The following is a 72,089-nucleotide window of genomic DNA, read 5'->3' as shown; positions in this document are numbered from 1 at the left end:
GAGCACAAAGTTGAACTGCACAGCTAAGACTCTTTATAATGTACACTCTTTACACTTCGTTATCTGCTTTATACTTAGTTTTTTTCTTTCAATATTGTTTTGTTTCTTGATTTTGCAAGCAAACAAGTATTAATATGTGATAAAGGTAACCATTTCAACAATTTGGATGACAATAGAATCTGTTGGTTTATATACTGGTTAGTTGGTCAGAATTCACCTACTAGGGTTTCAATATATTTTGATCTAGGAATATATAATAGCACCAGTGTTTAATTTGAGTTGGTGTTTTCGGGTGCTCAGCACCGGCACTTAATCACCAACACAGCACTTTTCATGAGCACCAGTTAAAGACATATTCATTTATGGTAGGCAGAGGGAGATTAAGTGATTTGCCCAGAATCACAGGATGTTGAGTTGACACCGAAACTTGAACCTGGTTCCTCAGCTTTTTTCTTTTCTTTAAACAAATATTATTGCCACGTCCTTTCCCCACTTTTATGGTTAGTAGTAGGTTCTGTTTTAGGCAGCACTAACAGGTGAAACAGGCTGGCACAAGCTGCCTCCTGACAAGAACCCAGGCCTTTATTTGTTTAAAAATTACCCTCTGAATAGCACACATAACCCAGACATTAGGCATGGGACACGTCTCCCTTCCCAATCTGGGAAGTTTATTATCTGTACAACACCCACTAGGGCAACATGTAGTCTTGAATTATATTGGATATTTGATAGTTTCATTACTGTAAGCGGATGTCAAAATCAATACCGAGGGGGGTGTTTCTCAATTTTGAGTAAAGAGCTGGAACTGATTAATTTCAAATGGATACTGGCGAACATCTTACAGAGATTAATATAGTGTGTAGAATAAATATATGAACTCCTTGATTGGAAGATCTTAAGATGAATTACTGTGCTGTAGCAAATTACAAATGTTATTATTTCAACATCTTGCTGTTTACAATGTTTGTGTACAAGAGAAAGCATGTTCCAAGATAGCAGCTCCGTGATTTAATTTTTTAAAAGACTACTGGCCGACTATCCATGATATTTTGAGAGCTTTTGTGTTCTTGGTACAAATTCAAATATTGTAGGATTCCCAAATAAGTAGTGATTTGAATAACGGTTTTGATACGATTACAGTAATGTATATTTGCACGCACACCAGAAAATAGGTCCCTGGGTGACTGCCATCGAAATTAAATTGTGTACATTTGAGCACTAGTCTGTTGTCTATGTCTATATTATTTCACGTCATATAATCCAAAAAAGGGTGTGCACTGCAGCTTGCTCATTGACCTGTAAAAAAGGCTAAATGCCGAAATTTGTCAGGGCTTGCAGTTGGTTGTCCATTAAACATATTTCAGATGCAATTATGTTGGTACACTGTGGTTCTGCTGGAGGACCAGTGTTTCTAATGTAAATATGGCAACACTCCACATTTCTCCCCTCCTTTAATAATGATTTTTGTTTAGAACATTTAATCTTATTTGCGTGTGTGTGTGTGTGTGTGTGTGTGTGTGTATATATATATATATATTCACTGAAAAAACAATAGGTTTCACACCTGATATAGTTAGGAATTAGCATTTAAAAAACCTTTGAAATTCACTGAAAAAACAATAGGTTTTAGGGTGTTATAGTTAGCTGGACATTTCACTCGAACAAAACCATTGAAATTCCTCCGATATAGTAGTTGTACTAACTAAATCTCGCGCACCCGCAATCCACTGCTGATGATGTCACATATTACATCATTTATGACATGGTCAGTGACATCACTGATGACATCTCAAATGACATCACTGATGACATCACTGATGACATCATCCAGTGAATGTGGTTTGGTTCGTTATTTAAATATGCATTATATATATAGCAATTTGCATTGAGGAATGAGTGCATATATAAATATAAATATCTGGATAGAGGATTTAGTAGCAGTGTGATTGACTGTTTACTTGACTAATTTATAGTGTCTCACTAAATATATTGGATAGTGACTAAACTGTGTGAATATCTGCATCACTTTGTCAGTTGTTGTGTAAACCGCTGCACTAGTTGGTTACTAGCTACGTGAAAGTCTATATTATTTATTGATTAGTTAACTGAGTATTTGTATGGGAGAGTGAATGTGTGTGTGGTTCGGTGGGGGGTGTGTGACTGCCCAAAGATGTGTGAATAGTTGATTCAGTAGGTATATGAAGTTAAAACTACATGTTATAACAGATGTTTGGGTGAGTGAATATCTTTATGGGTGTGGTGATGAGCTAATATATGTCTCAATGGTACATGTCCAACAAACTAGAAAAATAAAAGCCAGTATATGTGTCAGTTGTTGTATATAAATAAGTATACATGAGACTCAGTGATATTATGAGCGACTGTATGGATAACTGTATAGTTGTAATAGTGATTTTATAACACACTTGGGTGCCAATTAGGATCCTGGAAAAAATGTCCCCGTACGACTCGTATCCGGTCTTTTTACCGTACGAATCGTACAAGTGCCGTACAAACTGCCAAGTACGATTCGCATGGGAAAAAGTCCATACGAATCGCATTGGGAATAATTCCCCACACGTCCTCGGGTCGGAAAATGTGTCCGACACGTCCCCGGACGATTTACCATACAAATGTGAAAAGTGAAGTCCGACCGCGCAAGTACGATCCATTCCGTGCGTCCGATGTTACAACCGTATGGAAAATACACCGTACGGACCGAACTCCCATAGCAACCATGGAGACATGTGCCCGCATACGTGCCGAACACCCCCCCAGCCCCCGTGAGTACGCGCCGTACCCCCCCAAGCCCCCGTGAGTACGCGCCGTACCCCCCTAGCCCCCGTGAGTACGCGCTGTACCCCCCCCAGCCCCCATGAGTATGCGCCGTACCCCCCCAGCCCCTGTGAGTACGTGCCGTACCCCCCCAGCCCCCGTGAGTACACGCCGAACCCACCCGTGTATGTACACCCGTGTACGTACGAGTCGTACCCCCACCCGTGTATGTACACCCATGTACGTACGAGTCGTACCCCCACCCGTGTATGTACGGTGCGCACCGTACATACACGGGTGGGGGTACGACTCGTACGTATACGGGTGTACATACACGGTTGGGGGTAAGACTCGTACGTACACGGGTGGGGGTTCGACTCGTACATACACAGGTGTACATACACGGGTGGGTTCGGCGCGTACTCACAGGGGGGGGGGGGGGTACAGCACGTACCGGGCCCCCTAATCTGGTCGTTTCGCGGCGTACTTCGCTTTTCCCTGGCACTTTTTGGGTGCCGTAAGAATATTGCCGTCCGGACTGCTGTCGGTTCGATTCGTACTTCCTGGGTCATGAAACGCTGCCTGAAAGCGTCCCGACGTCACGTCGGAGCATTCCCGGATCACATTCGTATGTATATTTTCGTCGGTCAGTGTTTTGTACGACTCGTACGGAAATGGTGTTTCCGCGCGAATCGTACTTCCATGTTTGTAATGTTATTGTCCCGGGTACGAGTCGGACGGAGAAAACGCTCCGACCGACGGTTCCTACCCGGTTTTTCCAGGATCCTAATCGGCACCTAAGTATGAGCTATTATCTATATGAATAGATGAAGTGGTGTTTTTAGCTAAGTAAAAGTAAGTATGATCCATTGTTTGCATAAGTGAGTAGGATGACTTCATAAGTGATTAGGATGTGTGCTGGTGTGTAATGTCGATATAGGTGTATAAGTATATTTGATAGTGTTCTATTGATCATTGATAGCATGTATGAGTGAATCTATAGGTAAGTGATTAGATGTGTGTATAGATCTAGGAATCACTGAGTGGGTGTTTAGAAACTTGTATTGGTGTGTCAATGGTTTTAAATCTGGCACTCTGTATTTTACAGTGAGTGATGAAAGGTTATACTAGTGTATGATGAGGTGTATCTGATTGTCACGTGGATGATGTCATCAGTGATGTCATCAGTGATGTAATTTGAGATGCCATCAGTGATGTCACTGACCATGTCACGAATGATGTAATATGTGACATCATCAGCAGTGTATTGCGGGCGTGCGAGATGTAGTTAGTACAACTAACTATATCGGAGGAATTTCAATGGTTTTGTTCGAGTGAAATGTCCAGGTAACTATAACACCCCTAAAACCTATTGTATCAGGCCTGAAACCTATGGTTTTTTCAGTGAATTTCAAAGGTTTTGTAAATGACAATTTTTTATGTATTCATTGTTATACTGACTTTGTTTATACTGATTTACTACATTTTTTAAACTGTTTATTTTTAGATATTTTATTTTTTTAATTACATTATACATTACAATACAAAATATACTTTCTCAGAATGAATTACTTTAGTTTAAATACTTTGCAAATAGGCAATAGACCTTTAAGTACAGTAGTTACAGTTGTTGCAATGGGCAACACAATTTCAAACACAAAACAACCTTGAGCTCAATGTTAATTTCTAGTCAAATGCAATTAGTTACTTTATGGATTACTTTTCTAACCACAGGACTTAATCCTAGATTCATTTCTTTGACATCTCCTGTAAACAGTTGAGTAAAAGCGCTTTGGTTACAGTAGTGATTTTTAAGGATTATTATTGTATTTTAAAAGTTGACACTTCGAAACTGTTTCTCATAGAATCACCAATGTTATCCTATGGCAGAAAATTCACTTAGCAGGTAAGTAGTGTTATCATTACTTTTTCTTACTCAGTGGTGGATCCTGGATCCAGCACTGGCCAATCTCCTGTAAGCAGTTGAAAGAATGTGTTTAAGTCATACAGACGATTTTTAGGAATATTTTTAGTTTGTGAAAATAGACACTTGGAAACTTTTCTGGTGAAAACCACACAATGGATTCCTATGGAAGGAAATACAAGTTACTGGTAAGTACGCTTAGAATTACTTTTCAGGGTCAGTGCTGGTCTAAAAGATGCAGCACTGGGCTCTCTCCTGATAACAGGTGAGTAAATCGGAATTCGTAGTTCGGCTGATTTTAGAGGAATATTTGTAAGTTTCAAAAATGGACACTTTGCAACTTTTCTGGTGAAAACCACACAATGGATTTCTATGGAAGGAAATACAAGTTACTGGTAAGTACGGTTAGAGTTACTTTTCAGAGTCAGTGCTGGTCTAAAAGATGCAGCACTGGGTTCTCTCCTGATAACAGGTGAGTAAATCGGAATTCGTAGTTCAGCTGATTTTAAGTTGGGGAATTCATTCCTCTTCAATCCTGGAGTCCCCTGGGGGCCAACTAGCCCACCAAGTACCTCCAGTATGCGCCAGGGAGCTGCGTTGCAGAGAGATGTTCAGAGGCCATGCCCCTTTTTACAACACCCTGCCCCCATTTTGCGTTTTTCGCGTTTGTTTTTTAGGTTTCTTGTGCCTCGGTTCTATCGAGGTACAAGATGGCTGCCAACACTTCCTGATCTGGAGTGTTGACAGCCAATTAGAATACAGCTTGTGCACGGCAAGGTGAGCGCTGGGGGCGCATAGGGTGCGCGGATCCTCCGAGGCCATAGATATATGTGTACTTTTAACTAATTTTCTCAGGAACTACTGAACGGATTTACACCATTTAACCAAAGGCATGAGTCTGAACTGAGGACTACCTCTTTGCCAAATTTTGTGTAATTCCGTTCAGGATTTCGGGCTGTAGCTGTGGCTAAAGATCCTATGGGAAAATGCATGGGGAAAACGTGTTTTGGGCCCCCCCTTTTTTCTCGGCCCCCGCTTGACGAATCACTGTGAAATTTTCAGAATAGGAGCAGACCGGAGCTGGACAAAAGTTTGGAAAATTTTGCGAATATTCGTCGATCGGTGCCAACGTTATTCCAAATAGAATGTTGCGGATTTCCTATGGAAAATAGGTCCTAAGTTCTAACTATATCTACCTACTGGCGACCGCCAGTAGGTAATATATTGATATCTATATACAAACAATATGTAGATATATATTGAAATAAGTTAATTTAATTTAACAATATTTCCTATGGGGTTCTATTTTTGGTCCCCGTCTTTAGTATTTTCTATAGGCAGGTCAGTTATAGTCCATAGTGGTGCTAGATTTGCTACTGCTCCTTTTCGGTTATAGTAACTTACACTCCAAAATTTGGCTCCATATCCTCTTTCAGGGGATGAAGACATGGAAGCCTACACATTTGAGTAACGTTACACTCCTAAATGGTGACTGGTCAAAAGTTGCAAACTTACTCAAAAGTGTAAGAGTAAACTTAGTTAAGTTAATTAAAAGTAACATTATTTCCTATGGGGTTCTATTTTAGGTCCCTGTCCTGATTATTTTCATAGGAAGGGCTAGTGGTAGTCCATGTGTGATGATCCTGTTTGGCTATAGTAACTTACACTCCTGAATTTGACTCGATTTTCTGTTTCAGGGTTGAAGACATGTAAGCCTACTCCTTTGAGCAACTTTACACTCCTAAATAGACACTAGTCAAAACTAGCAAACTTACTCAAAAGTGTAACATTAAACTTACACATGTAACTTAGTCAAAAAGGTAAGTTACATTGGTGCATAGCCCTGTACATGTTTGAAGATGTGTAGTGGTGACATCTATTCAGTCCATAGTCTGACCTAGGAAAAATGACTTCTACTTGATGCTGGCAAACATCAATTCCCACGTCCATCCAATGAATGTCTTCTTTGCAACAAGCGCACCTATTTAGCAATAGAGTTCTCGCTGTTTGCCCATTCCATCTGTGTCGCCTTTTTTATATAATCAGCAGTGTTAATGAGGTTTTCTTTCTGGCTAGGACAAACGTGCCACAATTACTATTGCCAAATTGACCCGTTTCCACTATAAAATGCTGATCCAGCTATGGAATATCAAGACCTTTTAATTATTCATTGTTATTTAGACAAGCAACTGAATAACTTTTCATATTAAAACATTTTCAAAACTTAATCAAAAACATTTTCATTCCTCAAATGGTTTCATATGAAAGAATACATATCAATCCTCAAAACCATGTCTAAAATAAAGGTCAGAATATGCCCAAAGATACAAAGCAATCAAAAAGCTTGCACCCTCTCCCCCCATTCAAGATTCAAAGATGGCCTGTAATTTATTAAATGTGCAAATAAACTCACGTTTCAGCAAAATAAATTAAGCCAGGTACTGCTGTCACAGAAGTGGTCATCCAGTAAAGCTGTGTTAATATAGAAAAAGTTAATGCTGATATGAAAAACTGTACATTCATGTATGAGAACGAAATCACATCTTTATTAACAATTTGCCTGTTGAAAACTTCATTTCAACCCCGAATCACGCATACATAGTCAGACAGGCTCTTATACCTAGGACCAGGGGCACTAAATGATAGGTCACAGGTGGGGAGGCAGGTAGCTAGTAGGCAAACGCATGAACAAGAAACCCTAGATAAAGCACACAGATAGGTGAAGCAGCACTACAATGGCCCAGGGTGGTTGGCCCCACTAAAGCAGACATGGCCGGAGGGGTATGCGTGCGCCAAAAACACCATAACGTCAGATGCCACATGAGTTAAGAACATATATCCAATCAGGACACAGCACACACAGTGATCACACGTTCCCCATGCCAGACATGTGGACACGTTACCCACTGGCCGCATTGTGTCCATGCAAGGTGACGGCCCACCTGTACTTTCCATGAGACAATTAATTTATGACTCCAAAGGTAGCATCATACACCCCTCACTGTACATGGACTACCGGACATACTTTATTGCCCACGACAAACTGTATAAAAGACCATGACAAACTGTATAAAAGAGACTGCAGACTGATTGTAAATTGAGACAGTCCTCAGACCCTGCACATGTAACTGTTCTCCCAGACAGTCTGGTTAATTAAACAAACTGATGCTGTTTTACCAAGCACCTCTTGTCTATTGTTTTTTCAAGGAATTTCATGCATAAGCAACATTTTAGTGAGCCACCATCGGTGCTGATTGGTACCTTGAACCTAACTGCAACCAAAGGAAGGGATTCCTGGTCAGACGGATTCACATTTGCTCATCAAGGAAGGTGAGCAGACACCACAATTGATTGAAAGTTCAGCTGAAACTGCGGGGCAGAGATCCATCCTGAAGCAGACATCACAGACCATAAGCGGCTACATTAGAACTCAATTGAAAGCATTTGGCAGATGGTAAACTAGGGAGAAGCGTAAAAGGATAACCTGAGCACCTGGCCACTGACAGAATCTTGGATATTACCTATTTTATATGTCCTAGCTGCGTAGTCACAAGGCAGCCTTGAACACGATTCAGCGGAAGTCACCTTTTTTTTAGGAAAGGGGGGGGATTATTTGAGCCAGAGGACCTAGCTATAGCAGAGGATTGTATCAGATATGGAGGGGGAAATACAGACTGGAAGTTCCCCTACATGCAGCAATGACTTATGGTGTGGGAAAAGAGGCAAGATAAAATAAGAAACAGGGAGATAAATTACAGAAAGAAGCTGAGACAGAGCCACTGTAACACAGTGAAATCCATGCAGGATAACTGGCAATGGGTGCTGCAGGGTAGAATGACTGTGGCCACATTGGCCCAGAAGGTGACGGCACTGATGGGGTTAGCCCCGTAGAAGTTCTGAAAAGATAAAGTATGTTGCAGAAGAATCAGATGAAGTATTACTGAAAACTCCCAATGGGATTCCTCTTGATCTCCTTTAAGTAGATAGCCCGTGGGGGCAACAAGGGTCGGTCCTACATCCAGTGGATGGGGAACCTCCACACTTCCTCACATGCCCCATCTTATCAGTCATACATCGATCCACAGAGGAACCCACCATAACAGTGCTGTTGAACAAAACACTGTACACTGTACAGCTTCCTGATAGACACAGGGGCAACCAAGTTGAACCTAAAACATGGGATCGTCCCCCTATACAAAGAATCCATGGACAAGCAGGGGATCTCAGGTACGATTATGAGGGTTTCCTTCACAAAACCCCTAGGGCCCGATTCACAGAACTAACTTAAGCCAAAATCCTAAACTTACTACCATTTTGGTATTCACAGAAGGCACTTACTCATTTTGGTATTCACAGAAGGCACTTACTCATTTCGGTATTCACAGAAGTTAGGAGTCCTAACTTTAGGACTCCTAAATGCCTTCTGTGAATACCGAAAGCCTTAAAATTAGGATTTTTCTCAGTTTAGTAGTAGTATAGTTAGGACTCCTAACTTTAGGACTCCTAAATGCCTTCTGTGAATACCGAAAGTCTTAAAATTAGGATTTTTCTCAATTTAGTAGTCCTAAATCTAAACTTAGGACTACTAAATTGAGAAGCTTTCGGTATTCACAGAAGGCAGTTAGGAGTCCTAAAGTTAGGACTCCTAACTTCTGTGAATACCGAAATGAGTAAGTGCCTTCTGTGAATACCAAAATGAGTAAGTGCCTTCTGTGAATACCTAAATGGTAGGATTTTGTCTTAAGTTAGTTCTGTGAATCGGGCCCGTAGAGTTGGACGTGGAAGGCAGCTGTGTGAAGGGGCAATTGCTATGTCATCCCTTGTCTCCACTGATCTCTTGGAAAGGAACTTGATGCCAAACTGAACATGACCATTCAATTAATCATTATATACTTTATTCAATTTTTAAAAATAAAATCATAAAAGTCAAGCACTGTATGATACATTTCAGAAATATAAACATCGGATAAATTACAATTTGATTGCCTTTAAAACAGAAAGATAACAAAAAAAAAAGTAGCACACTGTGGGGTATTTAAAAACTGGAGGAACACTAGTGCATGTCTCACTTTGTAAAAATACATGGGCTTCAGAAGTGAACGTATGTATTAAGAATGCAAATAATTATATTTCGGACAGATTATCACTATGTGCAGGTTATCATTAATGGAAACATTATCACAATCACACAAAGGCAACCTTGAGTCCTAAAGCAACCATGCAATTGTCGCTAGTGGTGAGGTAAGGTATGGCTCCAAGCCACTTACAGTTTTCACTAGAATCACATGATGTGCTAAAAGATTATGCAGTGCTGAAGCCTCTCGATCTGCTGCCATTTTATCTCTAGACACTTCTTTGACCCATCTTTTATCAGTTTGGACAATACCACTTGGATCAAAATGAATTTCAGTTCTCCCTAAATGTTTCATAGTGGAGGAGACATAGGTTAACCAAGGAATCAGAGAAGAGTTGTGCAGGTTCATACAGTCTTGCATGTTTAATCTATATAGGCCTAGCTCTACCATTGACCAGACTGAGATCCAGATCAATAGGGGGCAGAGACAGATATAATCAATCACATGGCCCATGCTCAACTCTTCATGGGCAACCTCAGAAGGTGTACTTTGTGGGACCCCTAGGAGGCCCCTGAGTAATGTATTTTCTGCTATTTGAATCACAGTACCTGGCCCATATCCCCAAACATCGCACCCATAGCTAGCTATTGGGATGCACTTGGCCTTGAATATGTCCAAAACTGTTTTTATGTGGGTGCACCCCAACCACCGGGAGAAGTCTTCTGTACTAAACATTGCCCTTTTGAAAGCTGCTACGTTATGATTTATTAACCAGTGCCAATTAAGACCATTCATTTCTGTTACAATGGGAGAATGACCTGCACGACCCTTGGGGTTTCACCACTAAGACTCATGTCCTTAAACCACTCCCATCGCACAGATGGGCCAATGAGATTGTGGTCACCTACTAACCTAACTGCCTTCATGAATGCAGTCCTCACGATTGTCGCTAACACACCGGAAGTGTTGGGACAGAAGTTTCAGTTGTGGGGAGGGACACAAGGACTGGGAACACCAAGAGGGAACTATTATTCCACTTAGAGTCAGTCGAAATATAGCCTGATTACAGGGTTTTGCGGGCCATTGACCAAGTGAACTTGATGTGGGCGTGAATCATCTTCAGCACTCCCGGCCTCAGTGTACGAGAGGTAACATATGACCAGCTGTTCAGCAAGTGCCCATGGGACATAGAAATTATTTCTGCAGATTGGTTGAGGTGAGGGTAGAGTTTCGAAATGGGGTGCCGCTGACCATGGCAGGACTGACAACATGGTGGGAGCAAAACTTGTCACAAGTAATGCCGCAATTGTGGACAGTATGACGTGAATCTCATTAATACAGCTGAACCTGTGAAGATAACAATGAAAGAAGGGACCACCCTACTCAGAGTGCACCAATACCTGTTTTCTAGGGACCTTGACGAGGATATAGCACCTGAAATTCAGGCACTAATTGATCAGGGGGTCCTCTACGTTGGAGTATCCCCATGCAATGCTCTGATCTTCCTGGCCAAAAAAATTAAGGCGTAATATGGCACCTGGTGCAGGACCTGCAACCTCTCAACTACATCATGGTCCCAGAATTCCCCATCGTACCTGACCCATCCATCCTTTTGACTAACATACTGGCTGACACAAGCTCTTTGTCCATGATAGGTATCAAAAATGAGTTCTTTAATATTCTGCTGCAACCGATATTCAGTACCTGACCGCATTCACATTCTGAGGGATTCAGCTGCTATTCTGGAGGGTACTGCAAGGGTATTGTGAGTCCCCAAGTATCTTCAAAAGCATACTGAGGAGGGATCTTGCTAACTTCCAGTGGAGCAGCACCTTGATACAAAACGCAGATGACATCTTGATATGCAGCCCCTCTGAAGAAAAATGTCATCAGGATGCGATAGCTCTCCTCATTGCACTTGCCAAGAAGGGCTACAAAGTAGAAAATGGTCAAATGTAGTAGTTACTGCCAGAGGTTTATTATTTAGGCAAATTGATCTTGGAAGCCTGTCAATGGGTATCCCCAGGGCGCTCAAACTCCATCAGGGCTTTGTCATCACCGCAAACAAAAAGTAATATGCAAATGTTTTTTGGACTTTATAATTAAGTCTGGCAGTAGGTCTTTGACTACAGCACGATTTACTCCCCCATGCTAAAGGCCATAAAAAGGGTGAAAATTGACAAAGAGAAACTGACATGGATGCTAGAAACTTAAAATGGAGATAGCACGTCCCTGTGCTAGGGACACCAGACTATAATAAGTAGTTCTTCCTATTTAGCATGAGTGACTGGTGAGTCATGTCAGCAGGTTTGGCGCAGAAGCATCCCTTGGGGCACAAACCCCTTGCGTTCTACAGTTGGCACTTAGATTCGATTATGCAGGGTCACTTTCTATGTGAGTAACTCTGGCAGTAACAGCTTTTGCCATTGATAAAAGCACTTTCATTGTAATGAGTGGACAGCTGAAACTGTTTGGAGAACATTCAGGGGCTTTTTCACAAGCCCCTAGCCCCACTGGAACGTCACTTTTTACAGCGTTCCTTTGGTGATAGGGCTTCGCCTTATTTACAAGGCAGCACTAAGCGACATGGCTTAACGCTGCCCTGTAAAAAAGGCCTCCTTTCATGCTATGCTTAGCGTGAAAGGGGAGGGCAATGGGTTTTACTGTGGGCGTTTCACTGCAACACACATGATTTCAACACTGCCCCCTATTTACAAGGCTAGCGTAAATAGGAGACAGAGCCAAAATTAAGATCAGGGAAAACCTGGTCTTACCCTGGCGCAACGAGGAGAACTGTTTAATTTCTCCTCTTTTTTGCTGTTTTCATGTGTGCTGCGTTGTGCAGCACACATGGAAACAGCAAACGGCCAATGATTGTTTATGTACAGGTCCCTCTTTCAGCACATAAACAATACATTTTTTTAAATGCAGTTTTGCAACCTCTATGTGTGCTGCATTAAGCAGCACACATAGAAGTTACAAAACAGCATTTAAAGTTTGATTATATGCAGTAAGGGAGACCTTCCTCCAATCTTTTTTTTTTTTTTTTTTTTTTTTTTGAACTAGGGCAAACATACAGCTGTATTCCAAAGTGCGACAATGAGTACACAGTTCATCAGAGGTGATACATAGAAAGAATGGAGGAGAAACAGGCAAGACATTTCGGGCAGTGTTGGTGCGGTCAGTATTATCAAAACAGTGCAATACAACACGCAGGTGAATACCCACAAAAGACACCGTAATGCGTACACAGCTTGAGGAGCCCTTCACTCAACACTCCGCACAATAAAATCACACCAAGCTCATTGGAGTGGAGATCCACAACCTCAGCGCTTACCGTACTACACCACCATGGCAACAGCCCCAGGCAGCCACCCTCCCGAGCACCTGAGGTCAACAGTCAGAGATCACCCAGCGGACATCACGTCGTCCGCAGTAGTCTCCCCAGCCAGGAGATAGCATCGCAGCGGAGCCCAGATGTCCGTGGGCCGTGACGTCGGCGGCATAAGCTCAGAATACGTACAGATCTGTTCTTGACAGTATGTAAGATCATGCATCCATTCCTTGAATTTCGGGGCCCTGCCTCTGCCCCAACGACACACAACCCTTCTCTTAGCAAGCAAAAAGGCAAGCGCGACGAATTTGCGATGTGTTGCCTGTATAGGCTCTACATAGCCCAGCAGGGCCAGGAGAGGGGAGGGCTCCACCACCGTGTTGATCATTTTAGAGAGCGCTTCAAACACCTGGCACCAATAGCGGTGCACTGCTTCACACGACCACGCTAGGTGAAGAAAGTCCGCACCAGGAGCCCGGCATCTTTCGCATCTATCATTGTCGCGGAGCTGATAGCTGTGAAGTCTGGCAGGTGTGTAGTATAGTCTGTGAATGTATTTGTAATGTATAATTCTGAATCGGCTACTGGAGGAAATGTGTTCCATCTGCATTAAGCAGAATTGCCACTGTTTATCCGTCAATGGGGCCAGCAACTCCCGGTCCCACTTCTCCCTAGCTGCCAACTGCGGCGCCGGTATTAAGGAGTGTACCGATCGGTATATTTTTTAAACGAGCTTGGCAGGGGCTTCATCAATCAGTATGCGTTGCAGCGGAGCCATATGCGGGGGTTCCTGTGGGAAGCTGGGCGTGAGTGCCCTTATCCCTTGTCGAAGTCGGATGTATAGAAAAACATCGAAGGGGGGAAGGCTGTATGCTGTCATACAAGTGGTCCATGGACCGGAATGTGCCATTGCGGTACAAGTCCCCCCACGTCACCACATGGATAGTGTGAAGTAATTTCCGAAAACCCGCCTCCTGCAGCAGGGGCATACTTGGGTGGTAAGCAAGGGGCAAAAGCGGCGCGTATAACAAGTCACTCCCCAGAGTGGCAGCCAATTGATTCCATGCAGTCACCGTGCTAATCAACGTCGTGGGCGTCTTGTCCCTCCCTTGCACTGGGATGTACAACGCGCCCTCTATAGGGATCAGGTGTGCCAGCCAGTGTTCGGCTGCAAGCTGCGGCATATATCTAGGCTGTCGTATCCAGAAGTAAGCGTAATGCGCCTGGGCTGCCTGATAATACATCTCAAAGTTGGGGATGCCAAATCCACCCTGATTGTAAGGCTTAACGAGGATCTCCCACTTGAGCCGGGGCGACTTACCGCCCCACACTAGTCTGATGAGTTCCGTGCAGAGTTGCCTAAAAAAAAAGGCGCCCGGATAAAATGGAATATTCAGGAAGAGATACAACAACTGGGGCAATATTATCATTTTAATCAATGATGACCTTCCAGCCATGGAGAGGGGCAAAGCGATCCAGCGAGTAATGCAATCCGTAATGCGGGACATCGCCGTGCCATAGTTAGCCCTCAGGAGCTCCACCCTGTTTTTTTCTATATGTATGCCCAAATATTTAAAGTCCCCCTCACACCAGGCGAGGGGGAAGTCCAGCCCAAACCGCCCAGTGGAGGCCGTTAGGGGGAACAAACAAGACTTGCTCCAATTGATCTGGACACCGTAAAGCCTGCCAAACCAAATAAATTCCCTGAGGATCGGGTTGAGATTATCCCTAGGGTCATGTACATAGAGAGTGATATCATCAGCGTACATGGATATTAGTATCTGCCTCTGGAAACATCTCAGCGCCTTTTCCCTATGGTGTTGCCGCAACCTTGCTGCCAGGGGCTCCATGGCTAAGGCAAACAGCAGTGGTGATAGAGGGCACCCCTGTCTGGTGCCTATGGTAATAGGGAACGCAGCGGAAAGCTGGCCGTTCACCAGTACTTTGGCTGTAGGAGCAGTGTATAATAACTTGATCCATGAGATAAATATGCTAGGGAATCCCATGCGCGCCAACACTTGGAACAAGTAGTCCCATTCAAGGGAGTCAAATGCCTTCGTGGCATCGAGGAAAACGGCTGCCATGGGCTGGTCATCATGCACCGAATTTAGGATCGAGAAGAACGTGTGCAGGTTATGGGATGTAGCCCTTCCGGGCACAAACCGGGCCTGATCGGGTAATATCAGGTTAGGGAGTAGCAGATTAATGCGAGTGGCTATGAGCTTAGCTAGGATTTTCACATCGCAATTAAGCAAGGAGAGAGGACGGTAGGAGTCACAGTCACTCGCCGCCTTCCCTGGTTTAAGGAGTGACGTGATGAGGGCCATGCGCATCGAAGGGGCAGGTGGCCTACCTCTAACGCATCTTCATACACCTCTCTCAGGACTGGTGCCATAAAGTCAATGTAGGTCTTATAGAATTCGATTGGTATCCCATCCAGTCCAGCGGCCTTGCCCAACCTCATGTGCATAATAGCTTCCCGCACCTCGTCCAATTCAAAGGGGGAACTCACAAACTCTCTTTTCGCATCGCTAAGCCACCCCAGGGACACATCCTCCAGGTATTCGTGCAATTGTAGCTCCCCAGCCCTATTCGACGTGTACAGCACACGATAGTGTGCAACAAACGTGTTGAGAATTTGCGCAGTGTTTCTGTACAATGTGCCGTCTGCACCTACAATCTCCATGATAGTATTAGACGGCCGCACTAGCCTCATCGTCGCTGCCAGGGCTTTCCCCGGACTCTCGCCCTCGCCATAACGCCGGGCGACCCAATGTTTGCCTCTAAATTTTGTTTCCCTAGCGGCTTCATCAGTATACTCTGTGATTTTGTCACGAATACCTGCTAGCGTGGCATCATCAGGATTTGCAGCCAATGATGTCTCCAGCGTCTGAAGGTCAGCTTCCAGGGTGCGAAGTTGCGCCATAATACTCTTCAATACACCCGACCCCTTGGCAATGCACAGACCACGCAAGGTCACTTTGAATGCATCCCAAATAGTTTCAACATCCTTCACAGAGTCCTTGTTACACTTAAAGAAATCTAAGCAGTCCTCCCGCAGCTCCTCCTGAAAAGGGGCATCTAGGAGCATCATGGGTTGCAGACGCCAGGCCGTCAGTTGGTGGCCAAGGTCTGCAGCCCTCAAGGTAACGCGTACCGGCGCGTGATCCGAAAAGGTTCTCGGGAGGTGTTGCGCCCTAACCAGCGCCGCATGAAATTGTGGGGCCAGGAAGACGTAGTCAAGCCGTGCCCATGATCGCGCTGGCGCCGTGAAGTGTGTACCTTCACGGTCCACAGCGTGTAAGTGTCTCCATGTGTCGATTAGTCTATGCTCTTCTAACATCTCTAAAAGCGCCCCCGTGATGTGTGGCCGGGTGGGACCTGTCCAATGGCGGATTGAGCGTGGTATTAAAATCTCCCCCCATATGAGGTGTTGTGTTCCTACACCCACTATGACTGCGCCGAGGTCCACAAAAAAATTTGGGTCGTCCACATTGGGACCATAGCAGCAGGCCAGGGTAACCGCCCTATGCCCTAGTCTACCCCACATCAGGCAGTACCTGCCATGGGCATCACTTTTTGTACCTGACAGAATAAAGGGGGTCCCTTTTTGGACCAATATTGCAACACCTCGAGAGTATGTAGAATAGGAAGAAAAGGCAGTGTATTTCGCCCATCTACCAGCAAAGGTTTGAGCGGACTGCGCCTTGAAGTGGGTCTCCTGGAGAAACGCAATGTGTATTGCATGGCGATCTAAATAAGAAAGGATTTGTCTCCGTTTCCTAGGGTCCCCCAGGCCTCTGACGTTCCATGTAAGTATGTTCAGGTCAGTGTCTCCCATAGACGGGTTGATACGAAGAAGGAATATCGTGCACTGGTAAAGGGCCCCCAATCACACCACCCCCACCAGTCCTGCATGCCATCTGCCCCACTCCGCCCGCGCGGAGGCAACACAATTCTGTGACCCACACCAACAGTCAGGACAAGACAGCAACCGCCTCCAGTAATTGTGTGCACTACATGCCCCACCAGGAGACCTCTTCGCAATCTCTCAGCAGAAACCCTTGTCAACTCTGTGAATGGTAACTCCATGATCGTAGCAGCGCCCAACAGTTGAACAACATTTTCAAACACCCCTGACCCCCCACCCCTCCCCGCTGATTTCCCCAACATGTACCTTGCGCCAATTGCAATTTCAAATCTATCTGAAGACGTGTGACACCCAATCCCATAGAGCACTGAAACAGAAACTCTCTCCATCACCCAAGAACTAGCACCGAAGTACAGTCTCCCCACTCCGGTGTGCAGAGCCTGAATCCTGGGGGAAGCAGATTGCTCAGCGCGCATATAGCTCAGCACTGAACCATGTGAGGTCAATATACCGCCCCCCCTCCGGCCATACGTCCCATGGCCGCGGCCGGCAGAATCGGCCATAGTAGCGTGGGACCCTGCATTGAAACCTGGGGTAGCTCCTCCACCCCCCTCCCGAAGGGCAACTAAACTCAATAATACTATCCAAACCGCACTGTGCCCCGGGGCCTAGCAGCAGGCCGAAAGAACTTCCACAATCTTCGACATAGTCCAGCCATAAGTGTACACACCATAGCCCCCAGGGAGATCGCCGTGCTCCTTGCGAGCAATAAGACATCAGCACCTGGAAGGGGAAAGGAAGATACCAGAAAGGACCCGAGACCCCCCACCCCACCCCCCACCCACTGAAGCAGCCCCAACTTGCCAGAAAAAACAACCCACCCCCCTCCCATCATTGCCACCAAATAGCTCAACAGGAGCAACATAGTCAGTTTGGTCATTGGGGTGCACCCTACGGGGGTCATCCTGGGGGCACACATATCCACCGTCTACGTCCCACTCCCCATCACAGACACAGGAAGGGGGGGAAGGGTGGTGCCTGGAATACATTACCAACCACCGACCAGCACTCGACCAGGGCAGTCTTGATCAGTCTTGACGCCGCCGTTCAAAGGGGCTCGTGTGGCGTGTCTCCAGGAAAAAAACAGCGGAGCCGCCTACCAGTTCAGAGGATAGGCCCCAGAGACCCGCAGGCTAGCAGTTATTGTTCATCTCCCTGAGCAGCTTCCTCCTCTTCCAGCCGCGTAGCCTTCACCCTCCGCAGGGACTTCAGGAAGTCATCCACTTGTTGCGGGTTTGTAAGAAAATTTTGCTTCGCTTGATGGGTGACTCTTAGCTTTGCCGGATAAAGCAATGCATAATCAATTTGGAGGGCACGGAGCTTTTTCTTGACATCAACGAATTTACGCCGCTGTTCCTGAACGACAGGCGTAAAATCTGGGTAAACGGTGAAGCTGATGCCCTCGCATGAAAGGTTTTGGTTCATACGTGCGGCCCGCAGCGCAGCATCACGATCTCGATAGTTTAAGAGCCGCGCGATGATAGGCCTAGGCGGAGCACCAGGTCTAGGCCGTGGCCCAAGTGAACGGTGAGCTCTTTCCACGATGAACTGTTTAGAGAACGTCTCCGAGCCGATGGAGGCCAGGAGTATCTTCTCCACGTATTCTTCCATGCGCCCAGTGTTGGTGGACTCTGGCACACCCACCAAGAGAATGTTATTACGCCGGCTGCGGGCCTCCAACTCCTCATTCTTTGCAGCGATAACCTTCAGAACATTGTCCATTCTCAGGAGCTGCGTAGAATGGGAAGCAGTAGTGTCATCGTTATCAGAGATCCGCCTCTCAGCCTCAGTTATACGTTCCTCGTGGGCTTCAATTTTCTGTGCAAACGCATCCATGCGCGATGAAAGGCGGTCCACCTTGTCAACTATGGTGGCAAAGCCTTGCCTCATCTCCCGCATCATCTGTTGAAGGTCCGATGGCGGAGAGGCCATGTCCACGTCAGTCGCCGGAGGGTCATGTGTGCCCCCCCCATCTTGCACACTCCGCAGCCCCGTCTTAGCCGCTGGGGCAGCAAATGTTAGTTTCGTTTGTTTACTGTCGTGTTTACCCATTGTGGGCTCGATGAGGGGAGCCGCCGCTCACCACGAGGGAGCGAAGATTGCCCCCTCCAATGGCAGGACAGAAGCAGAGGATCCCAGGAGCAGCGCAGCCACCGCTGGCGTCCGTACAGACAAGGGCCCAGTCCAGCACCCTGATAGAAAGCCTGGAAGGGAGTGCGTCGTCAACCCCCGCCGTCACCGGGGCAGCGCCAGCCAGCATACCCCATCGAACAACCGCAGCACTCTCAGTGGAAAGGTATAGCCGCGTGGTAAGTCCACCCCACGCAAGGATCGACAACAGGTTGTCCCGCCTGAGGCCCTCGGGCCAACGACTCCAATCTCCCGGCAAGAGTGGATGGGGGGGCCAGAGTCAGCCACAGGGAACCTCAGCAGTGGCCGCAGAGCGGTAAGTCGTGACTAAGCGTCACCCAGGGTATCCTCCGCAGTTGCCGTAAGGGCCCACAAAATCAAGTCTGCGTCTTCGCACCTCAACTCCGGCCTCCAGCACTCAAAAGCCGACAGCCTCGAAGCAATGGCGGAGCAATGTCACCATCGATCATCTTCCGCGCACTTCCCCAGTGAACACAGCTGGTGGGCCCCCCTGCGCACAGGACCCCAAAGCAAGGGAAGCTGTAGGCTCGGACCGGCCACAACGCGACATCGGCCAGTGTCTCAGCAGGCATGTGCAGCACCGTCGGGGGGGGCGGCTGTCCACCAGCACCCCAACTTGCACGATCCGTCCGAGGGGGGGGTCCATGGCAACTCACCCCCCGTGCAACTCCGATAAACCTCTCTGGTCGCGAGCACAACCCGGCAAGGTAGCGCCGATCCTCCAGGCTCCGGGCCTCCACGCCCCACAATCTATCACAATTTGTATGCCCACCGGGGGGCACCCCAGGCACAGGCCATGTCTCTCGTCCTTGCGTTACCTTCCGCCTCCCGTCTGCGAGCAGACACCTCGATCCGCGCTCTAGAGGGCCCCGCTGCAGCAAAGTTTCCTCCAGGGCCCACCTGCCTCGTTGTGTGCCCCGGCGTCACGTAGCTCCAAAGCCCGGCCGCTCACTCCACCATTCAGCAGCCCAGGGCTCGGTGAATCTTGCGACGTCTCCAACTCCGTCCTCGTCGATCGCCCAGCTCCCAAACTTCAGGCGGAGCCGCAGGGGGAGAACAGCTACATCAGCACCCGGTTTTGGTCAGGAAGGCAGTCCGATATAAAGGATAAATGCAGGATTATGTGTCCAGGCGGCAGGAGCCTCACATGAGTGCGGCCATACTGCTTGTGCGCCCTCTAGCGCTCCAACCTTCCTCCAATCTTCCCTTGAACACAGACACTCTTAAACTATATTGCAAGGGTGCATTGGGTGGCACTAGGCTGTTAAGTTTAGCACCAGCACAGGGGGAGAAGCAGGGCTGCACCATATTCTTGTAAATATGGTGCAGCTCTGAGTTTCTGAAGTTGCAGAGTGAGGCGTTAAGCCAGGAAGGCTAGCGGCTCACTCTGCCGCTTCCCTTGTAAATATGCCCCTCAGTGTTTCGCAGTCATGTAAAAGAGCAAGAGAACGCTGACTACGCAACGGGTCTCAGGCTACAAGCTGATGTGCTTCATATAATCTTTAAAAATAGTATGGTGTCACCTGGTTAACCCAGCCACCTTCCAAGCCCATGAAGTCTGGGAGAAGGAGGAGATCCATGATTGCACAATGTACACCTCTGATGGGATCAGCCAAGCCAAAGAAGATCCCTTCCTAGACAGTGAGGCACTGTTCATCGATTATAGACCAAGAGACAGGAGTGAGACATACAGGGGCAGCGGGAGTAATGGCTCATAGTATTGCGCCATTGGAAGCACAGAATGTTACCGTGCAGCTAACTCTTCTCCCACATCTCTCAGCACAGACGGCAGAGGTAACAGCATGAATTGAAGCCCTCACCCAAAGCACGGGGAAGACGGTGACAATTTACTCAATCTCTGCAAATGTTACCGCCACAGTGCATATTCCAGTATGGGGGGTGGAGAAGTCGGTGTGGAGACTTCTTCCACAGACATGATGCCCTGGTCTGACTGAGTGCCCAAGGTTGCTCCCAATCCAAGACAGCTTGCATCCATGGTAATTGTCTGTGGAAGAGGCGGGAACCAGATAATTCCTTTGCACAAGTTCTCAGGATCTAACCACCATAACATTTCCTAAGCCACCTCCAAGAGGAACAGAACCAAAGTGTAGTAGTCCAGAGGTCAGGTTTTACAACCACAGTAGATTATATGCCAGATGTAGAGATGCAGGCAGGCCCAAGGTACCAAACAAGGCAACTGACATATACCCCTGCATCCAGAACCAATGCCCCGCTAAGGCTGCCTAGGAACCCAAGTCCAGAAGTGTCCTTGAGCACCTAAACAATTTCTCTTAGCAGGAAGGCAGAGGGAAACCCTTTTCCTCATTTACATTGAACAAAGCATCTATCAATAACAGCTCCTGTGAAGGCCCCTGATGTGACTTGGCCATGTTAAGGAGGAAACCTGAGATGACAGGCACTTGCAAACCAACTATGATGCTTTTTGACCCTTCAAAAAAGAAGAGGCACAGATTAACCAATCATCCAAGTAACGGGACCAAGACAATCACCAGTATTCAAGTTTCCCACCAAAGGGTACCAAAGTCCTAGTATAAACACTCAGGGAAGAGGACAGGCCTAAGAGTAAGACACACAACTGGTAATGATGATCCAGAGCAAAACCTCTTAAATAATTCTGAGATGAAGGACTCATAGGAATGGGCAAGTAGTCATTAATTAAGTCAGTAGAGGCCAAAACATCCCCAGAGAGGAGAGAGGTAAAAATTTTGAATCTTTGGTGTGGAATGTGAAAATGTACCTCCTTTGGGTACAATACAGGTTGAAACTCTCCTGAGCTTTACTGCCCCAGGCACAAGCAGGAATAACTCTCTTGACCTCTTTCCTGAGGCAGAAGCCGAGCTGTTGCTTTATATTTAAGAGATTCTTAATGACCTTCTGCAGTCCTTCAGTCTTCAGGGGAGTAGGTGTTGGATCAAAATCTTCTCCAGATGAGAAGAAAAGTATTCTTTTTTTTTTTTTTTTTTAAACCTTTATTACAGAATGCAATAGATATACAAGTATGGGCCTACAACCTTCAGGCCGGCCGCTAGCAAGCAGTGGGACCATAAAACACCGTTATAAAACACAAGCGGCAAGTGGTAAAGGTCCCAGAAGTCGAAGGAAGCGTTCGCGGCCACACCGTCCAGACCCCCCAAATGGCGATTCCATTTTTTAATGAAAAACTACAAACAAACCCACAAGGCAGCAGAAGTCTAATCAGCATTATGTGCTCCCCTCGGGAGGACCCCACCGATCCACAGGAATAGGGGGGGGGGACGGGCCGGGACAGAAACAAAGTGGGCATGACGACACAGAATCAAGGTAACAAGCAGACTAGGGAGACTGGGCCGCTGCCAAGTCAGGCATCAGTGGCGGGGTACAAATCCCGCCACGATAGGAGTTCCAGGGGCCCCACACCTTCACCCATTTCCCAGGCTTACCTCTCGCCACATACACTACCTTCTCCCGAAACATACACCAATCCATGTTGTCCTTCCATACCGAAACCGTTGGTGACCTCTGGGAGCCCCACAATTGTGCTATGTCACGCTTGGCCACCATATATCCCAGTGTCACCCACCACGTTTGCGGCACCGTGTAATCAGTCGGTTCCCACACATTCATCAGACATCTCCTAGCCTCGGGAAACAGCGTCACATGCGTGACCGCTTGCAACACCGCATGCACACCACGCCAGAACCGCGCCACCTCTGGGCATTCCCACAAAGTATGGAAGAAGGTCCCTAACAAACCACACCCACGCTTACACATCCCGTCCACGGCATATCCCATACGCATCAGACCCGGCCCCGTAACATATACCCTGCGGAGTATTTTGAGCTGGACGAAACGAAGGCGGCCCGGTATGGCCACCTCTTTCGGGGAGGCCACCGCAGATACCCAGTCCCCGTCATCCAGCTCCAATCCATCGGCAACCCATGCCTCACGAAGGCCAGTCAGCAGTCCCGAGCGATCGTTGATGAGCTTTTTATAAATCAACGAGATAGTGCCATCCGGTACATGCCCGTTTAGCACTCTATCTTCCAGAGGGGAGCACTCCGGGATGGACGCCACATCCGGGAATACAGAACACAGCGCGTGACGAACCTGTATATACCGGAAGTACTCCCTGTCCTGCAACTGGAATTCCGTCTGCAGCACATCAAACGTTTTAAATCCCCCCCTCGTCCAGAGATCGCCCACCCTGCTGATGCCAATCGTGTCCCACTTATCAAAGCCTTTCGTGGTCCACAAGCAGCCCAATCGCTCAGATGCATACAATGGCGTCGCCCGGGTCAACCGATCCTTCCACCCCATCGCCAAGTTTGCCGCGTGCCACACCCGTACCGCGACCCGTGTAGGACCCGTCAAACGTGCGTCGAGCGATCTAGAGTAGAGCGCACGATTGTAGTCGCCACCTGGCAACAACAATTTGTCCATTTCAAAAGCCGGGTTAAGGGCGGGCCCATAAAGCCCGTGGTTTATCGCAGCCAGCTGGGAGGCCCAGTAATACCGTTTGATGTCTGGGAGGGCGACCCCCCCGTCATACCACGGGAGCGTCAGCTTCGCGAGGGCGATACGCGGCCTCCCATCCCAAAACAGTTGGCGCTGCAGACCCTCCACCTCCCGAAAGTAGCGAGCCGGGACGACGTCCATCGTGTTTTGTAAAGCGTATAAAAAACGTGGCAACTACATCATCTTAAACAGCGCCGCACGGCCGAGCGGTGAGAGTGGCAAGCGCCTCCAACGCGCCACATACTCCTTCAGGCGCTGGAGGGTGGGGAGTAGGTTCTGTTTATATCGGGCCGCAGAGTCCAGGGTAATAAAGATACCCAGATACTTAAATCCCTGCGGAGCAACCTGGATAGGACAACCCCGCGGAAGGAGAGGAGCCTCCCCTGAGAGGACATAAACACAGGATTTAGCCCAGTTGATGACTAGGCCGGAGTTGCGGCCAAATGAACACAATACATCAACTAACACAATCAACGATTCACGCGGGGAAGCAAGGTACAAAAGAATATCGTCCGCGTAAAGGGAGACGCAATCCTCATACTCAGGAGTCCATCGGAGACCACGAATCGAAGGGTGCCACCGCAGCCACTCCACCAGGGGCTCCAAGGCAAGCGCAAAGAGGAGCGGCGACAGCGGGCAGCCCTGCCGCGTGCCCCTGCCCAATTCAAAAGGAGCCGATACTCTACCATTCACCACCACCCGCGCCAGCGGTCCGGAATACAACAATTTCACCCAGCCAATGAATCCCGGGCCAAACCCAAACTTCGCCAGCGTCGCCCAGATATACGGCCACTCGAGCGTGTCGAACGCCATAGTGGCGTCCAAGGACGCCAAAATGGCTGGCTCACGTATGAACGGGACCCTCACGAGCACCCCATGCAAACGCCGCAAGTTAAGCGCGGTGTTGCGATGAGGGATAAAGCCGGACTGGTCCTGATGGATCAGATCGCACACCACGCTGACCAGCCGATTAGCCAGCACCTTGGCCAGAATTTTCGGCTCCGCATTCAACAACGAAATGGGCCTGTAAGACGTGACCCGATCCCGCGGCCTCCCCTCCTTGTGAATAACCACAATAGTGGCAAGACGCTGGTCCAGTGGGAGGGTACCCGCCGAACGGGCCGCGAGGAACATATCACGGAGATGCGGAGCCAGTGTATCCGGCCGCAATTTGTACAATTCGATGGGAAGGCCATTAGGACCCATGGCCTTGCCAGAGGCGACCGAACGTATGGCGAGGGCAATCTCCTCAGATGTCGGAGCCGCGTCCATCAACAATTTATCCTCCTCCGAAAGGGCGGCAGCGCAATATCTTTAAGCAGGGCGTGGGAATCCTCTTCCGAGCGGGAAGATACCGGGGAATACACCCCGCGAAAATACTCAGCGAAGCAATCAACAATTTCCTCCGGCTCAGTGACACACACACCATCCGGTCTCTCAACCGACGGGACAACTCGACTCGCTCTCTCCTTTTTATCCAGCCACGCAATCAGTTTACCAGCCTTATCACCCACATCATACAGTCGCCCCTGTTGCTCTCTACTCAGGCCCCTGGCCGCCTCTGTGACTAGGGCCTTGTAGTCCGCCTGTTTGAGTCTGAGAGCATGCAGTTTGTCGTCTGTGACACCACAGTCCAGATCAACCTCCAACTCAGTTATCTCAGATTCGATACGGGTCACCTCCTCCCGCTCGCGCCTCCTGGAATGGGAAATGAGGGATAGGGCCTCCCCCCGGATTACCGTCTTGAACGCCTCCCACAGAGAAACAGCAGATGACACAGATCCCACATTATCTCCAAAATATTGCTCAAGGGATTTAACCAAATCTGCGCGGATTGTGGGGTTACGCAGGTACCAGGGGTTGATCGGGACCACCCTCCCTTCCCCCCTCGGGACAATATCGAAGTGCAACAAGAGCGGGGAGTGGTCGGAAATACCCCGAGCTAGATGCCGCACCTCCCCAACCCTCCCCGCCTGTGCCGCTGGCATCAGAACATAGTCAAGCCTCGAAAGACTGCCATGAGCCCCGGAATGAAAGGTGTATTGTACCTGCGTAGGGTGTTTCAGCCGCCAACAATCCACCAGTCCCAGGGTATCCAAGAGGCCAGACAACCAAGCTTGGGCGCGGGGGAGATCCCTGGGTGGGTGATGATCCTCAGTTCCGGAAATTACAGCGTTAAAATCCCCCCCAACCACTAGAGTCCCCTCCGGTAGTCCAAGAAGAAGGCGCCCCAAATCAGCGAAAGTAGTCGTCTGCAACCCCGGCAGGACATAAACAGAAACCAAAACAATCACTTTACCCTCCAATCTGCCCACTAGAGCCGTATACCGTCCCCTATCATCATGGAGCACCTCATCAACCTCCAACGGGAGCGAGGTTCTAACCATAATGCCCACACCCCTCGAACCAGAGGTGAAGCCCGAATGGGCTACAAGGCGATAGCCCCGCCTGTTCATGGCACGAAAGGAATTGCCAATAAGGTGTGTTTCCTGCAGAAATACAATATCAGGTGAAATCCGTTTTAAGAACTGCAGGACCACCCCCCGTTTTATCCTGTCCCCCAATCCATTAACATTCCAGGACAGAAGTCTCAGTCCCCTACCCCCCATCACAGCCAAAACCGATCAGTCTCCCCCCAGAGAGCACTTTAGATATAGCACAACAATACTTCTGCCTTGTGGTACAAACAAACAATACCCAACCCCAACCCAACATCCCAAACAAAACTCCCCCCTCCCTGCACCTCTGCATGAGCCCAGACAGCCCCCCCAACTTGCAGTGTGCCTGTCGCCCCTGTGTGAACTAAACTACAAAGACCCCCTAGAGGAGGAAAGAGAACCCCCTTGAGACACCGCACAACCTCCAATGGAGGGGGAACGAGACACAACAGTCAAGGAACCCTGAGCTTGGCCGAAAAGTGGCATCATCAGGAATGAGCCCCAGTGTCAATACCTCATACCCGGTCCGGTGGGCACTCTCCTCCCGCTGCCCCCATCCCATCCCGATCATGTCCCCCAGACAAAGTGTCCAACCAGTCCCCGGCCGTCTCCGGACGGTCAAAAAAGTGAGTGCGACCATCAGACTCCACATGCAGCCTGGCCGGGAAAAGCATTGCGTATTTTAAGTTCATATCTCGAAGCCGCCGCTTGACGCCCATGAAACTCAGTCTCTGCTTCTGGACCGCCTGCGTGAAATCAGGATAAAAGTTCACCTCCATGTTCTCCAGCTTAAGCGGCCCCCGCAGTCTGGAAGCTTGTAGAATCGCATCCCTGTCCCGAAAGTTGAAGATACGGGCAATGAGATGCCGCGGGGGAGCTCCGACCTTCGGCTTGCCGCCAGGAACTCTATGGGCCCTTTCCACCGCAAAGAATTTACTCAGTCCTCGGGGCTGGAGATGAGTAGAAATCAGATCCTCCACAAAGAGATCCGCCGCCGAATCCTCCAGTCCCTCAGGCACTCCGATAATGCGAACGTTATTCCTCCGGGCCCTGCTCTCGGAGTCCTCCAGTCGCCGATCCGTGAGCGCACTGGCCTGCCGGAGCCGGCGCACCTCCATCTGGAGGGCCACCACCTCAGTCGTGAGGCCCGACGCGGTATGGGCCAAAGAGTCAACCCGGTCATTTGTCTTGGAGAGATCTGCTTTAATAAGGTTGACATCGATGAGGACCGCGTCGAGTTTGTGCGCCAGGGTGTCGAATTGTTGACCCACCGAGGTCTTCATCTCAGCTATGGCGCCCATGACGTCCTGCAAAGTCAGATCCGTCGGCAAATCCGGGGCATCCGGAGGGCATTCGGAAGACTTATGCGACCCGCCGGGAGAACCTTTTGGTAGGGTGTAGCGATCCATGATGTTGACTTGAAGTGCGGCGCCACGCCGGGTCGATTTGGCCTTCAGCCGATCTCCATCCTGCTTCGTGGCCATCGTCTTGTATCTCGCACCCCCACGAGTCATGCAGTGGAGAACGAGCAATCGAGGCCGAGGACCCCGGAGGTCACCTCAGGAAGGCGGAGCAGGTCCCCGCAGGCAGGCAGGATCCCCCAGCGAGGCAACCACCACACAAAGAAGCGCCGTGATCCCACTCGCGATGACGGCAAGGGGACTCAAAAGCGAAAGTGAAAGTGTGGGGTACGCGGCTCGCCAGGCTCGTCACGCCGTTGTTATTCACTTCTCCACTGGATCACCCCCAAACTCAAGTCCGGGGTCAGGAGAGGAGCAGGCCGCAAACTTCAGTCGATGCTCATCACGGCACCCGGGGTCCGATTCAAAAACGGAAAACGGGTACCACCTCGGCTCAGGTTCACCGACACAGTCCCCTCAACCGATTCAGGATGAAGACAGGATAAACGTAGGAGGTTGCGGAGGTCCTCGGGAGCCTCGCACCTACGCGGCCATCTTGGTTGCGCGCTAGGCTCCTCCAAGAAAGAAAAGTATTCTTGTAGCCCCTTTCAACCATGCAGAGAACACAAGCATCTGATACATCCACCTTCCAAGCTGCTAGGAAGACTTAATTCTTCCTCCTACTTTCTCCAGATAGTTAGGACTTTGAGGCAGCAGAGGTAGCTAGGGGAGCAACAGGCTGTTTCCGGGATTTCTCAGAGAGGGGAGTGCCCCGGCCACAACTCCTCCCTTGAAAGGGCTAACTGCCACCCCAGGATGAAGCCTGCCCAATGGCTCTGCAGAAATCACATCCTCTGCCTCTGGAAAAGAGGTTTCTCTGGAGTGAGAAACTTGCAGTCCTCTACTGACTTCTTCACAAGAGCCTTCAATTGAGAGTCCAACAAATGTATTCCATTAAAATGAAAAGGACTCAGCAGGATCTTTTGGACAGAATCAGCCTTCCATGTCCTCATCCAGATATGCTTTCAAGCCGCAATTGCTGAACCTACCTACAATGCTGCCACTTAAAGAGAGTCAAATGATTTATCTGAGAGGAACCTGAGTCGTTGCTCCATAAGAGCCAGTCTAAAAACATATCCTCTCCCTGATTGATTTGCTCAGGGAGATCTTGGAAGTCATGCAAATGGCACTGAACAGTGTAAGTAGCCTACGTTTTAGCCCTTCCCTCACCAAAATGGAAGCTCTTCATTTAGTGTGATTTCAGTGTTTACAGTGGTATTCATTTACTATTAAAATGTAGTATTCATTTAGTATGCATGAAGACTTAGTAATATGCCCACAAGCCGAAATATGCAAATGAGGGAATACTAGTTCTACTCAACTACCCTTCAAATACATGATGAACACTTCAATTGATTGCTAAAAGAAGACTTGTAGTATTCTAGAAGAATAGTATTTGAAGCTTAGTAGTATTCTGTTAGTGTTTATTTGCAGCTCTTGTGCTATTTCAAGAGCAAAATGAAGGCTAGTCTCATTGATTGTGACCACTGTTTGAAGACTAGTGGTATTCTTTGTGAGCAATATCTGAATACTAATGGCAATGATTGTGAAGACTCAAGTAAGAGTAGCAGAATTCAAATTGAATGTTAATTGAACACAAGTCGCATTAATTCTGATTAATTTATAGCAATTTTATTCATTTGGTTCCTTGCACAAGGCTTCTTTTAAATGATGGCTTTTGGACTAAATTTTATATGTTACATATCTTGGAAGTCAATGATTCTAATACGCCTGGTACAAACTCATTAGTCAGGCTATTAAGAAGCATGTTATAATTGTGGTATGTGAGAAGACCGGAGCAAGAGATCGTAGGAGAAGCACAAAGCAAAGGAGCCAACCGAGACATACATAGGATTGCACCAGGAAACCCCTCCTCCTGCAAGTAGAGAGCCAGTTGAAATGTCGACAACCTGACTGAATTCCTACTTGGTCCATGACAAGACAGGATCACCACCGTTTGTTTTCAGGCTACCCAAAATGAGCAATTGTGCAAAATTCAATTCAGATAAAAAAGTAATTGTTCTAATTCCTCCTATGTTGATTGTCCACCAGACTCCATTAATGTTAGAACTTATAAAAACAATTCACTAAACACGTTTGTGTAAGGCGTTTATGGCATTGACTTGTACATTTTTTTTAAAGGTAATGCAGTTGGACGCAAGTGTGTGATATGACATTTCAATGATATTTGCCTATGGAAGAGCTATTGGCTTTGCCAATGTGTTTAAGCCATGTTGTGCACTAGCTAGAGGTGTGGAGTGTTGCAGTGTGGAATTGTGAAGAGTGGAATAGTGTGTTGTAGAATGGAGTGGCAGATAGTGTCATGTATTGGAGTGACAGAGTGGAGTCGCGTTGAGTGACGTACAGTGGAGTGGCATAGAGCAGAGTTACTAATCTGTTGCAGCATAGTGGAAGTCCTTTTGTGAAGGTTGATGGGTCATCTTTCTGTAGCCTATTGCTGTATTTGAGTTTTAAAGTAGTGCTTACGGAGTAAAACCTTTGCTAAGCCAGTGTCAACAACAATAAAAATGCCAAAATAATAAATGCAAAAATATGTCACAAAATGTGCTGCATTCGTCTACAAAATTTTCCTTTTCTTACCACATAGTTTAGTCAACTATGCCCCATGATTTGGTCTTCTTCAGCTGCATAATTCCAGTGGCCCCTACATAGATTGACAATTTCTTGAGATAATGGAAATATAGTTGCATGTTGATTCTCAAATATTTACCAGCAGCAGCAAATAAGAAGAAAAATGTTTAGTGGTGAGTAGTGTTACTAGGATGTGTTGTGAGTGGGTGATGGTATAGTGAGCAAGAAGCACAGTGGCTTTGAGTAGGGTCTGGCAAAACTGAGAGGGATATTGAGTGGTTTTGTTAATGACTGAAGATTAGTACTTCAACGAGCCTACAATGCAGTAGGCGTTTCTTCTTATTTTGTTTTTTAAGGGTCTGCATTTGGTAAACAGAAACTTATTTCCGAGATAGGCAGGTGAGGAATACAAAGGGAAAGTGCCAGATAATTAGGTGTTTTGGGTTATGTGGTCAAAGTTGCTGCTACTCACTTGGTTTTAAAATAGGAGTTTCACTTACGTTTTTAGCAACCATTCTTACCTTGAAATGTTCTTATTTTTCCAACCAGTAGCAGGGCAATCTGATGAATAGCTGTAACAATTGACAAGGAGATATAAGTGATTTACTAATGTAAAAAAGTATTTTGTAAATAGGCACATAACATTGTGAATTCAACTTCTTAAGCATAAACTGAGACAGAATGTGTGGTTGAGTTTCACTAACCATACACCATATTATGGCATATTGAGTGGTGAATATCATAAATTTATTACACAGTCACCACAGTTTAGTTCTAGTTTGGCCAGAGAAGGCATTTTTTCCTTTAATAGCCTTGATACTGTTTCATTAAAAACATTTTTTTTTTAAAACAAATCACTTTGGCTTTATCTATGCAGAAATTATACCAAAATTGATCAGCAAAATGTTAGAACTTTATAGAGAAAACCTGCTTTTGGTTATTTGGTGTAAATCTGTTCAGCCATTGTTGAGAAATTAGCATCAAAATGGAGATCATGATGAGCTGGTCTCTTGTCTTCGTGGACTAATGCATCCACTGTAGGAGTCTATACATGACCTCACAGCAAAGAGTTCAAGTCCCAATCCATTCAGCCTTTTATCCTGAGGTTGATAAAATGAGTACCATTGAGATGGGTAACAACAAACATCTATTAATTAGCAACAAGATACCTTTTCGCTGAACGTGTGCATTACAAATGTACATGTTATGTTAGGGTAAACACCAGTTAAAACTTAAAAATAAATGAACCATTGGTGCCAAATAATCTGCGATTGGCCCATTCAAAGTGAAAGAGTGGAGCCTGATTGGCTGTCCACAAAATTGAGAATGTTGGGTCAGCCATCTTAATCCTCTAGTCCTGAAGGGGGAAAGAAAACATGAAAGACCACATAGGGGTCAGGATAGGCATGCCTTGGCCTCTGGGACACCCCACTTTAATTCCCAACAGGTAAAAACCAAAAAGAAGAAGATTGGGCCGCAGGTACCCCGGTATCAGTGCCTCGTACTAGGGTACCCAGCACAGTAGCCACTGTGGTACCAATAAAACATTGAAATATAAAATACAAAACCCTATGGCCAATCACCACTTTGCACATGCGAAAGACAGGCACCATCATATCATGAAAGACAACAACAGGACAGGAATTCCTACCATTATACCCAACCCAGCATTTTTCCAGAGATAGCCAACATATCATGTGTGCTCACATACGGCCAAGAATGACCCTTTTTGTGACTTGGACAAAGTTTTCCAAAGGTTGGGTATCATGCAATGGTTGCCTAGTTGCCAAGGAAAAACCATTATGTGAGGGTCAGCATATCACCAGTGTAGTCAATGGGAGCAAGACTACTTCCTCAGGCACTCACAGAGCCTTAAACGTTTTTGTAGATTACCTTTTACTGCTGTCACAACGCCAAATGGTGCTCCAGGCTGCCTTCCTTTTCCCCTCATGTAGACAGCAGCAGTTCCCTGATTAGTACTCCTGGGAGAAGTGGATGTGAGTCCTTCTGGTCGACTGCAGGAGACAACTGGGAGAGAAGAACACGGCCTGGGGGAGGGTTTGAAACAGGAGAGCATGAGAGCAGCAAGCAGGAGCGGGAGTGCATGGATAACTGGACACTGCAGTGGTGAGAGACCTTGTTATGTGAAAACTGTAGGTGTGCATGAAATCATGAGTGACTTCTCACCCGTGTAAACATTTACAATTTTTCTGACAGGAACATCAGGAAGAACGAAGTAAATGAGAATGCTAGCAGCTGAGGGACAGTATGAGTTAGCATACGCAAATATTTTATTGGTCCATCTATTTAAACTCAATTATATTTGGTGTTAGAATTTTCTATGTAGAAGCCTCTACTCCAGTGGTGGATGCTTTCAATAGAAAGTGGTAGGGCAGCAGATATTTAAAAAAAGAAAAAAGGACTTACCTGCCGCTGTCCAGCTTCTTCCACGAGCGCAGTCCAGCTGCTAGACTGCACACCCAATCTTGAAGCTGCTCTCATGGTATTACCCAGCATGACAGCATCACCAGGATTGGCCTGAGCAGACTGGTTTAAAATGCTCACTAAGGCATATGAGTCTGTGGCTTTTCTCTTCCTGGAAATACAACACAGCTGGGTTAGAGAAATGTAAGTGTGCATGTTGGTTTGGCCGTCCTAGGTTGGCCGGCCAAACCAACAAGTGAACTAACAGTGCCCACCACTCCTTCTTCCTGGTAATGTCCATAGAGGATGGCCCTGCCGTAGACTCAGGCCACTTGGCCTAAACAAGGAAAAATAAAATGATACATTTTTTATTATTTTACTTTTCATCTGCTGGCTTTTAGCGGGGGGGCACTCCTTTACCACTACGGAAGAGCCGTCGCTGCTCTATTCTCTACCCTCCCAACCACACCACCTTCAAACCTTACCAGGAGAAAAGACAGAGGTGAAGACTAGGTAGTGTTTGAGAGATAGAGGAAGCTGGGAAGACTGGTAGTCTGGGTGTTCCCATCAGGTTTCTTTGGCCTTGAATATTTATGTAGTTGTGCCTCTATATATGATCTAACCTTAGGGAAAGAGCAAAAATTATCTGGTGGCATAGGATGTAAGTGGAGGAGGGATAGAAAATGGGAGAACTATGAAAACAGTGGTCTAGATGGATGTTTCTTTGGGCGTGCAGAGCAGGTGGTTACGAGCAATTTAGTACTGTGAATATGAGTGACACTTTCCCGCGAGCAAAATCAAGCAATGAAGATATGCGAAATCCCCTTTAAAAAGAATCCTCCTAAGTAGTCTGCTTCGTGTCATGAGCCATCCAAGCGCACTCTGTCAGTGACCCACTCTGTGCCACTGCATAGACAGGGCAGGCAGAAAAGGAGGGTAGTCATGAAAAGATAGGTTTTAATAGGTGACTAAGACCAAACAGCTCATCCTATCATCGCAACTTTCCTGCATAAGTACCTCAAGCAAAACTTGATATTCAGCTATTAAGTGATGTGCCCAGAATCACAGGATGGGGATCCAATGCTAGGACTCGAACCCATGGCCAAAGTTTCAAAGTCTGCAGGTGTGATTGCAAGGCCATACCAATGGCTAGGCATGGCGATACAAATCCCCAGATTCAATCGCTACCACACATGCTTTTAATTAATAGATCATGTCATTCATCTGAGCCTGAAGCGCCGATGTTACCAGGAGATCTCAGACACACTGCCTCAATTGGAAGTCTCACATTCAATGCCCTGCAGCATCCCAAATGCCCACAAATTATGGGATCTAAAATAGCTGCCAAGGTTTCGGATTGCTTAGGCGAGGCATTTTCTGATTCAGAGTGATTATGAGTGACATTACAATGAGTATGAGTGGCACTTTCTCATGAGCAAAATTAAGCAATAAAGATGAGGGAAACATAGAAATTTCGGAAATTACAGCCATTTAAGCAACAAGAAACTCTAAGACCATCTTAAAACTTCTGCAAAGCACCAGAAATGGAAGAGCTTGACATCAGGGTTTTTAGTGGGATGAAAAAAGTGGGAGTCTCTAAAAGGGGCATGCATGGCCTATGTAATTAAGTGTATGGCTTAAACACAAACCAAATTTCTCCAATGGCAGCACCTTGCAGGAAGAATTACTAGTAAAACAATGTTATTGCCATCTTATATCACACTCCACAACTGGGGAAGAAATGTTCATGGGACAATCACAACAAAATGCCCAGTCTTCAAAAAAATGCTTACAAATTCCTGCAGTGTTTCAGTGATAAAAAAAAGGTCCCCCCTTAACTTATGGCCTGAAACTCTTCCTATCAAAATGAGAGAATGAATGAAAATGTAAAGTTTACGGGGGCTTTAAAGACACTCCTATGTACCATTTGACTCAACTGGGACACTTCTGTAAACCACTAGAAGGAGTTTAGACAGAAATCTAGGAAAAGCTGACTTCTTTATGTCACCCAACTCTCTACACAGAAGACCCCTTATGGCCTTGTGCACTGGTAAGGAAACCGGCCCTATTTCCTATAGTGTAAAAATATGTCCTCCTCATCAGGAAGGGAAGAAGCCTCTGGAAATGAAAGGTTGTGCCTAAGGTGAATCAACAACTCCTTTAGCTCTGAACCTTGCACTTATTTCCCTTTTTGTTCTACCTGATTCTCTGAAGGGTCAGAAATATATGCTTCTGCATCTGACAATATTTCACTGAAGGCTATACCTCAAGTGCCATTGAAAGCAGCTTTAACAGCCCTGTTTTTAATTATTTGCAGGATCTCCTTATCTGCAGTACGTACAGGCTGAACACTCATACCAGGAGCCTACTCATCAAAAAAGCAAGCCCTCTACAGACCTCATCTTAGCAGGGTGCTTCCCCTCAATGATAGCAGACAGATCATTGATAGAGAAGATGTGTTTAAAAATGAAACCTTCATGCTTACATCTGTTGCTTAACTCGAACTGTCATGGAACTGGAGCCATTTTGGATTGGGCTGGTTCTCTGCAATACTTACACTGCTCAACCAGAACCTTTAAGCTCACTGTCAAGCCACTTTAAAAAAAGGCCTGAAAAAGGCTTTGAAACGCATGTGAAAAGCAGGGTCCACCTCCTAACCACTCTGTGGAAGAGGTTGCATGCTTATTCTCCAGAGCCAATTGCGAAAGTGAAGCGAATGGAGCAGCGATCGTGCTGTAAAACAGAAAACTTAATTTCGGGCATCCAGGAAAATGCAGAATAACCTTAGATAAATATAAAAGTATGAAAAGGAATCACTTAACTTTATCGTAGCTAGTGAAAGCTGAAAAGACAGAAAAAGAAACAGGGCGTTTCCCCCTTAACCCCTTCTGTTTGCCCCTTCATGAATCTTCCTGTGGGAGCCATGTTAGAAGGGGCACAAGTAGGGGAACTTTTTTATTCTTAGATAGGTGAATACTTTGGGAGATGGAGAAATTGCTTGTCAGGACTGGGGCGAGAAAGACCGACTAGGTGGGTGGTTTGTACAGCTGCTGGAAATTGATTTAAATTCAAATGGGAAATTGATGCTTTAAATCTTGCTAGCTCGACTTTTTATGGATTTATTAGCTTTCAGAAGCTGTCTTCCTTTGCAAGAAGGTAGCGATAGCAATACAAACATACTTTAAGGAAATTGCACACTAGTGCAAAGAAAAACAACTTTTGTTGTCACTGGCAGTGTACCGTGAGTGTCCTCAAATAAGTGGAAGCAGGACACGGTGATGAATAGTAGCAGTAGTAGGAGACTTTATTATGCCTCAAGTAACAGAGCCCTCAACTGACCTCCTACATTGCCTGACTCACCAGCAGAATAAGCCACATTCTAATGACAAACCAAAAGAGCTGAAACTCAGAACACAGTCAAATACAAACATAGCCAAGTTCAATAAATACAACATGGTCCGTACATCTCGTAGCACAGCACGAGATGCACAGGCATGATAACAGGGACTTGAGTGCCAACATTTTTATCCATACTACATAACATATAGTGATCCCCTTATACAATAAAACAACAAAATAACTGAGTGAATACAACATGATGACAATGCACTAATACAGCAGTTATTGCAAATAATAATCTTTGACTCGATTGGGAAAAGAAACATTGTGAGAAACTCTTCTTGTGACACCTTATGAAAGATAACTGATCCTTTCATTGTAATCAACAGGTATATTATCACTGCTGCAGGATCTCATTGATTGACCTCCAGAATGAGGAGCAATGTCTCCTTTGCAATTAGAAAGTGAAACATCATGGTCCCCAGAAAACCAACATGCATTAACAGCATGCCTTTACCTTTACCTCTTGAATCTTCCAGGCTTGTTCAGATAACGTTTTTACCAAACTGCTCCTACTCCGCCATCCTTTACTTTCTGTCAATGTGGCCCCCTATGCAACCTTAGAAATACGGAAAGCCAGAGAAAATTTAGACTCCCCTTTTCTGACCTTTTTGTTCTTTTTAATAATCATCCAATCACCCACATTGTAGTCAGTAAAAACTTGGTGTTATATTTGTTACTAAAATATTTCTCCACAGCAAGTTGTTTATCTCTTATGTAACAAGTATTTGCAATGCAATAGGTCTCGCATTATTAAAGTTTGAGCTATTGGTGTTGCATTATTTAGCAATGCCAATAGCTCAAACTTTAATAATGCGAGACCTATTGCATTGCAAATGCTTGTTAAACTTGGTAACACTGTCTGGGCATTGGTTGTACCTCATTGGTACCATTTTAACATCCAAATATAGCAATAATCAATAGAAAAGTGACCAGTTCAGCTTTGCAAAGGGCCTTACATTGCGCGGCAACATGTGGCACTGTATTTTTAGTAACTTTTGAACTGTTTGAGCCAAATACATTTTTTAAAATAAAATCTGAAGATTATGTAGTATACAATGGATTACGTGGCTAATACGTCAAACTATAATTATGTGAAAATCACTGCGGCCGTAAAATCATGTAACTCCAGTGGCCCTGCTAATAGGTAACCTACCTCCTTGTAAACAATCTTGAATTGAATCTCTAGCTTTGCCCACTGTTGACCGCTCTGCTGACCTTTAGCTCAGTTTGCGCTATACAAGTACCATGTACATCCATACATATGTGCATAGTCCAGCCTGCATTGATACCCCCACACAAGCAAGTGGTAAATCACCACACTTATAAAAGCAGTACCAACTGAATGTTGGCAGCACAAATGCAAATAACGTAGTGTAACATGCTTTGGGAAGAAGATTTGAGTGCTGAACTGTAAAAGGGTGCACATTTATCAACTCAAGATGCATCTAGTTTAAACAAAGCAAGAACAGAATTCTATAAAACTGTGATTCCTTTTTGCTTTACATTGGTATTATTCTCTGGGGATTAACAAAGCCTGGAGGTTGTGTGGATGTTCACTGGTTCACACATTAATGCACCTTTAATCTTTCTATGTCGATAACAAGATCACCATTTAGTTGAGTCGGGGTTAGTTGTAGCTAGTGCGTCACTACTAAGTCACAGCAGGAAGTGAGCAGTTGCTGCCTAATGGTTATTTCTGTTCCATTTGCTGCAGGTGGGGTTTACCCCCAAAGCCTCGAGGACTACCCGCAGTTGCCTTGAGCCGGGTAGAATATAAAAATTAGAATATGGTACTCGCTGTTGTGAGGCACTGCATTAGACGGTTCTGATTCCGGCACTTACTCTGTAGCAGGTGCATTAAGCCGCTGAGCTATGCGCCGCCGTGCAGTGTTTACTGGAGGTGGTTGTGCTGTTGTTGAGTGCTTTAAATATCATATGAATAATGAACCAGGAGGCCAGAGGTTGTCGTTTTACATAAGGTGTGGGCCAGTCTTTAGCAGTCAGCTGCGCTAGGCACGCTGGGATGCGTAGGTCCACACTTGTGACAGAAGTGAAACTATAAGTCACAGCATGCTTAGAACTGCTAACTGAAATACAGGGCCCTCGCCCTCTGTCATCACTTGGTGGGCGCTTTGACATCCAGGCTTCCTCGCGCTGGTCCTTGCATCGGTCTCCACCTCCTCGACAAGCCCGGGGCCTCTCCAAGCCAGGATTCCTGCGGTGGACAGGCAGGGCAGCAGCGGCAGGCCAGGGACAGACCAGCAGAGGTAGGTGCAGCTCTTCTGTCACTGTTCTGTCACTGCGAGTGAGTGTAACAGACTCCATTGAACTGGGGCATGTTAATAAACGGGGCGACACACGCGGTGCCAACACCCACAAAAACCGACGGTAAACGTGCTTGTAAAACAGTCCGTCACCCCCTAAATGACGCCCATGAGCCGTCCAAGCCACCCCCTAGCCAGGGTCTATATTAAAAGCACCTGGGCCTGCTCAGCAGGTGCATAGGGGTCAGGGTGGCTAAGACCCCAGCTGCGGAGGTGCGCAGGGTCAGGGCGGCTGCGACCCCAGCTGCGGAGGTGGGCGGGGTCAGGGCGGCTGTGACCCCCAGCAGCGCAGGTGTGCATGGTCAGGACGGCTGCGTCCCGCAGGTGCGCAGGCTTCGCACCTTCCCATAAAATGGGATTTCTGTTTCCGAGTGGAAACATCCGGGGCTTGTTATAAATATTTTATGAGGCAGCTCTGCACGGGACACCTGCAGGAAGCGGACTTTCCACGGCTGGATGGAAAGCTGGCAGGGCTTGGACCGGCCTCTCCCCAAGTGTAGGCTGCACCCAAGCCCAGCCAGAGCCTGTGTCTCCCAGCCGTAACCACGGCCCAAGTGCGATCCCAAGATAGCTCAGAGGGTAGTAACACGACCTTTAATAAGACCTTCAGGCTACTTGGGTGCCATGAGTAAACAAGCACATCACTTGCTTACTAGAGGCATGAGTAGATGAACAACATACTGCATCCTTAAGATCTGAGTAGATGAACAACAACACTTGTATCCTCGAGGCATGAGTAGATGAACATCACTTGCATCCTCGAGGCATGAGTAGATGACAGCTGTTCAAACGTAATGCGGAAGTGATCGCTATTGAAAAAAAACCAGGACCGCGAGTAGTGCGCACGCACACGTGTGCCACAGCGAACATGTGTTTTCAATTATCGCGCCCGTGTCTGGGCACGATAATTGAAACCACATGGCCTTTGGTGCACGTAATAGACACCAATAGGTCATGGGAGGAGCAACGCATCCACCTTTGGCCTATTGCGTGCAGTCTTTAGGAAATACACACACTCAAAGACCAATCGTAGAAGCCAAAAGGAAAAGCACACGCACGAGCGTGTGCGATTCCAGGCTCTGATTTAAAACCCCCTACAAAAGGGCTCTCGCCTGCACGAGCAGTGCTGCGCACTGCAACGCTAGGGCGTGAGCCCTAAAAATAAGCATCAGATCCACTCACATCTTGAACCCAAACAGGCCCCAGGTACATCTTGGCGACTAAATACAGAGCAATTTAAATTGAGCTACACATGTCACACTATGAGGAGTGCCCAAATAGTTCCAATTGTTCTTTCTTAGAAAACTCTCGACCTGCACTCGAGATGATAACGCTGTTTTTACCCCTTCTTTAAGAAATTTATTAACATGCTCAACAAGGTCATTGGAGGTGGGCGAGTAGTAAGTAACTAGAATGTGTTTGATGTTGTAGTTGTACACAAATATCTCATCTGATGATACTTAAAATGCATGCCATTATCAGTGATCAATTCCCTGGGTGGGCATTCAACCTCAAAAACATTTGCTAGGAAACAAATGACCAAATTTGTGTCAGGTGAGGACACAAAATCAAAGTAGTACCTCTCTGAAAAGTAGTGAACAAGAACACTAATGTACCTTTTTGATCTTCGCAGAAGATTCCAGGGCCCCGCAAAATCAAGGAATACCTTTACCGATGGACCATCAGGCAAGGGAAGAGTAAGTAACGTGGTTTCTGACATTTTCCAATATTTGTAAAAAAAAAGCATATTTTACAATCATACACCATATATTAACCTGGGCATCCTTTGGTTAATCTTTGCAGATCTATTTGTTATTGGAATGGCTGCAACTGAGTTAGACTCCAAATACACATCTACAGTAGACACAACTTGCAAAATATTCATCATAGCCATCAGATTGCTAGAAATTGTGGATTTTTCTATACCTTCAGCCAAGTCAATCACTTCATGCAAAGTTGGGTCCTTACAACTCAATAATCTCTCCTCTATCTTATTTGATGCACAGCTGTACATGAACTGATCTTTAATGTATGTGTCCAGAGAGCTCCAAAAATAGAACAAAGAACCTAACTTTCTCAATGCCAAAATATACTCCTCCATAGATTCCTCACTATTTTGTTAACGCTTGAAAAACTTGAAACGTTCAAGTAAAAAACTGAAAACTTGTTAAATACTCTAACCAGAGCCTCTGTGCATTCAGCTTAAATCCAGTAGCATAGCCCGAAACCGAGCCCAGGATGCTTATTTTCTGATCCAGGAAGGACCTGGCTTGGTAGTTTGGGCTGGACTGTTCCTATGGGGAGCAGGGTGAAGACTGACTTACATATGACTGGGTACAAACTGGGATGGCAAGGACAGTAAAAAAAAAAGATAGATTTAGCCCAGTTCTGAGACTGGGGGCGAATGGTTGACAATGTTCAGCCTTCCCTCCATCAGCTTTTTGCATTGCTATAAGTCACCCTTCGTAGGAAGGGTATGCCCAAACATGGGTCTCGTGCTCACTATACCACTGCAATCAAGCTAGGTGAGCAGATGAGGGGTGATAGTGATACCCCAAAACCAGTCCCAGGATGCGTGCTTTCTAGTCCAGGAAGGACCTGGCCTGGCAGTTCGGGTTGGACTGTTTCCATGGGGAGCAGGGTTTAGACTGATTGCACATGGCTGGGTCCAAAGTAGGATGGCATGGCGAGCAAAATAACAATGTTAACACAGATCTATGATTGGGAGTGAATGCTTGAAATTGATCGGCATTCTGTCCATCGGCTTTTTGTGTTGCTATAAGTCACCCTTACCGGGAAGGATATTCCAAGACATGGGTCTCATGCTCGCTATTCCACTGCATTCAAGCAAGACGGGCTGATGAGGGGTGAAATCCCAAAACCAGTCCCAGGATGCTTGTTTTCTGGTCCAGCGAGGACCTGGCCTGGCAGTGGGCTATAAGGCCATAATAGCTTTGCAATTGTAAATTAGACAGATTAAAAAATCATTAATGGAGTAGTCTTTCGTGGTTCATGTTTCACTATGTAGTCAGACATGCTATTAAAAAGCATTGGGAGATCAAATGTGAATATGTTCATGAAGTTAGAACAAACTTGAATACACCGTCCTCGTCCAAGGTGAGAAAAGGAGACTGTGTCATGTTTTTGCTCATTTTTCTTCTTTTCCCTGTTTCTTTAGGAAAAGAATTGAGACAAACCAGCTGCTTCTATCCCTGTACCATCTGTGATTGATGCTCATCCTGCAACTGCATTTTCCTGATTTACTTATGTGATGCTTTAGATTTGTTAGTCTCAAATTAAATTTTAAAATACATTTTATATCTAAAAATCCATGCCTATCCCTGTTAGAAATGCGGGTCTCAAGTTGGCAGTTGACTTACACCCTGTCCATGTAGGGACCCCTTATTCTAATCAGGATAAGGGGATTACACAGCTAAAATAACCCCTGCTCACCCCCTTGGTAACTTGGCACGAGCAATTAGGCTTATCACAGAGGCAATATGTAAAGCATTTGTACATACACACACACACACACACACACAGTAAAACAGTGAATACACTACAAAAAGACACCACACCAGTTACCAATATTTATCTGAATAAAACAAGACCAAAATGACAAAAAACCAATATAGAGAAACAAAGATATAATTTTTATGAGGTTCAAAATAATTCAGTCCTAAGGAAACTATGCATGCATCACTTTTATTTCAAAGTACCTGGGGTGTGTGGAAATCAAGAACGAAAACTAGCGTAAGGGAGTTGAGGCACCAGAAAACAAAGTGATGCATTAATTTTTTACTCCCAGTGGAGGTGCTCTGTCATTTCCTTACTGCCAAGGGAGTGGATGCGTTGATTCCTCGCTGAGGTGCAGAGGAGGTGATGCATCAATTACTTACTACCAGGGAAGGTAATGCATCGATTCATTACTGTAGGCGGTGGTGATGCATCGATCTCCGGGCACGCATCCTCAATTCCCTATTGCTGGGGTAAATCAATGAAGAACATGTGTAATGCGTCCAAAATCCGTGAACGTTGGGTAGATTCAGTTGCAGCTAAACAGGCGCTACATCGATTTTCCAGCCCTGAACAGGTAATGCGTCAATTTCTTCAGCCACACAGCAGGACCTGTATCAGAGTTGGAGTGGGTGCCACAGACATCAGTGACACAGTGCTCAGGACTCGGGTTACAGCAAGTTTTCAGCTGCACAGCAAGTGCTGCAGCGATTCTTTGGCCACACTACAGGGATGTACTGGTTTTTCAACCACACCGCGTTGCTGCGGCAGGAAAAACAGGTGCTGAATGTCAATGTGTGGATTTTCTCCAGTTCTTTGCAGCAATATAGCCTCCAAGGGCCCAGAATGGAATTGGCACCACTTGGTAGAGCAGAACTCCCAGCGCATAGAAGTTCAGGAGCTGCAGATGAAGTCTTCGATGGGCCTAAGTCTTCCTAACAGGAGTCAAGCACATACAAGCCCTTGGAGAACCTTGGAAAGAAGGATACAGAAAGCAAAGTCCAGTCCTTTCAATGCCCAAGACAGAAGCAGCAAGCAGTAGGCCAGCACAACACAGCAACAAGCAGAGTGGCAGTTCTCCTCCTACAGCTTCTCCACCTCTTCATCTTGGCAGAATCTCCTCTTAGTCCAGAAGTGTTCTGAAGTTATGGAGTCACAGCTCCAGTACTTATGCCAATTTCTGCCTTTGAAGTAACCAAACTTCAAAGGAAAGTAGTTGTAGTGCACAAGACCCTGTTGTTCTCTCACCTGATGATTTTTATATTGTGGGTTTGAAAATGCCACTTTTAGAAAGTAGGCATTTTCATGCTTAACCATTCTGTGTGCCTCTGCCTGTTTTTTAGGGGACACTGTCGGGGGATGTACATTCACTGTCGACTGCCACTGGGGGGGTTGAGGTGTGCCTGGCCCTTCCTGGATGACTCAGAGCTGAGCTGAATAGACCGTGACTGCATTTAGAGTGGTGGTAGGAGTTATCCTTGCACCTGAATAGGGCCTGTCTCCCTTGCACAATGCTGTCACCACCTCTTGTGTTCATACTGCTCAATGAGGACAGAACCGGTTAGGATTGGCCTCAGAGACCCTTGCACAAAGAAGGTCAGAGGCAAAATGGGGTATAAATAGTGAACTTTAGATCACTTCTGGACTCAAGAGGAACCTTTGCCAAGGACAAGAGCTGGAAAGCTGTGAGGATGAGATTGCCCCTTTGCTGTGTGCGTGTGGGGTTGGCCTGTAGTTGCTGCTGCTGCCAAGGAAAGGACAAAGCCTGGAACTTTGCTGAAAAACTTGCTTAAAGAAGAATCTCCAAGGTCTTGTGTGTGCTGTCCTACTGTTCTGAAGTCCTAGCGACACAAAGACTTCACCATCATCTCCTCTGAACTCCATTGCTGGGAGTTCTGTCCTGCCAGGAGATGCCTGTCCCTGTTTTGGTCCTCTGGAGGCAGTTCCTGCTGTTGGGATCTGGAAGAAACGTAAGAGAAGCAAGAAAATCAATCCTCAATGCCGTCAGTGCCACCGCCGTGACACAGGGACCTACACTGAGGTCAGGGACACCTTTTGTGAAGTGCACGATGCACCGCCTGTCCTGCACCACAATTCTAACGTCTGCCGATGCCTGCTGTTTTCGGCCTTTCCGACACCAGGGCTGTCACCGCCAGTGCCTGCATCCAGCTATCGCAGCACCAATAACCGCAGAGGTTGACTCCACAAATTCCCTGACTTTGCATCTCTTCACCCAAAATGGTGTCTCACCTCTGATGCAACCAACTTACCTGTCCTGGACTAGACATGTCACCTCCTCATGGGACACAACAACTCGCCTCCCCGTGGCAACCAGCGATCCGGACTGGACCTCATCACTGACGCCTCGCCTCCACGACGCTGTGCATCATCATAGACTTTGTTTTCCAAGGTCCTGTTTGTTTGGTGATCCCTGTGACTCTGTGCTGGATGCCGCACAACTCGCCGTCGGCGCCGTACTTTGGATTTTTTGCTGTCACGACTTCGTAACAGCCCCAGGTGGAGCTACTTCTTTTCTACAAGCTTTATTTGTGAAATAACAGTTTTTAAGAGCTATTTTGTTACATGTATGTTGGATTTTTGTTGTTTTGGTCTTGTTGAGTTTAGATAGCGATACTTTATTTTTCTAAACTGGTGTGTTCTCCTTTTTTGGTGTAATCACTGGGTTACTCTGTGTTTTGAGAACAAATACTTTACACATTGCCTTTGGGATTAAGCCTGTCTGCTCGTGCCAAGCTACCAAGGGGTTGAGCAAGGGTTATCTAAAGTGTGTATCCTCCTTACCCTGACTAGAAGCACTGGTCCCCACTTCAGACAAAGGTACCTACCTCTGCCAATTAGAGACCCCCAGTTCTAACAAAGTCTCGATCTCTTCCCAATACAAGCCACACCTGTAAGAGGTTACAAGGCAGCTCCAATGATAACCAATGGGAGAGATAGTCCTTGCAATTGTGCAAAAGAAATAGCAGTATTTCATTATCAGGACATGTAAAAATATACCAGCAAATGTCCTACCTTCTAAATACACTGCACACTGCCAATAGGGCTACCTTGGACCTAATTTAGGGGTGCCTTACATGTAGTAAAAGGGAAGGTTTGGGCCTGGCAAGTGGTTACACTTGTCAGGTCGACATGGCAGTTTTAATTTGCACACAAAAACACTGCAGTAGCCAGCGGCGTCACTATGGGGGTGCGGGGGGTGCGGACCGCACCGGGTGACACCCCTCACACGGGGTGACACCAAAGGGCCGGTGTTTGCCGTGCAGAGCAACGCAACGCAACCTAACTTTCAGGAGGAGGAGGAGGTGCCTGTGCGCAGTGCGCACTGTCTCCTCCTCCGCCGTCTGCGCGCCTTTCTAGGCAGTGGCGTCGTCGCTAGAGTAGAGACTCTAGGCCTGGGTGCAGGCGGCTGATGACTAAGTTATTTTCGCGTTCTGTCTCGGTGCAGGGTACATGGCCGTTTCCATTTGGCAGCCTCACAGAGGTTACCTGGACGTGAGGCCAACAGCTGGCGCAGGACACCGGCTTCCAGGTGAGTAATAATGGTACAGCAGCCTCAAAGTAACACAGAGGTCGGTGCATTTTTCTGTATGCTTTTTTCATAAATGAAGTCTGCTCTGCTGTATGTATGTATGTGCTTATTTTTTTTTTTTTTACACTTTACAAATCCTGTTATGGATCGTTTTGCACTGGAGTGTCAGTCCAAAATTTACCAAGGGGATATTTACAGCCTTTAAATAAACAATGAAGTTACCTATATTTACAACTGCATTTCACACATTATTTGTTTTTTTTAATAAAGGTATGTTACGTACGTTACGATTAAGTACTCGGTAGCGTGTCATGTAGCATACGCAAGGAAGGAAATGGCCTACCTGGATGCTGTTTCAATTACCAATTTGAGCAATATTCATGGTTTGGTAGGCCCCCCCGGCCCCTGGTCGCCAGTGCCACTGCACCAATGGGAAACTAATCCCCTGGCCTGGATTCAAGCCCAGGTTCCAAAGTCAACAGCTTTGCCACTAGACGCATGATGGCAGACACCTCTTTATGGTATGAAAGAGTCTTGCCCACTGCGTAATTTAAATTGAGCCGCATCCAGGTGTTTATAGCTGGCAACAATTGGGTTGTAGTTGAAGTCAGTGTGAGTTTTTCTCAGTGGGACAGTATGGTGTTCAGTGGGGGAGAGGATGTGGCACTATGGCCAGAGCTGCTGAATTTGGAACTGGGGAACCAGGTTCAGCCTTAATAACCAGTCCGCCTGACCACTCTCCTGAGAGAGCACTATCTCATGCTAGACCATAGAAGGCTTCGCAAGACATTAGAAGCCCCGGTGTTGTAGCACCAGCAGGTGGACCCTAGCATGACAAGTGTAGGTTAACTTTCAAGGCTTGTCCACCACTATTCATACTGAAGTTCACCTCCAGTCTTGGAGGCAGGCCTATGAAGCAGCACACCCTAGAACAACAGTGACCCTGTCACTGAGATCACAGGACCCTTGAGAAGGGCCAGCTCTAGGGTGGTGCAACCGGTGTGACAGCACCAGGTGCTGACTTTAGGTGGAGGCATCATTTTTGCAAATATGTTATGGTTTTAAAAGCGCTTGCTGCCTCCTTCCTGGCCTCCAGAAATTTTCAGTAACAATAAAAATGTCATGATGACTCTGGTGATTAATGTTCTTCGTAGAGAGATCGGAATTTTGTCTAATGGAAGATTTGAATCATGGAAAGGTAGCTCAGAGGGTTAATGTACCTGCTGCAAAGAACATGTACCATGCAGATCACAAAGTGCACATAATGTAGATCCTTTTGTTACTTTCAGTTTATAAGTTAAAATCATAACATAGAACAGTGAGCTATTAACTGTCATCTACTCCGCAGCAACACAAGTCAAATTTTTTATTAACTTTTGATACGTTTGAGCTACAAACAATTTATTAGTTTAAATAGTCAGATCGTGCTGCAGATCTTGCATTATGAGACAAATTTGGCAGAGCCATTTATATTTAGAAAACATTTGCAAACTAGGATTTTTAGCCATTCATGTTTGAACTGCTGTTGTGGAAAAGAGAGAAGCGCTAATGACAGAAACTCCATGGCTCGGAGACAAATGGCTTGTGCTTTTTATTGTATTTGGGGACATTCTGTGATTAGAAGTATATCCCACTTTATGAATACATTTTACTGTCAATAACTCATTATAACCTTAAATAATCATGTGTATTCATTGGTTGATTAAACTGGGCAGTGAAACCAAACAAATACAAAAAATTGGGATGTTTGCGCATTCTGGCCACACCTCTGGCTCCGCCCACTGATCCAATCCATGGGTTATTCCCGCCCTCTGATTCTCCGCCCACAGTTCCCCCTACTTTTTTTCCCCACTTTGACCACTGATATATTGTGTTGCGGATAGTGGGAACACCATACCAGTACAAAGTACCATACCTGTGATATTATAAATTCCAATAAACTGTTGACTAGCAGGTAGCCCACTGTACAACTTGATTAATATCACACTGTTGTTAACAGGCACAGGGGTCTCTGTCTGCAGAGGCACGACTGGGCGCTCACTGTCTACACAGATTTCGGTGGTAGAAGAATAAATTGGTTGTATTTAAATTCATGTTTCATGCTCGACATTTCATTTTTTTTGTGTTCTCTGTAGGAATGTCTGGGTATCCTGGTGCTCTATAACGTAATCATTTACTATGCGTAAAAAGTTAATACATTCTATTATGTAATGAAAAATGTGCTGAAAAATGCCTTGTTTTGGCCTTTCTGTCTCCCAAATTTTCTTGGGGGGAAGAACTTCAACCCCGCAAACTCCCCCTAGTAGTGGTTGCTCACTGCCCTTGCTCACTACACACCATGTAGGGGCTGGTCTCACTTTTACTTTGTTCTCTCTGATTCACTACTTGTGTCTATTTTTGGTGCTCTCTGAAAGAATGTCTATGGGTACATATGACTGGGTGGGTAACCTGATGTTCTTTAAGGTCATCATCTACTATTTACTGTGCTTTGAAAGTTGATACAATTTGAATATGTAATGAAAAATGTGCTGTAAAATTCACTATCATGTGACCTGGCAACCATCTGTAATTTGAAATGTGAAGACGACACAAGGGGTGAATCTGTGGCGCTATCATTTTTCAGACCATTTACTTCTGTCACTCCCATCAGAGTACAGAAAGGGGGGCGGGGGGCTATATATGGCTGCCCTTTATTGGGCATTTATGTGCTATTGAACTGAGACCTTTATTTGGAATAGCTTGTAGGAGCACCTCCCCCCGATGTCCAAGCCTGGGTGGGAGGCTCAACTACGGTGTCATTGTCACATGACTCCACCATGGTGGAGAGCTGCCTGGCAGAAACGCATCAATCAGTTTAATCTGGTTAAACCGCCAGGCACGCCCTGAAATGAGGGGGAAGCCGTACTCGGAGCGGAGGAGGTCCATGCGGTAAGTCGTGAGGGGGTGACACCATGAGTTACCCGCACCGGGTGACACCAACCCTAGTGACGCCACTGGCAGTAGCAGGTCTGAGACATGGTTGTAGGGCTACTCATGTGGATGGCACAATCAGTGCTGTAGGCCCAGAAGCAGCATTTTTTTAACAGGCCCTGGGCACACACAGTGCATTTTACTAGGGACTTACCAGTAAATAAATATATCAATTATAGACAAACCAATGATAAATACAACTTAGACAGGGAGCATATGTACTTTAGCACTGGTTAGTAGCGGTGCAGTGCCCAGAGTCTTGTAGTAAAAAATAACAGGTCAGAAAGAATCAGAGGAAGAAGGCAAAAAGTTTGGGTATAACCCTGCAGAAAGAGCCAGGTCCAGCAATCCCTATGACCGACAATTTAAAATAGGAGGAGATAGGTCACACTCATCTTTTCTTCACTCTCAGGGCAGTTCGGTGTGTTGATGCTTATTCTAAGCTTCTCTAAAGACATACGTCTCTCTCGTTCAGCTGCCTCTCCCTATTCATTTATTTACCTTAATGACGTGACTGCATTAAGAATATTATGACGTATTCCTGGATTTAAATATGCACGATGCCGTATTCTGAGTGCGGCACAACTCGTGGTCATGGGAGTCAACGACAAAATACGAAATTAGAAGAGATGGAGGAAAACTGAAGTGTAGGATTTTTTCACCATAATCTTTTATCAACTGAAACATTAAAAAAATGGAAATTACCTAGTAAATTAGGTACAGTAACACCTGTTGTTTAACATGCACCTCGAAACACCACAGCTCATACTATTTTTTTTAAACAGACAACCTATTAGTTTTTAAATTTTGAGCTATCGTTAGCTGCCTTCAGAAATTAACAGGATGAGCAGCATACACTAAACAGCTTTGTATTTTTCGGTTTTATGAATTTCTTTTTTTAAATTTCATTTCAAATTCATTCTCTAGCTGGAACAAGATACACAGGGCGATATTTAATTTCCTGTGGTGATCTTAAGAGTGGATATTAATGTATTTCCATCTTTCTTATCGCAGTGAAAGCAGTCTAGGAAATGACAGTTTACCATGAATCATACCGAGCAAAAAGCGTTTTATTATTTGAAACTGCTTTTAAGAGCTCCATTAGTTTGCAGTGATATATAGCACCGCTGATTTAAAAACAGACAAATTATGCTGGGAGTTAAATGGTTAATACTGAAATGTATTAATGTTATAATAGCTTCCTTCCATGGTTATGTCGAGTTGTAATGGTCGATTGTCTAAAAATATAAATCCTCTTTTTTGCAGGGCACTGTATTATAAATTCAATGCGAGTGAAATTCGAACAAGTTGAGGGCGGATCCTATCCCTGTTGAGATCAGTGCTGACGAGCACGCCGTGTTGAAGTGCAGGTGATGCAAATGGCGGCGGACCAGGCGGCGGTGCATTTGGATGAACCAGGGAGAATTCTGTTTGTCCCTGGTTGCAGATTAGCCTGGCATCTCATCATATGGCATGAGCTGATAACCGAATCTTACTGCTCATCTTCTGAGACCTTTATGCTCTGGAGATAAGTAAACGCGTAGGTAAACAACATTTTCATTACTGTGCCTCCCCATTTGAAGGTAGCTGCATTTTAATCTTAAGGTGCAGCTATATGTCAATGGAAGCATGATGCTATCGTTTTACTATTTCATTCACTTGGGCATGAAATGTATGTTAGAACAGCAGGGACAGCACTGCTTCGTGATTAGCAGAAGATAGATTCTGTACATACCTTGCATATTAATCTTTAATTAAAAAAGCGAACACTTTCAAGACGTTACAAATGGATTGTCTTGGACCTTTAGTCTTTCTCCTGTTTTCGCTTCTGTTCTTTTTTCAATGTTGAATGAAAGAGAGATTAGAATTAATTTTAATGAGCAGGTGACACATTCGACCGAATATGTTTTGCATGTATGACCTGCTTGGCATTTCATTACTGTGACAAGTTTTGTGGTTTACTGAATCAGAGGGAAGGGCAGCTTCTGAAGAGCTATTCATCCTTCAATTGAGGCTTCATTCATTGATTCTGTCTGCAGCTGTCTCGGAATTACTGACTGTGGAGTGGCATGTATGGAATAGTCACAAATAAGCACCGTGTGATGAGCCATTTATACATTTGCTGTTTCAATTCATCATATATTTCAAGCAAATTCGTCAAGCAATGACATTTTAGATCACTGATTGAGATTAAGATTAGCATATGCCTATGCACTGTAACATGGACGGATGTGGGAGGCAGTTCTTTTCATCAAAAGGTTCAAATAATGCATTGAAAATGTTAAATTGACACATGGCAGTCACTATTTGCTCAATTGATTGTTTTTTAATTTCAGAGAATAGTGCCTCTATTGTTGTCAGACTTCTGCTATCACTCAGATTTTATGTACAGAGCATAAACACAGTCCGCTGCTCACTACCTTTTAAACTCCACTATATGACCCAAGCATCAAATAATCCAATGGGTCTCAACTGTATGAAACGAAATCCAGTCAGTAAACATAAAGAATCGAATGATTGGCCTCCGTACTGTACCAGAAATGCAATCACTTCCAATAAGAAATAAGAATACATAGTCAAGACCAGATGAGTGGAAGAGGTGTGGCGCAGTGGCCAGGGTGCCTGACTCCGGACCACGGGGTTCACGGTTCGATCGCTGGCGACAGGTTAGCCTGGGCAATGGCTCGATTAATTTTCCAGAGGCCCCTCAGTGCCGGGACACCTCTCTGGAGGTAGCTGTGCGCTTTACAAATCCCGGTATTTAATTTAATCACAAAATTACATCACAACATTTTCCTTATCTGTTTTAGTATTGTGTCTAGGAAGCCATCTGTTATTATCTAGAGTAGACTGATAACTGATTCCTCCTTGGGTGTTAAAAAACATTTGATTCAAGGCATGGCTTCCACGGCGATGTAAGATGGTGGCGGACTGCTGAGCTCCATTACGACCACGGAGGTTCGTCATTTTTAGTAGCCTCACCATGCCATGCCTTGCTTCTCTCACATGGTCTTTGGCTTTTGAACCTTGCCACAACCTCTTGCACACAAATGAATCAGCGGAGGTGCCGCAGAAGTGAATTCTCCTCATACACATGAGCAGTCATTTTATAACACATCGCTCATGTCTTACATTTTCTGCCTCCACAGGTTTTACCTGATAGCCACAAAACATGTACCACAAGATCTGGCAAGTTACATTCTTAGCTCCTGGTGCCGTGGCAGTGATCTTTTCTTTTTGCATACAAACAGCTTGAATTTCAGCCTTTTCAGGTTTAAATGAAAAACGGCCCTCAAATATGCTTTTCTTGGAATGAGGCCCTAACGTATATATAATACCAGCCTGCTCCTTGTGCATACAGGAACTATAAACCATGGTATATATGATATAGCTTGGTTTGATAATTTTATTTATACAAATTTAAAGTTCATTTTTGTGCTTATACATTCTTCAAAACATCTTTTTTAGTGTATGGGCATGACTCGGTCTATTTTTTTAAAAGCTCAAGCAGCGCTCAATTTGTTTGGTCAAGATGGCCAGTGACTTACATACATCTTCTGAGACATCTTCTTCGGGTACAAAACCAAAAAGGGCAAAAAATGACCATCCGTCTCCGATTCTTTCATCTCATAATCATGTTTTAGATTAAATTGGGGATGAGAGGTGTGGCCTTCAACCTTTCATATGTGCAACTAATGGAAAATTACAACAAATCGAAGACCATTAGATCATTATGGAGGGTAAGATGTCTGAGATGGAACAGCATGTTGGTGCTCTTCAGGACATAGCTGCCAAAATACCTATGTTGGAACAATACATTCAAAACCTCAAATTGGACAACGAAGACCTTGAAAACTGAAACAGAAGGAACAATCTTCGCCTTTATGGTCTTCCCAAGAATCTTGGGGGTCCTGACCTTTTGATCTTGCTGAAGAGGTTTCTACCTGATCTTCTTGGCCTTCAAACTGTACCTCCTCCTATAATTCAAAAAGCACATCGTTTGGGCCATCCTCAATCCCATTCCACGAAGCCACTTGACATCATAATGCTCTTTGTGGAATTCACTGACTTGAGGGGCATTTTGAGGGCTGCTAAGGAAAAATGTCGACTTGTCATAACATAGTCATCTCTCAAGAGATATTTCCAAAGCAACCAATGCCGTCTGAAAGAATTCCTAGCCCTTCAAACCCGGATAAGACAATTGAACATTCGTTATGGCATCCTATACCCCTGCCTCTGTAAAATCACCCATGATGGTGTCTCGCGATCTTCTGAGGATCCGACTAAACTACAATTCTTTTTACTGAATATTGCAAGTCAGAATAAGGAGGCTGATTCAGGATGTTACTAAACATTCTTAACTTTATGCATGGTTATTTCTTATTTTACACTTTGTTTCTACATTTCTTTAAGTCTATGGCTATTCCTTATACATTTTGCACTCTCCTTCTCTGTTGCTGTTCTTACTCTTGGCGCTAACATGCCCTTCGCTTACACTTTGGCCTCTTCATTTCAGATCTGGATTTTTATTCTTGATCTGTCTTCCATTTCTCTTTTCCCTATTTCCTTCCCGTCATTTCTTTCTTTCTCCTATTTGGCTTTCTTTTTCTTCTTCCTTCTCTCCTCTTCTTATTTCTCTTATTTTTACCTGAGTGTTTACTTAATCCTACTTTTTTTCAAATGATTGTCTCCTTATGTTATTTCATTGTTTATAAATGGTGTCTTTATGTCTCTCTTATTGGTTTTACAGCCTGTTGTGCCTGTTCCCGTATACTTTCCCTCACCCCACAGCATGTTTAATATTGTCTAATAGAATGTTCGTGGTCTGGGCCATCCCATCAAACATCAAAAGGTACTTTCTCGCCTATCAAAACTTAACCCAGATGTTGCTTTTTTGCAGGAAACGCATTGTAATGATGTTGAATCACTTAAACTTTAGCGTCAATGGATTAGTCAGGTTATCTTCTCTCCTGCTGTTAACCGTAAAGGTGGTGTTGCCATTTCTTGCCACTTGTCATTGAATATTCAGATTTCATCAACTGGATGTGATGCAAATGGATGATGAGTTTTGGTTGATGCTATTAAATTTCAAAAGCAAGTTACTTTCTTTAATATTTATGGTCCTGTTAAATCTGTTCCTGGATTTTGGCAATATGTCAAATTAAAGTCATCTTCTATTTCTAATCCTAATATCATTGTTGCCGGTGATTTTAATGACTGGTTAAACTTGTTTACTGATGGAAACTGTAATTGAAGAAGTAAACCTGATAAGTCTCATAAAGCATTTCAATATGTAGTTACCTCTCGTCCATTCTTTGATGTCTGGAAAACTTACAACCCGAAAATATACTAATTGATGTCTTTTCCAACGTACATCACACTATGTCTCGAATTGATTATATTTAAGTCTCTAAATTCTTACTCCCCTCTATTCAATCATCAGAAATTGGTTCTATTTTTATTTCTGATCATGCCACTGTTTTGTCTTCTTTTGATATGTCTCTCAATATTTCTAGGCAGGGACATTGGTAATTTAATAATGCTTTACTATCAGAGCCTATCTTTATTTTGGAAGCGACCTCCTTTATTAATGAGTTCTTTCAATTTAATCAATCTAAGGATACTTCTGTTCATAATAATTGGGATGCTTCTTTCAGGACCTACTCTGTCAAAAAAAAAAGGTGTTGGATTCTAAGTACCTCTCAGCTCTCCAACATATCAAAGTTCTCAAACAAACCACTCTCACCTTCAAATCCTCCTCTAGTTTACGGGAATTGATTAAAGTCAAGTCTTCCCTTAATAAGATTGCTACGGTCGACGCTTGCAACATCCTCCTTAAAATTAAATCAAAATACCATGGAGGCCAAAATAAAGCTGGGAAAATGATGCTCAATCATTTAAAAATCAAATTGGAATGTAAAAATATTGGTCCTCTTCGCAATGAGCATAACAACATTATGATGTCTTCTGATTCTGATATTATTAATGCTTAATGCTTTTCAATCCTATTATGAACTACTGTATACAGAGGATACAACTCCTTCGAAGTGCAAAATCAAAGAAATATTTTTCATGAACTCCCTAACCATCCCTCCATTCCTGATACTCTCTTAACTCTTGAAAAATATATTACTCTTCAGGAAGTGATGGATGCTATTAAGTCTTTGAAAAATGCTAAAGCTCCTGGTCTAGATGGTTTTTCAGTTAAGCTTTTTTCTCCTTTTTCCTCTATTTTTGCCCCTAAATCACTAGAACTTTTACATTCTTTTTTGTCTAGGTTTAAAGCCAGTGGCTCCTCCTTGGATGCCCTTTTTGTCATTATCTCTAAACCAGATAACGATCCTACCCTCTGTAAAACCTATTGTCCAATTTCATTAATTAACTACGATTGTAAAATGTTTGCTCAAATTCTCTGGCATCTCCTTTGGAGGATGTTATTCCCCTTCTTGTTAAACATGACCAGGCTGGTTTTTATTGGGGGAAGACTTGCATCTGATAATGCTAGAATGTTTTCTAACGTACTTGCCCTTGGGAATAAATATTCCTCTCCCCTTGCAGCCCTGACACGTGATGCTGAAAAAGCTTTTGATTATATAAATTGGCAATTAATGTTCACTACTCTTCACTGTTTTCGTTTTGGCCCAAAGTTTATCTATTTAATAAAATTACTATATGTTGAACCACATGCTTGTGTCTTTGTTAATGGTTACTTTTCCCCTTATTTTCATTTACATAGAGGCACTAGACAAAGTTGTCTTCTTTCGCCTTTGCTTTTTTTTCTTTGTTTGGAGCTCTTTTTTTTTAACATTTCCAGTGTAAGACCCTTATAACTGGTTTTAAACACAACTCCCTAGAACTCAAACTTTCTGCCTATGCAGATAATATTCTGGTCTATATATCTAATCCCCTCACTTCCCTAGAACCCTTTCTGCAAGAGATTGGTTTATATTCTAGTATTTCTGGTTAAAAATTAAACTTTTCTAAAACTTAGGGGGATATTCACAAGGAGCTATCGCCGAGTTAACGGCACTTGATCGCAGCCAAAGTTGCGAGAAATCGACCGCCCCATTCACAAGCTGGTGTTAACAGCCCACAGCACCAGTTTACCCGTGATAGCAGCCGCAAAAAACATCGCCACCAATGACCCCCGCAACTAACTCTACTGAGATGCAGAGTAGGTGTTCCTGTGCCAAAAGCCGCGACAACACCACTCCACAACATTCACAATGACCAACCAGAACTGCGATAAGGACACAAAACAGGCGATGAGGCGCTTTAGCAGCACAGCAGGAAAATAACACCTACTCTGACCTGGTGCAAAGTTGGAAAACAGCCTGCACCACAAAAGGGAGAACAGCCCACAGCCACGTCGGAAGGGCAACAGATGCACTCGGGGAACTGAACACGCAGCCAGGAGGTCCGAAAGGGCAACAACTGCCGCCACCACCGCCAAGACCCCCCTCCCCGGCAACCCCGACAAAAGAAATGCCACATCAGCTAAACCTAAACACGTCCAAAATAATCCACTTGATGTCGCACAATCACAACTGGTGACATGCATGTGTCATCACAAAAATGAGCATCGCACATTCACTTTCAAAGCAACAAATGAAACTTTATTAACATGAACACAGAAATGAAATGAAGACACATGGCAGCTCTCCTCGGGACAATCTGTAGGTCACAGCCTGCAAGACAAAAATCATGATGAGAAGGTGTGTCCTGCACACATCAAAGGTCAGAGAGAGAGCGAAGGAGAGAGAGGAAGAGAGAGAGAGAGAAGAAGAGAGGGGGAGAGAGAGAGAAGAAAAGAGGGAGAGAGAGAGAGAGAGAAGAAGAGAGGAGGAGAGAGAGAGAGGGGGGAGAGAGAGAGAGAAGAAAAGAGGGGGAGAGAGAGAGAAGAAGAAGAGAGGGGAGAGAGAGAAAGAGAGAAGAAGAGAGCAGGAGAGCACATCAAAGGACAGAGAGAGAGTGAAGGAGAGAGAGGAAGAGAGAGAGAGAGAAGAAGAGAGGGGGAGAGAGAGAGAGAAGAAAAGAGGGAGAGAGAGAGAGAAGAAGAGAGGAGGAGAGAGAGAGGGGGGGAGAGAGAGAGAGAAGAAAAGAGGGGGAGAGAGAGAGAGAAGAAGAAGAGAGGGGGAGAGAGAGAAAGAGAGAAGAAGAGAGCAGGAGAGAGAGAGAGAGAGAGAGAGTGCCGCCCCTGCGCACCCAGTCCACACTGCTCACCTGCTGCCACCGGTGTGTCTCCAACCACTTGCCGGTATGTATAGCAGTACATCAGGTCACACATCTGAGACAGAGCCGTCATCTGAAACAGAGTCCAGATTAGGGGTGGGCGGAATTGGCGGAAGGCACTTCCGCCAATTCTCGCGAGAATGCAAGCAATTTCCGCGATCACGCAATATTTCCGTGATCGCGGAAATTGGTGCTTCCGGCCTGCCGCTGCCGCCCGCTACAGTTTGTGTACGTTGCCAGCCACGGCGCCGACGTCCCTGGGGTCCCTCGAGTCAGCTGTCCATCGTAGTGGGGGAAAGGGCGGAAGACGTTGCCCACCGCTGGTGTGTGGGGCGGGGCTTCCATGCAGTTCACATGCCGTGGGCCAGAGACGCCGCGGGCCAGAGACCGATCAGAGCAGCTGGTGTCAGGAACTACACGGGGATTGCGCGACAGGTAAGGACCACAGCTAGTTTTTGACGGTAGATATGGGGAGAACAGCACACCTGCCCAGCCTCGACCTACCTCCCGAATGTATTGTGCCGATGAATGCGTTACTGAATTTGAGCTTCAACTCGGGCACCTACTTTATTTATATCTGTAAGTGCTTGGCCAGGCAACAATTTCCGTTCCCTCCCGGAAATTGCGACAATTCGGCATTTCCGCGTTCCGGTCGGAACGCGGAAATGTCGAATTGTCGCAATTTCCGGGAGCGGAACGGAAATTGTCGCCCACCCCTAGTCCAGATACATGATTGGCACAGTACACACAATTGCACAAGACAACATTGCCTGCCCGTCCATGCACACACGGGAAGAGGCACCCCAGCCCCTCCCAACGCCCATCGGAGCATGCCCACCCATTCACACCCAGGCAGAGGCACCCCAGCCCCTCCCACTGCCCTTCGGAGCATGCCCGCCCCTGCGCACCCAGGCCTCACTGCTCACCTTCCGCCACCAGCATGTGGACAGGAGGTCCCACCACATGCTGCTGCAAGCCACAAGCCTGGGGCCCACAGAAATGGCACCCTCAACACCATGCAGCCCCGTTCCGCAGGCCACCAGGTCTCATGTTTAGTGCTGGGTCTTGATCACTCCATGGATAAGGACATACCAGTGCACCTGGCATTATCGCAGGCTGCACACCCACTCAGCCCAATGAGTGCCACTAACTCTGGGATCCCGGAAGCAACCCCCACGTGGTGGTAGGCCCGTACTGCCTGCTGGCTCTGGCCTATACTGCGGTCCAGCGGGGCACACAAAACCTGAGCTGTCCAGACTGCCGGGACGGGGCATCATCGCAGGCTGCACACCCGCTCAGCAGCTTAAGGTGCCACTGACTCAGTGCACCCAAAGTCACCGGCCTGTGGCCGGTTGCCTGTGCCGGCCGTAATGGTCTGGATGCCACTAAGCCTGTGCAACGCTAGTCAGCGCCATGTGGTGGTAGGCCCGTGACGGCCGCAAGGCCTGGGGTGTCACTAACCCTGTGCGCAACAACTCATGGGCCCTTTATGACTGAGAACCATGGAGCGTCCGTCATCCAGTCACCACCGGCAGAGGGGAATATGAGGTTGTCGGCCCCTTATGTTGGCGGAGTCACATTGCCTGTGATGCCGGTGCTGGATGGGTGTGGTGTGTGTGCAAACCTGCCCTCAGGGAGTGGCTGTGACATGCCAACAACTAGACCAGTGACCTGCACACCACCAACGAGTACGCCTGCGATGGGAAGCAATGAGTGCCCCCCTCAGAGCGTAAGCGGAGTGGTCTGGCATGCCGTACGCCAGACCAGCGCAGGGCCTGCAAATATGACTCGTGGGCTCTGGGCATGGCTCAGTCCATGTCGGGACATGGTAGTGACTGATGCATGTGTCCCTGTTGCAGTGTTCATGGGTCCCAGTACACAATATGCAAAGTAGCACCCTCTGACTGGCATCCCACAGGATGAGCATCATTGATGCAAGGGAAATTACTGTCCCTACATTCATCCACACATTCGGACATGACACAGCAGTGCGTCAGTAGATGATTATTGCACATCCAGTGCAGTACTGCAGCTGGAGCGGTACAGGGCAATGCCAAAGCACACTACACAATATGGGCCTGTGAAGGGCCAGCCAGATTCCATCCGGGGATGACAAGTACTGCGGAAGAGGAAGGATACAGAACTCAATCTGGTTGCCGTGTCATTGGTCATATGGCAGTCCATGTCGCTGTCCAAGGTGAGTGCATCGGAGTGTATTGGGGGTCAGTGGACGGTCATGAGGTCATGTGCGGCACCAAGCAGAAACAGGCTAGTTGGTGGTAATGAATGCTAGTGCGTCTTGATCACAAACCCATCCACGTCCTCATCCTTGGATGTGTGCTCTGCCCCACCTGTGGGTGTTGCAGTACCGGCCGGGGCACTCTGTGCCACTGACACATCAGGTGCTGGAGTGGATACGTCTGTCGCACTGCGAGACAATGGCACACCAGGGGGCGGAGATCTGGATCGTGTGGGGGCAGCAGCATTCATCTGCACCACGCCTTGTGGCAGCAATGCCATGATGATGATCTGCAAGGCATGGTAGATCCCAGCTACATTTCGCTGATGTACAACGGTGGCTGCCATCCTTTCCACCTCCATCCGCACCATGTCCTCCATGAGCCTCCGCTTGTGTACCAGCTCACGGCTGATATCGCTGGTGCCCCTCTGAGCGGACAGGTGTTCTTCTCTCCGCGTCAGGACTCCAGCGATGTCAGTCAGGGCTTGTTGGAGACCATGTAGCGGGCCTAGACACCCATGGATGGCGTATATATATATATATATATATATATATATATATATATATATATATATATATATATATATATATATATATATATATATGCCACCAGGAATCGCCTCACGAATTGCATACCATAGACGTACAAGAGACGAACACGGACCCAAAAGTAAGTGCTGGTTTTCTTTATTCAGTCCAAAACTGCACCACCGCCATGACGCGTTTCGGCCTACCAAAGGCCTTGATCACATGGCGCCATTGTTAGAAGCCTGAACTTTTAAAGTGCTAGTGCAAGGTCATGTGCCAAATGCTGCCAATGAACATAGACAACAGATTTCATAGTTAATACGTCAGTGCAAGTATACAATATACAAAAATAACTGTTAAATACGTTATTGTCTCCAAGAAAAACGAGTAGGGGCCAAGAAAACACATATATTGTAAACACACGTTTAGGCAAAGTGCAAAAACATGGCAAATTCTAATGACAGCTAATGTATGGAATAAAAACCGATAGTTGTTGCAATATATATATATTCACTAAAAAAAACATAGGTTTCAGGGGCGTTATAGTTAGCTGGACATTTGCCTCGTATAAAACCCTAGAAATTCCCCTGTTATAGTTAGTTCAGCTAACTATAACTCTCACCCCCGCAATGCACTGCTGATGATGTCACATATTACATCACTCATAGTGATGTAATATGTGACATAGTCAGTGACATCACCGATGACATCAATGATGACATCTGAAATGACATCACTGATGACATCACTGATGACATCATCCAGTGAATGTGTGTTTTTCTGAAAAGTTTAAATATGTTTTATATATTTATAGTGAAAGGCCTATGGAAGAATGAGTGGGTGTATAAGTGTGTGAATGGGTGACTTTATAGGTGCGTAACTGACTTTATAAGTGAGTCATTAAATGTATCTTACTGCAGACTAGTGACTAAACTGTCTGTGTCTCTGTGTTGGTGTATAAGTGGCTGCATGGTTTTGTGAATAGCTATATGAGTGTCTATATGGGTTATTGATTGGTTATCTGAGTATCTGTATGGGTGCCTGAGTGTTTGTGTGGGTAGGGTGTGTGTGACTCTGTGCATAGATGTGTGAGTGGGTGATTCAGTGGGTGCATGGTTTTAAGAGTGCATGTGTGATGGACTGTATGGTTGGGTGACTGTATGTAAGGGTGTGTTAGTGATTGAATGTATATCTCAGTTGTACATGTGTCAGTAACTACATATGTGAAACACAGTGTATATGTGTGTAAGAGTATATAACTATTTATATGTGAGAGTGTGTGATTTTGGGAGTGGCTGTATGGATGAGTGGGTGCTTGTATCAGTAATTGTATAAGAGCGTCAGAATTTGTTAGTATTTTTATGAGTAAGTGAACTTGAGTGTATTTAACTGTATAGGTGAGTAAATTGGACTGTAATTAATTATTTGCATGACTGACTAGGTGTGTCAGTACCTCAATGGATGATTGGCGGTGTGTGAGTGTCTATATAGGTGTATAAATGCATATGATTGTCCTGTACTGAGTGACTGTAAGTATGAGTGACTGTACAGGTGAGTGAGTGGAGGTGTATGTAGACCTAAGAGTCAATGAGTGGGTATGTAGTTATTGGTATTAGAGTATCTATGGTTTTCAAAATGGCCATCTGAAATTTTGAGTCGGTGTATTATTTAGGGTGTGAGAAGATGCACTAATTTATCACATGGATGACGTCATCAGTGATGTCATCAGTGATGTCATTTGAGATGTCATCACTGATGTCATCAGTGATGTCACTGACCCTGTTATAAGGGATGTAATATGTGACGTCATCAGCAGTGCATTGCGGGGCGCGAGTTTAGTTAGCTGAACTAACTATAACAGGGGAATTTCTAGGGTTTTGTATGAGGGAAATGTCCAGCTAACTATAACGCCCATGAAACCTATGTTTTTTTTAGTGAATTTCTAAGGTTTTTTAAATGCCAATTCCTAACTATAACGCTCCTGAAACCTTTGTTTTTTTCAGTGAATTTCAAAGGTTTTTTAAATGCCAATTCCTAACTATAACGTGCATGAAACCTATGGTTTTTTTCAGTGAATTTCAAAGGTTTTTTAAATGCTAATTCCTATCTATAACTTATCTCTAAAGATATCTTGCTTAATGATTTTCATTAGATTTCTATATTTTTCGAATTCAATGTGTCAATTTCATTAACCCCTTCAGTGCCACGCCCTTTCCCCCTCCTGTGCCGGGCGTTGCATTAGTGGGTGGGGTTCATGACGAGATAGTCTCGGCATGGGCACAGCGCAACCGTGCTTCATGACGAGACTATCTCGTCATGGGCACAGAAGAGGTTAATTATGTTTTTTTGAAATTCTTTTTTATCACCATTTTTTAAATTTATTTTTTTAATTATTTCTTTTAAAAATGAAAAAATTATATTTGTTTTTATTGGGTTTTTCAAACATATTTTATTATATTTTTAAAAATAATTTTTTTAACTATATGTTCAAAACTTTATTTTTTATATTTATTTTCTATGTTTTTGGATCCGTGCACCCTATGCACACCGTTCTCGATCCTTACGCCTTAGCATCCGTGCATGGTATGCGTTGGGTACGTGTTTAGTGCGCGATCGCAATGCGACCGGTACGCGACTCCCAGCCTATACATGACACGTTTGATGTACGTAACGCGACTTTTACGCTTCCGCAATGCGTCATCTGCGTCTATGACGCGGTAGGTGCGCGGATCCCGCGAAATATTTAACATTTAAAAAAACATATATATATGTATTTCATGTGAATATTAATTGAAGACAAACTCTAAACTAGTCTTAAAACTAATATATTTTTACATCTAATCCTATAATTTTTTTTAATTCAATTTCGCGGATGCGCGCTGGTTGCGTGCTGCCTATGCGCAGGGTGCGCGGATCCCATGTGACCTGCAAAAAAAGAGATTTGATTGGTTCATTACACTTCCTCTTCTAACTATTGAAAGACCCCACCCAATTCAATCATTCTTCTTTGACCTTCTTTGGAGGAGCATCTCTTTGCAGAGAAGAAGATTTTTTTAGACTAAGTTTACACTTAGCTCTAACTTTTTTCAACTAAAAATGGCTTCAGGGCAGCAGACATCACATGCATCTCCTCATACATCTGAGGATGAATTTTTGGAGGAGGCACCATGCAAAGAACGTTTTTCTTCAGTGGTGTGGAAATTTTTTACTTTTCCCAAGGGGCAGAATAAGACCAATGCCACCTTGGTCACATGCTGAAGTACTGGGTATTTTAGTCCCAGCGGTGCAGGGGCACACACCCTATGACTTCTGGGTTTCACCCTGTTCCGGACCTACAGAAACACAGAGTCTTCTGGGTGAAGTCAAAGAATCGTTTATTGGCTGCAGACCAATGACAGATATCCTAGAAGTACAACAGCGTGTATGTTCTCAGGAGACTGCTGAAAATCATAGGAACGGACTTCTCCTTAAGTACAAAATATCATGCTCCAGGCACACATTCCTTGGTTTACGATATGGTCATATAAAGGCATACATTACAAACGAAAAAGCAGAGTCATGATGACCATCCCACATTCCAGTTCGGCCAGCCCACAATGATTTACACAGGAAGGTTCAGATCCCATGTTTGAAGTAAATAGACCCCCCAATAAACATGAGCATCTCCTGTTTTGGGAAACAAGTCATAAAGCAAGAACAAGCAGGTGTGGAAGAGATTAGCCGGGGGATTGTGTAGAATGAAAGGGTTTTATGACGGGTCAAGCCCTGATACGAATCACAGGTGGAGAGAGGAAGGGGAGCTCGTGAGACCGGTTTGACCCGGGGCAGCAGAGCCAGCTGCCCAGGTCACAGAGAAGTCAGAGGGAAAGCCCATGTACTGTGAGGCCCGTATTAACTCCATCATAGCCTATGTGAGGGCAATGACAAGATGGCCACTGCTTCCAAAATGGAACCCGCGTAGTTGAGCAGAATACGCGTACACAGTGCATTCGTAGCTAGAACGGCACATAAAGCACTCGTACGTGCCGCATTTACCATTTGCGGTTCGCTAATACCAAGATAGACAGACGTAGGGCCCTGTCCCCTACGCGGTTCCGAATATCAAAGTACGACAGACCCTCCTTTTGCCCTTACATAGGCAATCACTATACTCATCTTAATCCGAGTCTAGGTCAATGTTCACGAAGTCATGGAGATGTTGCTGTAGCATCATCCTATTACTTAGCTCGTCCCTCGATACAGGTTTCCTTACACATAAGGTAGCACAGAGGCCACATATCGCAGGAGCACATTGTATGCATAGACAGAACAGGAAAAGAATGGCTAAGATCATTCCAATGACCATCAGAACTTTCCAACCCCAGGCAGATATCAATTCCCAGAACCATCCCATCAGTGACCAATCTCCCTTATCCACGTGTATGGCTTCAGATATTTTATGGAGTTTGGAGATGGCTTGATACACTGTTGGAGCATTATCTGGTATGAAAATGCAGCAACTGGATTGGATGACCTTGCATACCCCACCGCGGTCTGCAAGAATAACGTCTAGGACCATGCGGTTCTGCAAAGTCATAAGGCGATCCGCTTGGAGCTCAGCTGTCAAATTACTAAGGGCACCAGCCGTTACATTGACGGTGGATTCAACCACACGAGTCAGCTGTCTCAGGTTCCTACTATTGACCATAGGTCCCCAAAACGGCAGGAAACCCAGGAAGAAGTCTCCCGCTTCCTGACCGGCAGTGTCCTCCTTACTAATCACACCTCTCACAACTCTGGTCTTGTGATAGTCAGAGGCGGCAGTAAATGTCGGCGGTAGCAAGTTCGCAATATAACATGTGCCCGAGAAATCAGGGGGCAACCATGTATATGCTCGGTCATGACAGATGAAATATGTGCCCTTAGCAGTTAAAAACGCAGGGGAAAACTGTGACGGGAAAGTGTACGTTTCAGTGCAGTCACTTCTTCCCAGTTGAGCCCTTGGATTCTGACCATTACCCTGTAAGCAGAACCGACCCATGTGGGGTACGACCCAGATTGGAGATGAGATTTTTCGCTGTCTTTCACCCAGACTGATACTATACCCCGTCGCGTTCCATCCTACATAGGGTCTCAGCTCTTCTTTGGGAATGGATGAGTATGCATCAATATCTCTACTCATATCGGCAACTCCTTTCATCAAAGCCTTATTATTGGTGATGGGTCTGATAGAACGCGGTGGGCGAGGGGAGTATGTATCTAGAGCGTAGAGAAACATGGTTTGGAATGCCCATGACGATCCATTGTAACTGTACGGTAGCACCAGGTAGGGAATACCCTTGTTAATGGTATGTGGCATTAACCCACAGACCCAGCAATTGGTCGTATTCATTACCAGTTGGTGCTGGTGCAAGAGTTGGATAAACAAGTTATTTACGAACTCTGATCGTCTGGTCTGTTCGTGCTCAGGCAAAGGGTGAAAAGAGTGAGAGGAGGCAGTAGAAAGAGATATAGGCTGTTGAGTGGGTGCAATGGGTTTTTGAGCAGAGAAAAACACACATCCTACAATAAACATCATGATACTACACAGTGTAAAAAAGCACAAAAAGACAAAACATTTACTTTTGACAACTCTACACATCCTTGTTTTAGAGTTCATTTCCTCAATCGGTCTCTCCATCTTACAAAACTCCATCCTTTACTCGGGCCGCTCGCGGTGGATGAGTTTCTTCTGCTAAGGAGTACGCCTGTCAGTCCAGGGAAACGCCCTAGACCAACCAGAACCGTTGACCTAGCGTCTTCGGCCTGTACCCCAAAGTCTTGGCACCGCGACCCTGCGGCAGAACCCGGATGGTGGTTCGAAAAACAAAAATCAAGAAAGTCCTTCAGATGGGAGAGCAAAATATGTCAAGAGGGAAATAATGAGGAAATCTTTATTTGTCCATGGGCCTAGGTCTCAAATTATAGCGGAGACGGCCAGGTGCTGTTTGGTCTTGAAACAAAAGTTCAGGCTCAGTGGTGTCCAGTCGACTTGATGGCGGCACAGCTTCCTGCAGACTATTGTCACTCTCTTGGACTGAAGCTGTGTCTCTTAAGCGGGCGTCACTGAATGGTACAAAGCGAGGTACAATGTCTGTCTCTGAGTCGGCGATACCCTCCTTGACCCACTGGTCATATGGCAGAGGCAAGGGAACTACCTTGCAGTGAGTACCATGAATCCAGTGTTTCTTCCCTTTCACTCGCACTGCTGATCTTGTCGAAAGAAGAACAAGATGAGGGCCGATCCAGCGAGGCTCGTCGTTGCCCTTGCGCTGGAAATTCCGGACCAGGACCCACGAGCCAGGGTTGATGGGGTGTCCAGGAGGTTCAGAGGCTTGGGGAAGAGTATCATGTACCTGTTGGTGCAAAACACGCAGTTTAACAGTCAAATCATACAGGTAATCGAGCAGTACTGGATGCTCAATCTCACTGAACTTCGTAGGTCTCGGTACACCCCATACGTTGGCGGGACGGCCAAAAACGACCTCGTAAGGACTAAGTCCCACTCGTGAGTGTATGGTCATTCTGGTGGACAAGAGTGCTAGGGGCAGAGCGTCAGGCCATTTAAGACCAGTGCTCGCCTGGATTTTAGCCAACTTGAGTTTTAAGGCTCCATTGTAGCGTTCAACTAGTCCAGCTGATTGGGGGTGATTTGCAGCGTGGAATTTCTGCCTTATGCCTAAACCTTCACATACATTCTTCATCACTTTACCCACAAACTCACTTCCATTATCACTCCACACCATTCTCGGCATTCCAAACCTGGGGAAAAATTCCTTCACAAGGGCTTTGGCTGTGGATAGGGCAGTGTTATCTTTCAGAGGATAAGCCTCTACCCATTTGGAGAAAGCACAAACAACCACCAATACATATTTTAGGTTGTTGCATCTTTCCATGTGAATAAAGTCCAGCTGCAAAACTTCGAATGGACATGATGGGGGTGCAAAGTGACCAGCCGGAGTTGGCGTTCCCCTACCAGGGTTGTACTTCAAGCATACCATGCAATTCTTGACCACATTCTCTGCACACTTGGGAATCCCAACATTCTGCCATACTGGAGCCAACAACTTACAGATACCTTTCGTACTGATATGTGCCATTCCATGCGCCATAGTAACCACTGGAAGCACATATGCATCAGGCAACAACCATCGCCTATGTTCTGTCAGGTCAATCCAACAACCATTCTCATCCAACTTACCCATACTCTCTCTCCACTTGCTTAATTCTTCTTCTGTAGCTTCAGCTTGAAGCGACTTCACACTCTCTATTGTGTTTTCGCACATTCCCACATCATTAACCCATCTTGCGGGGCCTGCAACATACATTCTAGTCTTCACATTCTGTGCGGTTTCTTTCGCGGTCTCATCAGCAAACGCATTCCCACGTCCAACATCATCTGTGACTTTCCTGTGCGCACTGCATTTCATGATCGCAACTTGCAAAGGTAGGGACTCAAGGAGATCATTCACCAACTTGCCATTCTGAATTTTAGCTCCATGCGACGTCAGGAACCCACGCTCTTTCCACAGTCGCCCAAAATTATGAGCCACGCCAAAGGCGTACTGGCTATCTGTGTATATGTTCACTTTCATTCCTTCAGACAACACACATGCTCTCGTGAGGGCGATTAATTCTGCTGCTTGGGCCGAATTATGTGGCACTCGTGCAGTTTCCACGACCGTATGTAAAGTCGTGATGGCATATGCAGCAGTCGTGTCACCATTAGGGAGCTTGAAACATGACCCATCTACCCATAAAGTGCCATCACATTCAGTCAGGGGAGTATCTTTGAGATCTACTCTTCCTTTCGTCTCTTCTTCTGTTCTGAACAGACAGTCATGTTGCTCAATCTCATCTGAGTCTGCTGGAATCGGCAATAATGTGGCTGGATTCAGCGTATTGCATCTTTTTATGTGTATGTGATTCGCTAACAGTGTGAGTTCATACCCTGATAATCGCGCACTAGTCAAGTGTTGTGTCTTGGTTCTATTTAATAATGTGTCTACAGCGTGTGGAACCATGACAATCAATGTGTTGTCCATTACCAGACCAGCAGATTGTCGGATAGACATCGCTGCAGCAGCTGTCGCTCTCAGACAGCTTGGCAATGCCCTCGCTACAGGGTCCAAGGTGGATGAAAAATATGCGCATGGGCGCGGTCTGTCGCCAAAAGGCTGTGTTAACACTGACAACGCACATCCATCTTTCTCGTGAACATACAATGTAAAAGGCTTGCTATAGTCAGGAGTGCCCAACACAGGAGCTGAACATAATGCATTACGCAATTCCACAAAACTTTTCTGGCACTCTTCAGACCATGGGATAGGATTCGGTGTGTCTTTGCATGTTAATGCTAATAAAGGTTTTGCCAACAAAGAAAAACTTGGGATCCAATGCCTACAGTATGAGGTAATGCCCAAGAAAGCACGCACTTCTCTCTGTGTCTTTGGCACACTCAACTGTGCAATGGCTTGAATTCTTTCTGGGGTCAGTTTCCTTCCCTCCTTCGATAAGAGATGACCTAAGTAGGTCACTTCTTGTCGACAATATTGCAGCTTAGAGAGAGACACTTTGTGATGGTAAGCGGATAAATGGCGCAACAGTGACAATGTGGCTTCTTTACAGATCTTCTCAGTATCCGCAGCGATCAGTAAATCGTCCACGTACTGAATCAGGATAGCGCCACTAGGTAAAACAAGTGCATCAAGCTGCGCTTTCAAAGCTTGACTGTATATGGATGGACTCTCGCAGTAGCCTTGGGGAGCGCGTTTGAAGCGGAAACTTCGGCCTCCCAGACTAAAACCAAAAATGTCTCTGCTCTCTTCTGCAATTGGGATACTAAAGAAAGCATTCTTTAAATCGATCACTGAAAACCATGCAGCAGAGGCTGGAATCATCGTTAACAAAGCAGTTATATCGGGGACAACCGGAAACTGAGGCACAACAATCTTATTAACCTCTCTAAGATCAATCACAAATCTGTAAACAGGTGGCTGTGAAGGGTCCGTTCGTTTTAAGACAGGTAAAATCGGACTATTGCAAACGTTGCCTCTTGTCTCTTCAATCACACCCTTATTAATCAAGTCGCTGACAATGTCTAACAATGCTTTCTGCCCTTCATTAGAGATCTTGTACTGGGAAATACGTGGCAGTCTGACATTAGCCTTTAGAGTCACCACATATGGTGGTATTTCCAAGAGGCCCACATCATTGGGACCAGTAGCCCAAAGGGCATCCGGAAGGGATGACAATTCAGGTGGCATCGTGTTTTTAGACAAATACATTGGGGAAACCACTTTCTTGCCTAATGTAAGTTGTACTCCTGAAGGAGAACAATACAGTGTAGCGTGCAATCTTTTCAACAAATCTAATCCCAGCAAATTCTCACCACAACCTGTTGTCAGGATCAGGGGCGCTTTCAGCTCGCAAGGTCCAACAGAAAGTGACATGGGACTGGAAATCGGGTTCCTAACTGGGGCGCCAGAAAAACCTACTGAAACATTTATATCGCCAGACAAAGGTGCGCCAGGGAGTTTTGAATGCATGATTGAACTCTTTGCAGCACCAGTGTCTAGCAGAAAAGGCTCCGTTACATTTGCTGTAGTCACCTCAACATACGGTCCACTCTGATCCACTGGCACTGAAACAACTCCCTCTCTCTGTCTACGGCTGTCCTAGTAATCATTATTTTCTGCATCACCATCCTCTGCATAATAATCATTATTGTAATACTGTGCCGTATTACCAGTCGCGTTAGCTTGCTGATCAAAGCTATTGATTGCGCTTTGGGGCGGAAGAGGACGCGCGTTTTGGGGAACACTTCCACGCCCTCTGCCTCTAGGAGCTTGCTGACCACCTCTACCTCTGGCGCCATACGTATTACCGTTCCGTTGCATTAATTTAGGGCAACTATATTTAAAATGACCTTCCTCTTTGCAGTATGAACATTGGTTGGGACCTACAGGGACACGTGGTTGATAATACCCATTCATTTGCTGATTAGTCTGAAATTGTTGGGGTTGGTGATAGACACCTTGGGGTTGTCTATAATTATTACCACCTCCACGTGGTGGATAGGCCTGCTGTAAAAGGACCTTTGTCTTTAGTTCCTTCGTTTTCTTCTCTGTTCTATCTTTCTCGTCCTTATCTCTGTTTTCATAATACTGTGCAGTAGCCAGTATTTGCGCTGAAGAGGAAACGGCCCAAGAACTCTCTGAATCTTTCAACTTTTTACACAGGTCAGGAAGTAAATTCTGCACAAACTTATCCACAAACAACCGTTGGCCACCCTCAGTACTCATATCTTGCCCACTGTGGTCAATAAACGTTTCCTCAAACCTAGTAAAGAAGTCTGACACTGTCTCATCTTTCTTCTGCTTACATGCAGATAACTTGTCCCAATTTACGCGCATCGCAGGCATTATTGTCTTCATATACGTGATGATTCTACCAGGCAATTCAGCTACTAAAGGTTCTGGTTTCGCACCACCCGTTTGTCTAGCGTCAGCAGCAACAATGTTAGCCCATGTATCCCCTAGTTCTGCATTGTGATCTACATTACGAATTGATCCCCATAGAGGCTGTGGAACAACATTACCAAACAACATGTCTATGTCGGCCAGATTCATAATGCATGACCCTGCCGTCTGTGACAACTCTTTATAATAACCTGCTGGGTTTTTACGGGGATCAGGTAATGTCTGCTTAAGTGCTAACACCTCAGAGCGCTTCCATGGAACATGCACCCAAACACGTTGGAAATGCGCTGGCACAGCGGGGTTATTGCCGACAGCTGCAACTGCTTCCTTCCATACCGGGGGAACTTCTCTCATAGGGTATTGTCGCGCTTTTGCCTTTTTCCCCACAAGGACCTCTTGTTCAAACAATGACTGTTGGCAATCGTCATTCCTTAATGACAATACAACCGCAACTGCTTTATCTACTTCGCGGTCCACAATTATACCAGTTCCAAAATCGAACCTCACTCTACACAATTCCTGCGGGTTCGGATTTCTACCACTATCCTCCAATTCTTCACAGAGAATTTCGCACATTTTCTCAAATACATATCTCTGTTTCGGGGCATCCCATTGATGGAAAGTGTTAACAACCGATTCCACATCATACAGTGAAGGAAAAACGATCCATCTACGCGCCATGTGATCTATTACCTTTTTCTCATCGGGGTTAGGCAATTGGCTGCGCAACTGCTTACGCTGTACACCAGGAGTTGCACCAGATGACCCAAAGAGAGGCGACATTAATGTAGTAACCACATTAGCTAAACGCTGTCGCGCTGAAGGAGAAGCTGAGGCGAGAACAGGTGGAAAAACAGAGGGAAGAAAAGAGGATGTAGAGACAGGTACTGGAGTGGTGGAAGGAAGAGTGTTAGGGGAGGCAGTTACTGGATTAAGCAAAGTCGCAGGAAGTGCGGGGGTAGTCGGAAGCACTACTGGAGGCGCTTGAGAAGACTGCGCTACAGGAATAGGAACTGGTTGCAAAGCAACTGGCGGTTGCGGCAAGGCTTGCAGTATATGCACTGGAGGTGGCATATTTACAAGCTGGGGAGGCGCCGTGGCAGTTTGAGCATACGGGGGTGGCGAACTCAACAAATGTGACATCAAGGGATCTTTCTCCTTTTCTTCTGACTCATTCTGCTTAGAATATGGCAAAGCTGGGTAACATTTGTCAATCCCTAACTTACGCTGCCTGTGCAATTGCTCATTCATTTGCTCCTCTTCATTGTCTTTAAATTGTACAGCTGCTTGCATTACTGACATACCTCTCTCTCTCTTATTCTTTTTCGCTAGCTTAATTTCCTTCTGTTTGGCTTCCTTTCGCCATAAGCGGAAAGAGTCAAACATCGCCGGCCGGGCTTTCTTCTTAAACAATTTAATTTCCAGATTATCTAAAATATCGGTATCAAAACTACCATTTTGGGGCCATTTTAAAACACCATCTTTCCTGGTGTAGTGGATCCACACTTCGTTATATGCAATGGGGCCTACGCCATGTTTCACATAGAGCTCATAAGTTGGAGTTCCAACCGGAGGAACCGGACATGATTCCTCTAGCTGGAAATCTTTTCCACAACCCAAACAGAATAATCTACCAAATAGTCCAGAACCAGGCATCTTCGCTCACTAGTCTAGATCCAAACGTCAAAGGATTATCGATTACGATATTCTCGTGAATACACGAGTCCTCTGGCTTTGGGGTTTGCAAACACCAAATCACCAATTACCAAATCAAACCAAACGATCCCGAGGGATACCAAAACAAATGGGAGACGCTCCACTTATACTTAACTGAATATTGCTGATCGATGACGTCACCAGAAGACTCTCTCGATTGTTTCGCTCTCTCAAACTCGTCAAGGGTCCAAAACAGGTCGATTAATCAGGGCAGCAGTCCTTCGTAGCCGTCGGGACGCGGAGAACCTCGCAGAAAAGACTTTCGGACCACGTCGACATGCAGGGGTCGATGAAGTGGCGGCCTTCCTCCGGAATTTCCACACGAAGCTCCTCACGAACCTCTGGCTTGGACTGGTACCGCTGAAATCGGCCCGAGTTGGGCGCCAAACTGAAGTACTGGGTATTTTAGTCCCAGCGGTGCAGGGGCACACACCCTATGACTTCTGGGTTTCACCCTGTTCCGGACCTACAGAAACACAGAGTCTTCTGGGTGA

The 72,089-nt window shown here is 45.7% G+C and overlaps 1 long non-coding RNA gene across 1 annotated transcript; it reads right to left on the bottom strand.

Moving 5' to 3' along the window:
• Positions 1 to 30,204: 30,204 nt before the first annotated feature.
• LOC146860340 (uncharacterized) lies at positions 30,205 to 32,187 on the bottom strand. The gene is made up of 3 exons (XR_014979140.1): positions 32,089 to 32,187; positions 30,717 to 30,767; positions 30,205 to 30,268 (listed from the first exon to the last, which is right to left on the bottom strand). It is a non-coding gene; the product is annotated as an uncharacterized LOC146860340 (long non-coding RNA).
• Positions 32,188 to 72,089: the final 39,902 nt, after the last annotated feature.

Source organism: Triturus cristatus, chromosome 3_1 (genome assembly GCF_964204655.1).
Source record: "Triturus cristatus chromosome 3_1, aTriCri1.1, whole genome shotgun sequence".
NCBI lineage: Eukaryota > Metazoa > Chordata > Amphibia > Caudata > Salamandridae > Triturus > Triturus cristatus.
Note: the sequence above shows the minus strand (reverse complement) of the source record. Positions and strands in the feature narration are given on the sequence as shown.